This window comes from Cololabis saira, chromosome 1, assembly GCF_033807715.1.
Source record: "Cololabis saira isolate AMF1-May2022 chromosome 1, fColSai1.1, whole genome shotgun sequence".
NCBI classification, from domain to species: Eukaryota; Metazoa; Chordata; class Actinopteri; order Beloniformes; family Belonidae; genus Cololabis; species Cololabis saira.
Genome location: NC_084587.1, coordinates 19,839,018 through 19,899,965, shown reverse-complemented (window position 1 = coordinate 19,899,965; position 60,948 = coordinate 19,839,018). Strand labels below are relative to the sequence as shown.

At 40.8% G+C, this 60,948-nt stretch overlaps 1 protein-coding gene across 1 annotated transcript; it reads left to right on the top strand.

Annotated features, from left to right (window-relative positions):
- The first annotated feature begins 487 nt into the window (after positions 1 to 487).
- On the top strand, positions 488 to 39,156 carry cxxc4 (CXXC finger 4). Its single transcript, XM_061730516.1, has 3 exons — positions 488 to 832; positions 2,569 to 3,504; positions 37,836 to 39,156. Exons 2-3 carry the CDS (start codon positions 2,683 to 2,685, stop codon positions 37,878 to 37,880), a joined length of 867 nt encoding a protein of 288 aa, XP_061586500.1. The 5' UTR covers positions 488 to 832; positions 2,569 to 2,682; the 3' UTR covers positions 37,881 to 39,156.
- Positions 39,157 to 60,948: the final 21,792 nt, after the last annotated feature.

Sequence of the window (60,948 nt, the reverse complement as noted above, 5' to 3'; positions counted from 1 at the left end):
TTGGAGCTGAAGGCATGGGTGGCCAGCAGGAGGGATTTATAACGTGATGAATCCCGGAGGTCTTAGTAATTATGACTGTCGCTGGACGGAGATTGGTGGAGGAGAGAAGGAGGGGGTACAACCCCAACGGAGGCATTTTATCTTAATCACGGCTCAGCTCCGTTCAAATTAATTTGACAAATTTCCCCAAACCTTATTAAAAGCCGCGTCTGACAAAATGACAACCCCCTTCCTCTTCCTCTAAATGTCTCGTCACGAGGCAAACGTGTTAAAAAAAAATTATTGTGCCGAACAAGATGAGGAAAGGGGCCAGTGTTCGGGCGCAAGGACGCACATATATCCCTCTCCCAGCAGTGCGCCCTGAGCCAGCCAGCCATCCCTCCCACCTCCCCAGTGTTTCTATAGTAATTTCCAGCCAATGATCAGTAGGTGTCCACATCCCTGCTACCTCACCTCAGCGCCAATCAGCCACACACAGCGACAGGAGACTGAGCAGGGAGCGAGGCAGACACACGCCACAGATCAGGAGGAGAGGAATCACCAAACCACCTCTGCGGGTTCCGGCTCCCCTTTTTTTCTCTACCTTTTTGGCTCATTAATGCACTTTTCAACCTTTTTCTAGCGTGACCGGGAAGTCACTGAAAATGATCCTTTTGTTTTGAGCGCTCTGAAGACGCGCACACACACACACACACAACACACGCACAGACACAGGCTCGTCTGTGCGTCTTCTCGCATCTTTTGCATTTTGTCCCCCCTACGCGCCGCTTCGCAGTAATGTGCCGTAACACGGGCTGGTAGCATCTTTGGAGCTCTTCTCAACAGGAAGCTGGTAGGTGATGCTCTCTCTTTATTCCCTCACGCTCTGCATATGTGTATGTGTGTGTGTGCGTGTGTGTGTGTGTGTGTGCGTGCGTGCGTGCGTGTGTGTGTGTGTTTGTGTGTCTATCCTATTTTATTTCCTCTTGCGTTTTGCCCCCCTTTTCTGTCCGGATTTCTGCTGCTGCCAGATTCGTTTTATTTGCACTGTTGCACAGCGCTCTCCTCCTCGATTATCTGTGCATGACCTTTGATCTGAATGTCTGCCACAAAACCAGAGAAAGTATAATTAACGGCAGTCTGCGGGGAAATTGGTTTCTCATTTGCTTTAAAAATTAAAAAAGGAAAATAAATATTTTTTTTCCTCCTATCTCCTTATAACAAGCTCACCCTTTCCAGCATCTCTTCTTCCTCCTCTTTACACCTCCCTCTCTTTTCCTCTATCTCCCTCCACCTCCAAGTATTGAACATTTCTGTCTCTCAAAACTTTGTTTACAGGCTGGAAATCAATATCCGTGACTTGATTGCCTTTGGGCTGCGTATTTCGTTCCAGGGGTGAATTGATTAAGTAATAATGACCCTGAGGAGGGATGATCATTAAGCCAAGGAGGTTTTGTTTACGGGTGGCTGCTGGTTGTTTTGGATGCCACACTGACTTTGAATCTACACGTGTGGAAAGCATGGAAAAACAACAGTTTTGGCTTCACATTTGTTCAGTTATCTCCTGATATGAAGCCTGTTCTTATTTTGATATTTCCTGGTGTAAAAATAAGTTTGGGATCTAAGACAATAGGCCAAGGAGGGATATTTAGGGGGAGATGCTTTTCATTAGGTGGAAGACTTGAATAATGTCACCCAGGAGGATCCTTCCTGTTCCATGCGCGCACGTTTGTGATTCACTCTTTTAAAACGTGTGTGGGATTTGAAATGCTTTTTTGTTCCAGCCACGGATCAGAGTTGGCAATTAAGAGAGAAAGCCTAGAAAAAGGTAACGGAAGTAGGGTGAGATGTGTTTAATGGGCTTTTATCTGTGGAAACCAAATCCAGACAGACTGGTGGAGAGTCAGAGGGAGGAAATGGAGCACACCACCTCACCCTCACACACACACACAAGTCCTATCCTGAGGCAGCTGACACTGTGGTCGGTCTGGTCCCTGATCTGGTTGTAAATTCACCGGTGGCTATCACTGTGTGCTGTCACTGTAATAGCGGCCAGGAATGAATACCAGGTGCTCTTAGCAGACAGAATGGTCTTGTTTACATGGATGGACCACCTCTTTGGTCACTATTACAGTAGATATCGTTAGTACATTTATTAATATCTAACAATATTGCTCCTTGTGTCCAAAAGCAGATAATTTTTAAGTGCCCATACTGCAGAAAAAAGGTAAATCGTCATGTGTTTGTGGCTGTTGTGTATCCAAATGCCTTTATTTATTTTTTGTGATTGGATTTTTTCCCCCTAAAAATGAGGGACTCGTTTTCTTTTTAGATTCATGCTAATTCTTTTTAAATGCCACGTTGATCTGTTACAGCTTTCATGTTGTTGTCACCACATGAAGATCAGTTCCTTACTATTTCTGATCGTCCCTTCACGAGACGTCTGAATGTGAACAACGTACCAGAGAAATCTTACCATGTTGTTTCTTTCTATTAATCAGAGAAAAGTAAATGACTATAGATTTGAATGAAAAGGTGTATCTCCTTTGAGTGTAACTGTTGTTCATCTTCTTGTTTTTCTGCTTTTAGCACTGGGGATCACAAACCAGGATGGTAATCCATTGTTCGTAACCAGCTTGAGTTCGGCAAAGACCACCATAACTTCACTTTCTTCTCCTAAACATTGACGATCATTCCCCAGCCATGTCTAACATAAACAATGCGCTTTGCATTGAAAATGGACAAAACGCAGATGTGTCTCTTTTACAAAAGGATAACCTGGATGGTGGATTAAGCCAGCTTTTGGATTATAACGCTGAAATGGAAAGGTACAGATCTTTTGCAAACTTTTATAAAACCAACGGGGCATTTCCACAGACTGCTAAAATCGCCCGCATCACAACGCCCATTTTTCCCAGTGCCAGAATTGGTATGTCCCCTTGGAACTGTGATAACGCCATGCTCTGGGGAAGGAAATCAGCTGCAATAAACCCTAATAGGACCACCATGCATAGAAATGACTCCCAGAGACCGGGGAAGCCTGGCGTGCCGCCAGAGACACTGCAAATGGCAAATAATAATTTCCTCTCTACCTTATCCCCCGAACACTGCAGACCTTTAGCGGGAGAATGCATGAACAAGCTGAAATGCGGCGCTGCTGAAGCAGAGATAATGAATCTCCCAGAACGCGTTGGAACTTTTTCCGCCATTCCGGCTTTAGGGGGCATCTCATTACCTCCCGGGGTCATCGTCATGACAGCCCTTCACTCCCCCGCAGCCTCAGCAGCCGTTACAGACAGTGCGTTTCAAATTGCCAATCTGGCAGACTGCCCACAGAATAATTCCTCTGCATCCAGTGGAAACCCAGCTAAGAAGAAAAGGAAAAGGTGTGGGGTGTGTGCACCCTGCAGGCGGCTAATCAACTGTGGTGTCTGCAGCAGTTGTCGGAACCGCAAAACAGGCCACCAGATCTGCAAATTTAGGAAATGCGAGGAGTTGAAGAAGAAGCCAGGCTCGTCGCTGGAGGTGAGAAACGGGGCTCTGCTTCCCCTTCTTTTGTTATTATCCCCTTGCACTCCAAAGCATTAACCTCTTCATACAGTCACGTTCTAAGCCCTTGAAAATTGTTTCCATGCCCACCCATGCCTGAATATCCCCCGGTTTCTCAAATCTGCCTACCCGCCTAGTCTAATTGGCAGTAATTAGGGGTGTTTGTGCGGAGCGCAAGCTGAGCTTGGCTCAGACACCCCTAATTGCTGCCAGTCAGGCTGGGGCTGGAACGCATCCGAACAGCCCTGAGCTTGGCTCTGTTCCAAGCAGGGCTGGGAAATGGTTTTCAGCAGAGAGCCATCTCTCTCTGCACCCGGTCATTTTAACCAATTATGGAAACCGTCTCTGGATGGGGAGAATCAATATCCCACAAAGCCTCAGTCTCCGACCACCAAGAGATGGTGAGAGTGATGGCAGAGCTGCTGATGGCGTTTCGCAAAACAACCTCCAAGTTTTGTGTTGGGAGGGCAGTTTAGCACACACACTGGTCTGTTTTTCTACAGACTGTGGATGAACCAGTGCACATACATTCATATTTGTTTTATTATGGATGAGGCTGGGACATTATAGAGAGGTGCGGAGGGGTACAATGTCAAATATAATAGTCACAGGGTGGAATAGTTCTGAAAGGTTCATTGGAACAACTTTATTTACTAATTGATTCAACAGAAATATGTTTAACTTTACACTGGGATTTTTGAACTTGTTCATCGGCTAACATGATCTCGTATGGATGAGTTTCCAACAAATGAAGCCTGAGGCCCAGATAATTTGCTCATTAATTAAGTGATTACACAGAGAGGATAACCGGGTTAATTACCTAATCTACTAGTGGAAAAACACCCTGTATGGATTCCTTTGTTAACACTGAATTTAAGATGCCAGTTTGTCAGATTTTTGTTTGAATCTGTATTTTTTTCCTCTGAATTTCAATTTATGCAGATGTATACTCTATAAAGTTTTGTTTCCATGTTTGATTTTTATGTAATATTCAAAGTGACGATTCCTTTTCAGCAATCAAAATATAAAAGGAAGATTCAAAGCAGATGGCTATTGTGCCTACAAGTTCAATATCAAATTTAGTCATGTGATTTTACACATTAATGTCATGCGTGTTCACATGTCTCACCATGTTCTGTATGATTTATTCTCTAGTTTACCAGTATGCAGTCAATATGTAATATCCATGATTGAACTTCAATGGGCTTTTTTGACAAATTTTGGTCTGAGGAACTAAGCTCTTCTTTTTTGCAATGGAAGCTCAAAGCCAGTGGCCAAATTACAAAAGATCTGGACAAACCGCTTGTGACGTCATTCATAGGTTTTTCTGAAAAGTGCTTTCAAAGCCTCTTTTTCCTTGTACTGTGCTGCGCCATGTTTGCCACAAATGGCCTGAATGAAGAGGCTGGTACACGCCCACCTTAGTTCTGACACGGCATTAGCTTGGTTGAGTTAACTTGTGCTGATATATAACATGAATTGATATGTTTTTTCATTAATTTTGTAAATCTGTCCAAACATCCTCATTTTAAATTAAGATGACATTTGAAATGAGTGCTTTCAGAGCTGAAATTAGAAGCTTTCCTGCTGGAACCAGCCATTGCTCAGCCTGCCGCTCATGGGGTCAGGGTGGTTGTAGATGTCTGCAGGTCGAGTGAACCTACCGTCATAGTCACGATCCGAGTGACTGCGGGTCCCAGCGGCCCTCCACTTCCTCTCGCTTCAGGTCTGGCGGCACTTGGTTCACATATGGTTGGTTAGTGGTCCTGTTAGTCAAGTTAGGTTCCTGAAATGAACCGAGGAGAAGATTGTTCAACCAAAGGAACCAACTGTGGGAAGAGGTAGAAGCTGGTGAACTAGAGGTATTCCACTTGGTGTCCCCTGTTTGGCCTTGACCCGCAGTCTTCAAACTGGAGCAAAGAAAGTGGCCTAAGGTTGTTTAGCTTTGCCTTAGAACCCTTCCATAACAACCCAAAGCCACTGGTCACAGTGATCTCTGTACAGATAACAGCACAAAAAAAACAATTGTATCTTTAAAATATAAATGACCTTGCTCTTTTAGGTCTTTATTCACAGCCCAGAACTCAAGCCAAGCTATGTGCTAAGTCTTAAGTGGCTGAAGTAATGACAAAGATAAATAAAATTAAAAAATAGTGCAGTCATAAAAATCAAAAACCCATGGTTCAAATATACTGTAGCTGTTGCTCAAAATGAGTGTCAGAACTAACCATAAATGAGATTCGTGGCCAGTGTGGGAAAAAAATACACAGGTTTCGAGGTTTAATATAATGGATCATTGAGGGATTGTTAGTGGATACTGCAGATGTGTCAATATAATGTACAAACAGGTGTCCAAAGCAGGTGTCCAGGGCGCTAGACTGATATTTATAATCTATGGGAAGATTCCCTTCTTGAAAACACCCATTTGCAAAGAAGGTTGGAATTACCAAGGGTGTGAAGCCACCCACCCCCCACCCGCCCCAAAAAACCCTGCACTTGCTTTTGAAAGCTCCTTCACAGACGTCAGTAATTCATAGTATGGACTTTTGAAGAAGTAATTGCTATTTTTGACTTTACTTCTGTAATTACAGGCAAATCTTCTGCTCCGGAAATGCATTTGTGTTGAAATGCATCATAGAGGTGTGAAGTTTGTGCTTCGAGGGACTTTTCATGTGTATATTAAGAGGGACTTCATGTACACATGTCTTAATGAGAGAAGGGTGTCTTTTCTCACCGTGCCAATGGCGCCAACAGTGGCTTCAGCTTCATTTGGACTTGATTGAAAAATGTTAGGAATCAGATGCTGCAGTGACTTAAAAGAGACAATTTACAGCATATGTATAAATTCACATCTTCTCCCTCACTTACACACAAAGACATACACACACCGACAAACAACTACGCAGACTAAACATGAGCAGAGCGTACCTTTTGCCTTGGAGGAGGTGATAAGCTCCTGGCAGCCATTTAGATTTGGCTGTCAATGTTTTCCACATGGGAATCACCCTGAACTAATTATATCTTAAGCAGCGGTGGAAAATGCAAATCAGAATTTTACTCACACCCCTGAAATCGGAGAGCCAATTTAATCTAATACCCCCTTTAATTTAGCGCGCTAATGCAAGGCCCTAGAGAATTGCCCTGTGTCACTGCTGTGCTGTTCTGCAGCAGATTCCTCTCAGACTCTGTGCCGCTCTCAGGCTCCAGGATGGATTAGTCTGGCAGCAGAATCTCATCTAACCTAACATTTCCCGAGCAGTTACCTTTGCATAGCTTGAGCTTAGATGGCTCAAAGGTCCTCCATTAACATTTAAATGCAATAATCGTATGAGGGAAAGGTGTTAGTCTTCTCCTTTGTTTACTTCACCTGTTTACCAGAAATTAACTTTTATATCTGCAATAAGGTTTGTAGGAAGGGCACATAGGAAAAAAAGGAATTATAAGACTAGAGTCGGTCAAGATACAATATGCTTTATGGCTTTAAATATACAAGATACAAAAAAAATAGACATTTCAACTGACACATTATCATGGTTTTACTTGGCCAGCCATCCCAATTTTTCTCTTTTTGATACAAAGAATTGGTTTCTCTGGATTTGACTTTGATTTCCAAGGGGCAGTACCAACAGATGCAGACGAAACTGGCTCTGAACACCAATGCATACAACCTACCAGAGAAAGGAAGCATGCAACATAATAGAGAGACAACCAGACTAGTATGAACAAAGTACATCCGAAATGATGGGCAATGGAGAAGGAATTCCTTTGAATGACTGTTATTGGTTTTGCAGTGCAACCTTGTTGATGTAAGATGTTATTTGCAATTCTTGGTAATCTTGGTTGGTATGAAAAGCGACTTGTGGAAACTAATATATGAGTCATCACATAAAGCCGCCCCCACTCAATTGCGATTGGCACATTTTGCACAGGTGAAGAATGGCCTCAAAAACTGGACAATGGCTACATTTTTTCGTTGTTTAGTTCCCTGCAGACTTACAGCTAAAATCTTGTTACACAGTCAGGTTCGTGGGTCTCGTTGTGTCGTGACGCTTTAAATTTCTTTTTTTTTTTGCTATGACTTCCAAAATCTTGCCACATGATGATGTAGCTCAATACTAATAATTTGACCATAAACACTTACACAGAAAAGAAAGTGGAACAAGTTAGTTCACCATGTGAAACATCATGAGTTCAACACTAAGTTTAGATACATGGCACCATAATTGGGTCACCAGAGTTCCGGAGTTCTAAAAATCTGAACTGGCCATAGAAAAACCCGTACTGGTCAACCTCTAACTTAGGGCTGGGCGATATATCAAGATTTTAATATATATCGATATATTTTCAAACACGATATGGTACGAGACAATATCGTTTATATCGATTTAAAAAAAAAATATTTTTTTTTTTGTTTTTTTTACATTTTTTTTAATGATTTTGATATAGCTTATTTTGTGACAAATTGACTTGAATGTTTTATTTGAAATTTGCACAAATGTTTTGTTATTTGCACAACTGTCAACCTCAGTGGAAAAGTCTGCCTGTTACTGTCTACATTGTATTAATTGCACAGTGTATTTTAATTTAATTGTTATGTAGGAAAGGGATATTTGTTTTATTTTATTCAAGAAGCATTTTTATTCTATATATGCAGGCAGTTTATTTTTATTTCATTTGTTTTATACATTTTGATATTGTGCAGACCTCTGTTAATAAAGGTACCTGTGTGACATTTGGCACGAGGCTTTGTATTAAAACTGACTGTTTTTTTAAGGGTTTGCCTCAGAAAAAAATGAAGCTAACAGAGATGCTATGCTATAATGCTTTGGGGGAAACCCCAATTAAGGCACAGAAAAAATATCGAGATATATATCGAGTATCGCCATTTAGCTAGAAAATATCGAGATATGACTTTTGGTCCATATCGCCCAGCCCTACTCTAACTTATAACATGGGTCCTTATCATGACCTCCATACAACCAGCAGTAAAACTATTCTGACTTGCCAGTCTGATCATATCATTCAGGATTTTCCAACCTCTACAGACATTCAATTTGGAATTTGATATGACTATTTATGTTGCATACATAATTAATGTTCCCACAAACAGCTGCTCTTGAATGACTAAATTAGGAATCTAAAGCTTAAATATCAATGTCTGTTACACAGTTCAATAACATGACCTCATAATTTCAAGAGCCAATGGGTATATTGATGAGAAAAAATTGTCTTGATTAGCACTTCTGCATTTTATTCTCAGAATACTGCATAGACAGGGCAAATTTATCCAAAGCAGGCTCTGTCCGCATATCAGCATAAGACTGGTGAAAGCTGGAAAAGGGCAAGACACAGTCCAACTGAACAGATTCCTCTTTCAATTAACACAAGTCAAAGGCCAGCATCAAGTCATGTGTAGGGAAATCAGCATCCCAGCATGGGGAGGGATGTTCTTTCTCTCTTGCTGTCTCTGCTCTTTGTGTGGTGGTGATACGACTACGTGGAATGGTTGAGATGAAACGGTGGCATGGCCGCCTGGAAAACCTTTGCTATAGTGATGAAAGACAAGGACCAAAATGGGAGAGAAGCAGGACCTTGAGGAAAATAGCCTGGATTCAGCCCCTTAATGAGAGTGGGGGACCCAAATAAGCACTGGCAGCCAGGTCTAATTTGTTTTAGGTGTGCTCAGAATAGATAAGGACAAATCTGTGGTCTTCGCCCCCTCCCCCCAACCTTTGCCTCCCTGGAGATAACACTGAGTGCTCCCAGTCAATCTTCATGGGCTAGGGACTGGGGGTAAAAAATAAATAAGAAAAGGTACAGAAAGAAAACCCTTAGGGTAGTTGTGGCTTTTAGATCAAAAGATCACAAACTTACTGGGTTTATTCAAAATTGCACATTAATTTGGGGGCAAAGGTTTGGTGGGAGAAGTGTGAAAAAAACAAAACAAAGAAGAATGAGGGTGTATGCTAGTTTGCATCTCAACCGAAAGGGCAACGGTAAGCTCCTGTCAAGACAATGGGATTTTGCCATCTGAAACACAATGCAGACCGCTTAATTATACGCGTCTTTCCTACAAGCTGCCCTCAGCTACTTACGAGCCTGGGCTCTCTTAGTCACTGTCATGCCCTTTTTCCCCCCTAGACTGGTCGTGCTATGTGGATTTTCTGTCAGCTTCCATTTGCACTGAGTAGCTGTCCTCCTAAGGCCGCGGCTGTGCTCAGAAAGTCACAGCTGCATGCCACCGTTAAAGAATTCATCGCTTTTGCCTCCGCCACCAATCAAGGCCAAAGCGTAATTGGAGACGTCCGCACGATGCCCTTACATTATGTGGTCTGACGCCTCCTCTGCCCTCGTTTGATTTAACATCCGTGGTTCATCGGGAAAAGGGAACTCCGTCATTGTCTTTATTATGGCGAGAGGTGGGGCAATGAGACAGCGAGAGACAGGCAGGGATGGGGCAAGAGACAGGGATTGGGGCCGGACAGTGTGAAAGCAGGTGCGGCAGGACGGTAATGTGTGGCACTTTAAAATTTAAACAGATGAGAATAAATTATTGATGCAGACTCTGGCTGAGAAGTTAAAAGGTATCTCGTCATTACCAAGAGCCTGTATGAAGAAGTGTGAGAGAAAAGTCTTCAGTAATTGCATTGGGGGATCACCGAGAGAACAGACTATTGCACCAAGCTGTTGTTATAGAATGATGGTGAATTTTTGACTCATTCTGGTTCCTGCACTCCTTTTGGGTTTGGGTTATAATAAATTGATTGAATGCTGTTAGCATTATTTAGAAATAGAAACAAAAAACAAACCATGAAATGTTCTCTACGATAACAAGAAGATTTTCAAACATCCACAGGGAGAAACAAAACTTAAAAAATAACTCCTTTATAAGACACATGTCGGTTTGGATGCTATGTAGTTCTATAGATTGATTTTTTTTTCTGTCAGTGATGTCATCTTTATCAATATCTCCACAAAATATGCAGTTAATTACAGCGACAGCAGATGAAATAAAAAAAAAAAACAACCATGTTTCATATTTCACGTTAGGTATGAGCAGCACAAAGATGTACTGGAGATCCCTTCTTCATTCCACCCCCAGTCTCCAGCTGTGCATTCCCAGTGATTTCATGAAGGCCCAATACTCCCTCCCCAGAGTGTACTTTTACAAAGCATGACATCAAATGATGGTCCCTTTCCTCTATTTTGCGTCCATAGTCAGGAACAAGTCCCTCATGTCTCTGGTCGGCTTCTTTCACAGTCAGTGCTGAATAAAACACAGCAATGAAAAAAAGAAACCAGATAAATGAATATTTTTATCTGGTTGTTCCCGTGGGACACACACTTGTCTCAGTTTCCAGATAGTGGAGGCTTCTCTGCATAGCTAAAAACACCAACAAGGTTCACGAGTACTTAGAGCCCCAAGTCAAGTGACGAAGTTTGTAGTATGAACAGCCTGGTCTTTACCTCTCTGGCTGCTGTGGTTAAAACATTTTTGTGTGTGTGTATCTTTAACGTGATTGTCACTTGGCTGGATATTCTGACAGCAAACCTAAACAGTGCTGTCAGACAGCCTCTCACTGTCTTCACGATGGACCGATTTGATCCTCTACGGAGAATTTGCAGCCGTCCTCGTATCCCATTTATGCCGTTCTACATTCCAGATTCGTACAGTGCTCATTTTGCCCTGTTACGGTCCTGTTTCCACCTACAAAAGGCGATACAGGCACTGAGCAAAGTGTTCCACCTCTCATGCCATTCACACGGCACAGCAGCGCTGAATAAAGGTGCTACAAAGACAGAAAGATTTGGGAGAGGCTGTTACGAGGCCAGTGTAAACAGGCTTTCTGAGTAGAATAGGAGCACACTGGCACCATAAGATATGAGTGAGATAGACCTCTAAAAAATATTACTGAAGTATAGTGTATTTGCGCTCACACAATGCAAATAAAAAATGGAATCAGGGCCATAGTTGACAATTAAAAACATATTGACAGCATATGAGAAAGAGCAATTCCTCACTCTATTCTTCTCTCATGTGTGAAAAAGACCCCAAAATATCTGAATTCCTCCATGTGAGGCAAGACCTCATCCCAAACCTGGAGAGAGCATTCCAATTTTTTCTAATTGCTAACCATGTTCTTAGATTTGGATGCGCTGATTCTCATCTTGTTTTCTCCGGGTACTTCTCTGGTTTCCTCCCACAGTCCAACAACATGAATGTCAAGGTAACTGGTGATTCTTAATTGCCCATGTGGGTGGATGTTCGTTTATATGTGGCCCTTTCAATGGATTGACAGCCTGTCCAGGGTGTACTGCTGCCTTTTAGACATAGAATACTGGGATAGACTCCAGAAGATCCCAGTAGTTTTACAAGGGGATAGCATCTGCAGCAACGCTCTGGTCACTGGTGGTGAAGTGAAGGCTAAAAGAAGAGGAAAGGCTCCCGGTTTACTGGTCCGTCAATGTTCCTACCCTCTTATAGTTTACTCGTGATCTAAAGAAAGTGATCATGCATGCAAGTGGCTGAAACGAGTTTTCTCTACAGAGTGGCTTTTCCTTAGAGATAGGGCAAGAAGCTCCCACTCAGAGTAGAGTTGCTGCTCCTCTACATGGAGAAGGTCCTCTTGAGGTGGCTCAGGCATCTGGTTAGGATGTCTCCTGGACAACACCCCAGGGAGGTGTCCAGGAGAGCCTGGATCCGCCCTGGGAGGCTTCAGAGCAGACCCAGGACGCAGTGGAGAGATTACGTCTCTTATGTCTGGCTTGGGAAATGCCTTAGTATTCCCCCAGTAAAAACTGGAGAAGGTGGCAGAGAGAGGGAGGTCAGAGCCTCTTTACTCCACCACGACCTCCAAGATCTGAAGGCGGTTATCCTACATACAGATGTAGAATTACTCTGTTAGAGGTTCACAGTGTACCAAGAGCTTCTGATTATGAAATGTTCAGATGTAGAAAATGACTTAAAAAAGCCTTAAATATAATCAGAATATATTAAAGATTTTAATATTGAGTATCCAAGTATCCAATCAGGAAAATAATTACAGAATGTAGATAAAAAAGTAAAAAGAATTTGTGCACATTCATTTTAATCTCATTATTTTTGTTAAAGTTACAGTCAGATAGGCGTCGTAAAAGGTTTATATCTTTTAGTTACAAGTTCAAAAATTACAGATGGCTATGTGCCATCCATCCAAGAATAGTGACATGAAAGTGAGCTTGTGATTGACAGCTCGTGATGAGAGAAATCGGTCACTCTCGTTTAAGCATCTCAGCTTCTGCAAGTCAAATCCTCGCGTGCTGCCACCCCCTCTATTGTGGCTCTGCTCTCAGATTATGAATATTTCATGGTGAGCATCTGACACCACGGCCAGAAAGATTTTTCAAGGTTTTTTTTTTTTTTTTTTTTTTTTCTTCCTGTCAGAAACTCAGGGGTTAGAGAATGTCACAGAGGTGTGAAGTCAGCCTGTGGTCCCCAGGCAGACGACGGGATTTATAATGCGCCGGTTGATGACATCAGCCTGACTTTTTCACTCCCAAGCTCCTCTTGAATGATAAACCGTTGAGCCGTTCACGGTTTGTTGTCGTTCCTTGAAAGATCTATCTTTCGCATTCTGTTGAGGACGTAAATGATTTCAATCTGCTCAGAATGCAATCAGAGGGAAACGGGAGGCAGAGGGTGGAATATACTTGGACTAGCCTGGTTTAAAGTGGTGCTTTCACACACTAATATCTTTGTTTCATGATAGCAATGTGTTGTATTCCAGTTTAACTCAACCAGACTTCTGTTGTTTCTGTGAATAGTTTCATTTGGATTTTTGGTTTTAGGATTTTATCCAATTGACTTCATTCTCTCTTCTCTTAGGTAGTGAGGTTTCCCCTTCATGGGTAAAGAGCTCATCCTCACACTTTTATTGTTTGTGTCACTGCTAAATTTAATAAGAGCATATCAAGATTTCATACATATTCAGCCTTTGCTTTTCCAGCAGTTTAAATAAAGCCTTTAGACTACGTTTTTTGTTTATACTGTATTTAAACACATACTGAAGAGACATTCTCATGTTATTGATGTTTCTAATGTCAGTAACTAAAATACTGTCCATTTAGACTGATGGTGTTAGTGGACAGGTCTGGTCCAAATACATGTGTGCTGTATCCTTTTCAACACAGCACAAGTGCTAACTGCTGTAGACACAGGGATGTATCTACATGCACGATACATTTAAATTGGCATATCATATATTGGCAGATCTGTTGTGCAGAGGAATTGGGAAATTTGTGTTATTAAATTAACTATTTTTAAATTACTATTTTTTTTACCTGTGTTGATTAGGTTCAACATGTTATTTTTTCAATGTCTGAGCCCACCCTTGGAGAGGAAACTCAGCCTAAATGCCCTCAGCTTTCTGTGTGATTATATAGCAATATTTTGAAATGCCACTGGTGTTATGGTTGATATGAATTCCAACGGTAACATATGCACATGTTCTTATTACAAAGCTGTGGCTTACTCTAAGAACTTAGAAGTCTGGAATGTGCTTTTGATTCTCATCTCACACAACGGTGATGGTTTCTTCAGGCAATAAAGGATAGTAATAATTTTTTCAAGCTGAAAACAACAGTTTTTTTCTGCAAGTGCAATAAAAGTCATGAAGACGCAGGTAACAATGACAGTTGAATAAGCCTAAATTTTCTTTTTTTTTTTTTCCTCCTTTGGCTGCTGCCATTCATCCATTGTCAGTTGGGTTCACATAATCATACCTTTCTGTGTGCAAATTTGAGTTGTTTGACAAATCTTTAACTCTATAAAAACGTTAGTATTATGGATGTATGCTGCCCAAACTTATGCAAATGGCTGACATCACGTGGACTGTGGCTCTGTCTGCCACTCATACATTTGCACACACTAATGTGCATCTGGATCTGAAGTTATGCGATGAATGTGATGGACAGCTCCTCACGTATATCCGTAGACATCCTCCAAGATAGGACGTGGGCAGCAGCAGCGCATTTCACAAACACTTCAACGGGAATGGAATCACGAGAGAATCCATCTGACAGGCTCCTGGTTATCGTTCATGGAAGTCTGGACCAATTAGCATCCCACATTAGCAGCCTGCTTCCATAGGAAAGTGCTTTGAACTGAATGGGAAAATAATAATTATCATTAAGTAACTGACTTATTGAGTTAAATAATATTGAGACTAAATGTAAAGATTTTTTTTAAATTAAATAACAAACAGCTGAAAAATTGTAAGTGAGTAAAGATGGAGGCAGTGTCTGAAATGAACACTTTGACTCACCAGCCAAGTGGACTGGTAGATTTAAAAAATCCAGCCGCCAAGCATATTTTTTACCAGTCAAAACAATAATTAATTAATTTTCATACATTTTATTGAAATAAAGTATTATGTTGGATACAAACTTAAAGGAGCTTGAGGCTCCTTTTAAGAAATGAGACTCTCTAGCGCCACCCTTCACCACGACGGCCGTCGGGGGTACTGCAGCCAACAGTGAAGCCGGCACGGGAGAACGGGGAGAACGCACATGCAGCGTCATGTGACGTCACATCCGCAGCCTAGCGCGGGAAATTCGGGACCGAATTGCAGCACATTTTGCAGCACACAGCCTGTTCAAGGCAAAGGAGAGATACACTAGAGGGCTCATTCTTTTGGGTTTGGAACGCTTCATCTGACATTATTACTTACTCCTGCCACAATCCGGCCTCAAGCTCCTTTAAAGAAGAGTCAGAAAAAAGTTGTAGCAGAATTATCTTTATTATCTCAATGAATGGCTGTGTGTGTGTGTGTGTGTGTGTGTGTGTGAAAACTCAGGTAATTAACGAACTGAAGAGCCTCAGAAAGAAGTTATTTACGTTCAACGAACATAACAGCAAGACTTGCCAAGGAAGACTGCTGGTCAGATTTGTGCAACACGATTTGGGCAAAGTCACTGCGCAAATCTTGTTGTTATTCAGCATGGATCCACCACCTCCTCCATCGCCTGCATTATCCAACTCTTCTAATGTTGGTGAAGCCAGTGAGCACGACCAAGCAGACCGTGGGCCACCATGTTACGTAGTACGATTTACTCACCAAACAGATATCTTACATTGGCGCTGGTTAGTTTCAGACCCTGGAGGGAGGCGTTGTTAAAAACCTCTAGAAATCTCTGCAGGTACACTGGAGCAGTTTGCTGCCTTGCAACAACAATTAAACGCTTTTGAATATGTTCTTTCCAACTAGATGAATATCTAGATAGAAAGCTACCAAGAATAAGACTCAAGAGATGATCCAGATTTCAGTAGATTTAATTACCTATTGCATGCAAAAGGATAATTCTGCATCGAGACGCCTGCTATATGTTATGACCCTTTATTCTTGGTAACTGGTAACATTAAGGGCCAATCCCAATTCTCCTTCACTCGCCCTTCTTTTCTTCACTCGCACTTCTTTTCTTCCCTAAGCCCTAAAAAAGAAGGGGGAGATTTTAGGGCACTTGAGATCTAGGGCACTTGGCCCAGGTGCCTGTCCCATTTCTCCCCCTACCCCTCTTTTTCATCCCTACCCTGATCAGGAAGCTGAGAGCCAAAAGCTGTTTTAATTTCAGCTGTAGCGCTGTTAATATGGCACTTTATTAAGTTTTAATATTTTTTCAGGTATAATGGTAACCTTAAGATCCCCAACCGGGGCTCAGTTTATCCAAATAACGCCTGTTAAGAAATTTGACCCGATGTTTTCGGAGATGAGAAGAGCCGCCGGCCCCGGGGAGCAGCCTCAGCTCACAGCCCGAGAACAGACGTGATCGCCGGGTCAGGCTGCTCCGTCAGCCCCGGGAGAGACACTCTCTCCCGGGACGCAGCTCTGTTGAGAATCACGCCGGCTGAAATAAATCATTTAGGAATATGTTGGTTTAATAGATGAAATCTAACAGTTGTAGCTACGCCTGTTAAGAAATTTGCTCCGAAATTTAGAGATTTCTGTCTGCCGGGTCCGGAGCTTGGGACCGCGTTAAATCGACGCAGAGCCTACGGCGTAGGTTGCGTAACCTCCGCCGTAGGATCTGCGTTGGTGTAACGCGGAACCATAAATCCCTTTATTCTGGCGTGATCTTCCGCAACTTTATCTGAAAGTGTGTAAATTACCCAGATAACAGCTGGATTACTTTGTGGTTTCTGAAGACTATTATATCAGAAACATCCAAAACAAATCTGACGAGTCACAGGATTATTTCTCTCTATTTCTCTGAGACCAGTCTGCCTGTTTGCCTTCGGTCGGCGAGTCAAATCGACGCAGAGCCTCTTTTTTTCATACCCCCTCGCTCGCCAAGTCAGCATCTGAAATCCCTCGATTTGAAGGGGCTATTCTCAGCCCCTAGCCCTCGTTATGCCCCCTCCCCCTAGGTGAAAAGAGGAATTGGGACACCACTACCTTCACGGGAACGCGCAAAAGTTAGGGTTAGGGAAGAAAAGGAGGGCGAGGGGGAGTATTGGGACGCACCCTAAATGCCCAGGACTGACTTAGGTAGGAGCACTAGGTGATAAAAATGGGAAAAAATTGGGGATGAAAAAAAAAACATATTAAAGAGTGTTTAATAGGTTTTTCCACAACAACAATGTCCACACCTCTTTTTGTGTGAAAATCATAGACTGTACAAAAAATGGAAGCATTAGGTCACATGATCCACTGGTTTCTGAAGACCAGTTTTTAAGCCTGTTGTGGCCAAGTTGCTTCGGAAGCCAACAGAAACATGCCCACCCTATGTCAATCAAAGTTATCTTTCTTCCCAGCTCCTTCAGCCGATCCCTGCCGAAATGTCTGCAGAGCGACCATCAGATGTTCACAGTGGGATATACAGTTTAACATGTTGATTTGACTGCAAGAGCAAAAATGACAGTTGCGGTTAGCCAACGCTGGCTTCGTAGAAATAAGTTTACTGATGATATAAACTCTAAACTCGTGGTACAAAAAATAAGAAGTAAGATGGTTGGCCCTTGGTGAATACATACCATTGAGTTTGAATCCCCGTCAATACAAAGCTTGAGGTATTTGCTAATATAAATGTATTAAATATTATTTGGTGCACAAATTATATGACCAGCTTAACTCATTACCAAGCAACGGTCATCAGCTTTATATAAAAAAGCGTTCATGTATTCATTGTGACAGAGGAATGTCCATTCAATCTGCCTGTATCAAAGAGGACAAATGATGCCGCTAAGTGGTCAGAGGTTTCATATCCTCATATCGATTATTGCCCTCTGGTATCTCCAGGTGATGCATTTCAATGAAGCGTTACATTTGACTTTTATGAGCTAAAACATCGGAACATGTGACTTACCTGTGATAAAGTGATGATCACAAACATACGTAACAGCTGGCCAGGCCCCACAGTTTCCCATTTTCATCCTCTCTGTGGATTGCCTGAAGCCAAAAGTCTCTCTTTTTATTATCATTCCATCTTCAAGAAAGTAATCAAGAACACAGACCAGCAAATCCATTTATGTTTAGGTGGGTTAAAATGCAATACAACAACTTTTAAGAATGATACTTATGCGTTTCCAATTTGCCAACAGTGGTTTTATATTGTTTATTTTCACCCATAAGGGGATGTTACCATTCTGCAGAGAAGGACAGGATGGAGAACTGTTACTCATTAATCAGCGCGCAACACATGTGAATTCTCTTTGTAGATAACATGGACAGTAGCCAGCTCCTTGAAAGGGGCTGGACCCTCCACTACTCTGGAGTGGCCCAGGGTGATTTACCGGTCAATCTACGCTCCCACCCTCACCTATGGTCCTGAAATTTGGGTAATGACCGAAAGGACAAGATCGCGGATATAAGCGGCCGAGATGAGTTTCTTCCGCAGGGTGTCTGGACGCTCCCTTAGAGATAGGGTGAGAAGCTCAGTCACTCGGGAGGAGCTCGGAGTCGAGCAGCTGCTCCTTCACATTGGCCACGGTTACATGATGTTTTTTAATTCGGAATTAATTTTTCTGAATTAAATAATTCCGAATTAAACTATTTTCCTTCGAGTTTACATGGAAATAGTAATTCCGAATTGAGGTTTACATGGAAAACACATTTGATCGGCTTTATTCAGTTCCGCTTAAGGTCTGGGGGTTGGGAATGGTTCTGATTGGATAGGGGGGCGGACTGGAAGTTACGTCTACCGGAAGAAAAACAAACTTAGCCACTTAGCCGCTACAACTTTGAAAAGCTCACAATTTTTATGTTTCTCGCCATCTGTTCTTTTAATTATTTCCAGGTCCTTTAAGCTATTTATTAAATAAATCGTCTCTGCTCTTGACCACCGTTTACTGCGTGCTGCCATCTTGAAACTTTGTTTCGAAAACAAGCCCAGCGTGGCATATAAGCGCCATCGCGACAGACGGGCAAGGGAACGAGCAGCGCAGAAAGACCGGAATTAATTTAAAGCGGAATGAGTGTATACATGATCACGGAATTATTTTATTCGGATTTAAAATCGGAATAAACCCGCCACTTACTTCGGAATTAAGTTTATTTCGGAATGGCCATTTTCATTCGGAACTAGGTGTTTACATGGTAATTTTTACTCATTTTAAATTGGATTTAATTTTTATTCTGAATTAAAGAGGAATTAAACTTCCCATGTAAACGCACTGATTGAGAGGAGTCAGCTGAGGTGGCTTGGTACCGGATGCCTCCTGGACGTCTCCCTAGGGAGGTGTTCCAGGCATGTCCCACCGGGAGGAGACCCCGGGGAAGACCCAGGACACGCTGGAGAGACTATGTCTCTCGGCTGACCTGGGAACGTCTTGAACTCCCCTCGGAAGAGCTGGAGGAAGTGTCTGGGGTGAGGGAAGTCTGGGCATCTCTGTTAAGACTGCTGGCACCGCGACCCGGTAACGGATAAGTGGTAGAAAATGGATGGATGGATGGACAGTAGCCAACAGCCAACAGTTTATTATCTGGGCTCCTTCACAGTAACATGTCCAGGAGTGTCTGTTGTCCACAAACAATGCGGTCCCTCCTCCTTTTAGTCTTGCTGCTCTGTTTCCAGTTTGGTCCCCCTATATAGTCTAAAACAGGGTTTTTCAACCCTGGTCCTCAGGGCCACTGTCCTGCATGTTTTAGATTTTGGTCTGGTCTACCACATTGAAATTAGTGAAATTAGTGAACCATTGACAGCCTTGTGTAGAGCTTGATAGCAAGCTTATTATTTGGCAGTAATCTCACATTCTTATTGGACTAATTGAGAGACGAAAGTGTAATTTAGTGTAATTCTTTATTAGATAGATGCTAAATCCAGTCACTTATGTACATTTTTAAAATTCACTCCAATTTTTCTAAACATTTTCTAAGTAGAATCTCTCTTATAGTTTTTTGCTGTTTTTTCTAACCTTCTGGCATTTCAGGTCAACTAAAACAACCATCAACAGGTATGAAAATTATACGATAGGAGTGGCAGAATGAGTCATTTTAAGCTGATACCTTTAAGAAACACATGGACAAATGAAACTTACATAAACGTTCGAAGGGGTTGATTTTTCGGACATTTGATTTGCAGAGATACTTCCGACACAGTCTTTCATCTTTTGCCCCGTTACGTCCATCTACGTCCACCAAGTTTCATGTCATTCCAATAGTGCCATAAAATGAAGCATTCCTACCATGATTTACTGTTTAACAATATTTCATAAGTAGAATTTGGCTTGTTTATATTCAAAATCTCATTTGATGAAGGGAAGCTTGTGCTACTCGCTGCATTTCAAGAACAGATTGGTTTGACTCTCAGTTACCCGCGTGAAATTAAAGACTCAACTTTGGCTGTGTGTATTTTAATCCTAACCTAAATATTATGTTGATTTACTATAAATATGCAGCGCATTTTTGTATGGACGTTCTAAGTTTAAAGGCTCCCACACACACGCGGTGAAACCTGCTCAAAACAAGAAGCCCGCTCCTGCTTTGCATTTCAATTTAACATTTCAGAGAGCTGGCAGCATGCTGCCTTGCTTAGCCCTCGCTTCGTTACACCCACATGGCTTCTCGTTGTGCTAGCTGACGTCTTTAGCTGTTCAAAGCTCTGCAACATGGCTTAGAAATTGGGGATTTCCATACCAGATCCCTCAGGTATACTCTCTGAAACGAGTGTCCTGTTCGTCTGCCCCCATTCCTCCTCCCCTGCTCCTTCCGCTCCTGCCCCTCACCCTCCTCTCACTACCCTGATTTCCTGTCTTGCAGCTATATTGACCTCGCCTCTGCTTCCCTGTTTCCCTTAAATTTCTGCAGCAACCTTAAAGCTTCAGCACCATATCCCGCGGAGGGCAGTTAGCTTTGTAGCAGTCTTGTTAAAAACTCTTTAAATTGTTAAAGCGGTATGTAGGTGAGGCTAATTAAAGTAGAGGCCAGCACCGTTGTGCTTCGTAGCAGGTCGGTGATCCTGGGTACTGATGGCAGCTCCTCACCCAGAGGTGATGCCTCAGCTTCTTCCCATAAATGTTAGCTCATTTTAAGCCTCCATCTGTGTGGACAGGGATTCGTCGTGAGTGAGAAATGCAGGAACCTTGATATCTCACTACAAGTTGACTTGTAAAGTGAGAGAGACCCTTAAACCGTAGACTTTTTGAAATTTCCAACTGTAAAAAGTCTGAGACCAAACAGAACATCCTTGGGCTCGATGATTCTTTTGAAAACATTTTGAAATTAATGAATTCCTCATATGCTTTCTAGGAGGCCAGAGACAGATTAAAACATCTAATAAGGAAAAAAAGATTCACGTAATTCACGTAAATTGTATCAATGATGCTGTTGCAGGTTCCAAATTTGCAACTGCTGGTATATTACATTTCTTTAAAAGTATAATACAGTGGTGAGAAAAAAAAAATGGTCTTTTGATTTAAAGTATAAGAAGAAAATAAAAATAATCTGCTGCTTAGAGTCTTAAAATTATAAAAGAAAAATGCATCCTCAGGTGAACAACACATGGCATATATTGCGTGCAGCTATTTATTCAGCAAAAATTAAGCCAAAATGCAGTATAGCAGAAGAACTTGAATACATTCAGTGATTCAGTAAAGATATCCCGGTTTGTGCACTAATGTTAAGTACTGGTAAATGCTTTCTGTATGTCATTGTTGGTCTTTCACGTTGATGTTGAGGAACTTTGTCCTACTGTTCTTTACAACGTTGCTTCGGTTGATGAGATTTGTGTACATTCATGTCAAGTTAAGGTCTCGTCTTTATCTCAGACGCAGCAACACCTTGTTCCTTTTCTTTTTCTGCTAATTCTGTTGTATTTTACAGGAGTGCTTGGGCTTATTGTACTCTGACTATCCAGTTCACAAAGCTGTATCCATCAGACAGATGGCCTCCATTTGAAATAATTATTTTGTTATGTTAAACAAGCTCCCATGGCTGCAAAAAAACAAATCAAACCAAAACCAAAACATCATCCTTCCACCCCCATGCTTGACAATTGGTGTGCTGATACAGTATGCTGTATTAAACAACTCCCCTTTTGTCTTGTCTGTCAAAAGGACATTGTTCCAAAAGTCTTATTGTTTGTTCGGATCAAGCGCCGACCATCTTACTTCCGGGTTGAGTCTCATGCAGAACTACGATTTGTTGCAATTTCTCAACTGGCCTTTAGAGGTTGGCTGCAAAAGTGAGTCAATCACCATTGACTACCATGTTAAAATGTCCAACTTTAGGGTAGAAATAATCACATTTAAAGCCTTGTTCAAATACCGTTTTGATCTCAGTTGTTTGATTTCACATCCATGACAACTTGGAAGGCGGGAGGTGTACCACATCAGTAGAGTTTATATAAAGCATGTATTTCTAATATGCATGATTGACAGTCGGCTTAGCCAATGGCTAGCCGCTATCCGTAATTGTCATGCTTTTGCCCTTAAGGACACAAGCACTTGTTTGTATGAACCCAGCGTCGGCTAAATGTAACTGTCATTTTTGATTTCACCGTTGAGTCAACATGTTAAATGATATATCGCGCTATAAATGTCTGACGGCAGTGCAGCAGATCTTTCGACAGGGTTCGGCCTGGGAGCAAAACATACAGTGGGTGTGTTTCCGTTGGCTTCCAGAACAAAAAACAGGCTTGTCCATTGTTTTATACAGTCTATGGTTCAGATGCAGCTTTGCAAACCTGAGCTGTCGTGTTCTTTTTGAAGAGAACACGTTTTTCTTCTGAGAATCCTTACAAATAAGCCATGATTATTCATTATTTTTTCAAAGTCATAAAGTCATAATCGTAGGCAGAAACCTGCTGTGATCTTCACTCCTGGGAAGATTGGCAGATGTTGTGAACGGTCCTAAACCTCGGGATCACCTGGCTGCTGTTGACCCTTTCAAATGCTGTGGATGAACTTTGGCCATAGTTTTAGATAACAATAGCATTTTTGTAATAAATAATAAGTGCAATATGTAAGTTGTTTTTGTTTATTAGTCTTGAGACTTTGGACTAGATTATTTTCTTCTTATTAAGTCAGGATATGTGAAACCTTAGAATTCTGTGTGGTCTGATCAGCCTGATTCTTGTACATTTAGGCTGCAGAAGAAACTCTCAGAAAATGCCTCTGGATGAGATTGTAGAACAGATACAGACTGTACAGGAGACATGACGTCACAATAGTATATTAATCGTTTTAATTTTAAGTCCTTGTTTATGCCTTTTTTTGTTCAGTTTGATTTAAATCTCTAAAAACATACTGGACAAAAATTCACGAATATAATCAATAATTAAAGATGATTTTAAACAAAGATCTATGTTTATATGCAATCATTCTTTGGAAATTACCATCAGATTTACAAATAAATTCATAATTTTTTATCCAGTTTTGCAGAAGTTGTTGGGAGAGGAGTTGTTATATGTGACTGGGCACGTATAGATGTCTTATTGTTGTGGGGGTTTTTAGTCTGTTTTAAGCTAGACTTTGGAGTCTGTTTGCCGCCTGTCATATGCTTTTATATTTACACTACGTCTACACAGAAGGTGCAGCATAAGAAGAACGCTATCTGAGCAGCACAAGCGCTTCCCCCTACTTTGTTAAGGCCAGAACGAGATTGAGGTTCTGGTCAAATATTGAAAGGCAAACACATCCCATCTGCTGTTTTTATGCTGACTGACAGGAGCAGATTTTGAAAGGAAAACAAATGAACTAGTATGCTGAAAGTAAACTTTCCACTAATCTGATTTGAATGAACAAATCTGGTTTGTATTAACAAATGTTGTATTTTCAACATTCTTCACTGGCATTGAGCAATTCATTTTAAAAATGAATTTTTCTAGAGGGTCTTAAGTATTTTTGTTTGTGTGTGTGTGTATGTGTGTGTCATATATACAAAGAGCCAAAGTCTCAAAAATGTAACATGGGAACCAGTTGTAGTGTTTTCAAAAAGAAAAACAAAACACAAGTACACATTTTATTGCATATCATTTCATTATTGATTATGGATCATTAGAATTGATCCTTAGAAGCACATTTTACACCCTCACTACCTTTTCGGACCTTTCTTCCCTCATTACCCGTATCCAGCAGGCTATATAAAGAAAATGTGAGTAGAAAAATAAAGAAAATGTAAAATAGCTAAAGATATCATTCAAAATGTGTTGGTTTTTTTTTTTATTACATTTTTTTAGACTTGTTAAAAATGCTTCGGATTCCTTCTGGAGAGTTTTATTTCTTCAGTCAAAGCTGGATAATATTCCAACATTTAAAGACTATAAAGTATCGTGCAACGTGAAGCAGAGAAGTGGTTCTGCGCCGTTATCTCTGGCTTGCATCTTTAGTGACGTCGCCGACTCGGCAGGTGTTTTGCCGGTGGCAAGAGATAAAAAATATCCGCTGTGACATCAGTGACTGGTGGAGCGAGCTGAGGTTCAGCAGCTTTCTCCAACACGAGATTCAGTGTGGATTTTTATGTTTGTCGCTGCGGGTTTCCATTTCCTTCATCACTTCCTCATGAGGAGACATTGTTGCATGTTCTCGGGAATGTTGGCCCCATTCCATTTCGCTGTCCATTTAACAGCTCCCTGATCGTTTGATTGCAAGGAGTGTTTTTTGTGTAGACTGTGACGCTTGCTTGTCACACTGCAAACCCCCCCCCCCCCATCCTACAGAGAGTCAGTGAAATATATACTTCTTAGAGGAATGCTGCACTGTAATTACATTCCCTATTAGCATATGGAGGCTTGCAGTCGCAGTGCACTCAGCCTCCAGCAGCACTTTGCCATATGGTCCGTCTGTGCCTCTCAGGCGATATTTGGCACGACTCTTACAAAAGGTCAAATATCAAGTCAGAGGACTATGCCAGAATTGCATCTATGCTAATTGCTCTCTCTTCCTCTGCCTCCCCATCCATCTCCCGCTCATGTGCTCCTCTCCCTCCCTCTCTCTTTGTGCCCTCCCTTTCTTCGTCTGCCGCTGGACTAATCTGCTTTAGGATGTTTCTGAGATGGAGATGGATTTGGTTTTCCTCCGCTGCCCCTCAGCCTAATCTCCCCCCTGTGACTGCCCAGCCCTCTCCCTCTCAGGCACAGCTCTTAAGCACAACCATCACACCCCACCCCCACCACTATCCATACATGCCTAGTCAGCATAAGAAAAAAAAAAACCCTCCCAAATTCATCATTACTCACAAACATCCGCAATACACTTTGCTTGATTTGCTTGGACGGATATTTTGTTTAAGCAACGCTGGGCCTTGAATTAAAAGACTGAAGCTATGCGTTAATGTTTAAATGTTTTCAGGACACAGTTGAGGCACAAAACATGTTGAAATGGTATGGATTTTATTAATTTATATGCTATTTAGAGAAAAAACAAGTTAGAAGATTTAAGTAATGGTGAAATGGTGACAGATTCAGGAGAAAAATCTAAAGGCAAGTTTTTGTGACAGATATTGTGAGTGCAGTTTGAGATTATCAAGCTCAACGTCAATATTCCTTCTGGATCAGATTTCCAACATGTGTTGGAATATTCCCACTCTGACCCAGGTGGTCAACAGGAAGGCGGGGAGTTTGCATGCAGCGATACTTCATTTAAGTCACCAACAATGAAGTTCATGGCGTGACGCAGGTTTGGCTCAGTCGTCCTACTTGGCCACAAATCAGGTGTTGTGTCATAAAACTCCACAATTTTCAGCTCCATCTCAGCTTTTTTCATACATTCTGGATATAACTCTGAGAGAGTCACTCAACTAAAATACGTGAAAGAGGGAATGTTGTATCTTTAAGTTTTCTGAACCCACATTTAGTGTTGATGAGCAGCATGTCTTTGTGCATCCATGAGGCTTTTTTATGTGGTTATATGTCACAAATGACCCAAGAACTGTGTACTGATTCATTCACATGGTGCATACATCGTCACTTATTTCACACGGCTTTCTACATTTGTTGGACAGTGTTCTTTGGTGCTTCTTTAAAATGTTGGTAGTTGTTTGTGTTGTTGCCTCTCGTAGCAAGTGGATTGCAGCAGGTTTGCACGGTGTCCTTTTGTGCTGTAAATCTTTCTTATTAAATTCACTTTTATAAGACGGCAGTCCTGCCTTTCTTTTAGACCGTTTCTCCTGCTTCATTTATAATGGTGGCTGTTTCTCTGAAGATTACAAATAATTGGTATGCTTCTGCTCCTATCTTGTGTCCAGACGTATACTTTTTTTGATTGGTTGATCACTAGTAAGCGCGAGAAATGGTACTTCTCATTGGCTGTAATACACGGAAGACATTGTGACATTGTAAAACCACTGAGCATCTACGTTTTCACACCGTACTACTCAAATATATGAAAAGGCAATTCTGTTTTGGCATCAAACACACACAACACTTCAGCTGCATTTAGGCTGGCAGCAGTTTGAGGTGAATACACAACAGTTGTCTATAAGGGGTTAAGTCCTCCAGATCCAAATGAGGGTTTCAAGTGCCTGTTGGAAATTGAAGAAGGTTTTATTTGTCCCCAAGGGGTAAGAGGTGAAAGTTTAGGTGGCCCATATGGGGATCGAACCCATGGCCTTGGCGATGTTAGCACCCCTCTCTAACCAACTGAGCACAGACATGTGCTCCGACCACATTACAAACGCATATCACCTGGCCATCTGTTCACAAAAGGGCACACACCCACAACTGAACCACCCCCCGTAAATCAGTTTATTTCCTTCTATTAACTTGCAGTATTATTAAATATACACTTAGGCTGTATAACAGATGATACCAGGGATAACAAAGTCAGCAGCACTTCCTCTTCTGTCTCCACATTGCTGTTAAAGTGCATTTGTGTGGTATTGCATAGTGATGGTTATATTGGTGAAGTGATGGACATATTTGTGATGATCATACTGGTTATAGTGGTCAGGGAAGGACAGTTGGTGACCAAGAGCAAGAAATCATGAAACAAACCTGTGCAGATATGTTTTTAAAGACTTTCTGTTTGTTAGACAGGGTTTGCTGCAGACCAATAATTTTCTGTTAATGTACTAATAAACAGTACATAACCAAAATAACAGCAACGGGACTGTGGTGCAAATTAGGCATGGGGCGATATACGATATTATCGTATATCGCGATAAAAAACGGCCGCGGTAACGTTATCGTGGGGTACTGTAATTATTGCCTTTTTTTTTTTTTTGTCACACAAGGCTACCAGCCAGGTAGAAGCCAGTGTTATTTTTTTCATGTATTTTATTAATATTATTTATTATTATTATTTATTTAATATTTTTTCAGAGAGTAGTACAATCCGTGTGCATTTGACTACTGTGGCACTTTATTTTCACTCAATCTTTGTGTTGGCCATGCAGCTTTTGTTTTGTATACTACAGAGCAGTGCCTTTATTTTATTATTTTTCCAGAGAGCCGTACTAAGTAGCAGGCAGCCAGCCACTGTTAAAGTTTCAGAGAGTAATACAATCAGTGTGCATTTGGCTCTACTTTGTCACTTTATTTCTATTTGTCACTTATTTCTTTCGACTCTCAGGGAAGTATTTTCTTACAAAAAAAGAAAGTTCAAATAAGTACCGGTACCGGTACTATAGTTTACACTTTGTAATGCATAACATTTACAGTAAACTATTTGTTCTCTACCTCAAGTGTCACTGTGTTGAGAATGATTTGAGAATAAATGTTCTGAAGGAACCAGTGGATCCACGGTTAGTGTTTTTCCTTGCATTTTAAGAATTTTATAAGTGACGCGCTAATATCGTGATAATATCGTAATCGTGATATTTTTGTCCACTAATATCGTGATATGAAATTTTCATATCGTCCCATGCCTAGTGCAAATTGACAAACAGTCCTTTTTTATACCATTTTTGTTCAAATTTTCTGTAATGATCCTGAAAACGCAAATGACTATCTCTTAATTGGAACGACAGTTAAATAACAATTCATTGTTGGCTGGTTGGCCTCTGCTAACACCTGAATACCCGAATATACACAAGGTCGCGTGCCCAGCTGGCCCTGCAAAAACTTGCCATGGGTCAGGCCTAATGTAAACCGAGCGACGTGGGCTGGCGAGTCCAGGCTGGGATTTGTTGTTGAATGAACTTGAGTGCAACTCACCAAGGCAATATGTTCTGTGACATGCAACTGGACCTGCAGTCCCATAACCTTGTATATGCACATGGTCCTCCTCCACACCTGTGGCATGTGACTATTCCTCCCCGCCACCATTCCCCAGCTTCCACTCAGAGGAAAATGACCCCTGTCTGACGGTGGGCTTTATCCTGCAGATGTAGGGATAACACGTCAGCGTTACACAGATAACACCTCCTTACTCGTTTAGTCTCCCTTCAACCTGGCTTGAGGCACCGGGGAGCCAATAACACGCATCCTTTGTCATAACAGGATCTAATCTAAAAACACTAATTATTGGCCATTTCGCTGCAAACACGAATTTCATTCTAATTCAAAACTGCTTTGATTTATGTTGTTTTGGTCCCTAACGAAAACGTACTTTCTTTTCCATCTAATAATAGACCTAAGATGGTTTATGCACCGGAATATTCCTTTAAATCTCTGTTTAAAAAGCACAGAGGACAAATCTATCAAGGTATAACGTTTATTTAATCAACTGATACAAAACAAAAGAAATATATTTCAGATTTATGTTGCTAGGAGGAGCTTTTGGTGTGTCTAAATCTTGGCGTGCTTGAACATCTTGGGCGGTAGTGTCGGGAAGTCTGAATGGATTTGTCCACGATAGTGGCCTTGGAGAAGTAGCGTTCAGAAACAACATTTGGCGACTGGAATACCGGATACAAGATGAGATTTCAGCCTCCACCTGGGCAGCTCTGCAGGTGATGGATGGCCATACCGTCCACGTTCGTGCCTGGCAGCGCCTAAATATTTCTGCAGAATAAAGTGACAGGTAATATATAGCGTATCAGTTTAGGTTGAGTGCAGCCTCCCTCCTCCCCCACCTCTGATGAAACAACTACTTGCTGTCTCCTCCTGGTCTGCTTGCCTCAAGTCCAACTTGTAAACAATCAAAGCACCTTGTCATTTTATATTAAAATGATCAGACTTTAACTTTGGGTGCAGCGTCAAACTTTTATGTGCTTGTCTGTGGGCAATTATTTATATTTACCTTGTTTCCAACCTGTCAGACTTTCACGGTCATAAAATGCAACCTGGCTCCTGATGTGGTTCCCATAGGCTGCTGTTTAAACAAGCATCTTTTTTTTTTTCCAGAATACTTTATCATCTGTTTGGGGGGGGGGGTGGGGGGGAGCAGGTTCTTTAGCATTCCTGAAGAGTAAAAAAGCAGAGGGAAAAGGGGAGTTTGCAGCTGACTGAAAAAGCTAAATTTCTCCTGTAATTATGGTGAATTAAAAGTTTTATGATTCCGTGCATGCCTGTCTGCAAGACTTGTGAGTATTGTAGGTGGGAGAGGGAGGGAGGGAGGGGAAGGGAAGGGAAGGGGCCTCTGTGACAAGGCTGGCTGGGAGCACAGAGCTGAGGGTTAGTGCCAGACATGTCTCAAGAGAAACCGGGGCACATTTGCAATCACCCTGAGTTCAAAAGGGTAATTTATTCACAGTCTGTGGTTAAAGCAGGGCTGCTCAGAATGCCAGTGGGATTGTGCTGGGAAGCAGAGCGGTAGAGTCACATTATTTTCTCTCTTTTTTTCCTCCCCCTCTCTCCCTCTCTCTATTCTCCTGTCTTTTTCCCTCATCGTCCTCTTTATCTCCCGTTGTTGTTTCTGCGAGCCCTGTGTGGCGTCTTTTAACACGCGCCGGCGAGCATATTTCACTTTTACACTCATCCGCATTGACGTCCGGGCGCTGATTGAATTTTGAGGCGCTGCGGCGTCTGCCATTATCATCCTCATCGTCTTGAGTGGTTTATCTCTGGCCCCAGCGCAGTGTGACGCCAAGGCTGCGGGGGGATAGGAGGGGCAGGGGTGGGCATGGGGGTTGACGACTTTTCGTGCATTTTTATCACATGTGAGGAAATGACTGGAAGGATTGGACTGAACCGTGACGTTTAAGACGTTCGGTCCTTTAGCTTTTGCTCATGCTTCACCCTCCCCTTCCCGGCGACGTTGTCTTTTGAGCATCAAGTCTCTATCGGCTGACAACGTGGCTTCAACATTGACTGCACCTGACAGCTTCAGTTAGGATCACGGGATATCTCTGCATCCCAACGACCTCCCACTATCCCGTCGTTCCACCGCATGTCACTTTTGCTCTATAAGCACTGAAAGACCAGCCAACTCTCAGAGCATCCTACCTACCGTAGCAGTGTGATGGGTTTGATTTGAACTATTCCTCCTCCTTCAGTCAGTTAGGTACTTTGTTCTGTGCGTTCATAGCAGGTGCAGGAAATTGTCTTTTCTTCCGTGTGCTGTTGCAGAGAGGTTGTTATGTATGCTCTGCTGCAGAGGCACCGCTGTTAACGCGAGGTTGAACCGCCGCTACAGAGACTCGACTCGTGGTAAAACCTTGGCATTGATCTCTTGTCCCCGGTGCAACACCATCAGCACTTGCCTTGTCTTTACCCTTTCTGTTTCTCCTTCTTTTCCCGTTGTTTCTGTCATCCTGTGTCTTGCCCCCCCCCCCCCCCCCCCCCCCTCTCTTGCTTCTTCCATTTGATGGAGTGATTTTTGAAGGCACATTCAGGTGGGGGAGCAGACAACACTGAGTTTGTGCTAATTGAGCCTTCTTTGTGCCTGGTCACTGCTGTGTACTGAGGCAACGGGGCCCGGGAGTGAATCCAAGCAGCACTCAAGAGCCCCACTGGATCGATAACGTGGGAACTTAACAAAACAGAGACATGCCGAGTGCCCGTATCAGGGTCATTATTGTCTCTGGTGAGCCGCACTTCCACCAGGGACTGATCAATGTGAGAATATGGATTAAGATAAACATGCTCGGCGCTGCTTTCTCTCCTCTTTGCTCCTGCCAGCTGAGTACCATATTGCAGACAGAGAGAGAGAGCTGGGCTTGAGCCTAAAAGTACCTGATTAGATGCACCGCACTGAGGGCAGACTTGCATCCCCAACAGTGGTACTCAGGTACTTAAACTCCATACTCAACTAGAAGCACAAATAAACAAGAAAAAATTATCCTCTCTAGTAAAAGAGGAAAAGTACCTTGCACACCTTTAATATTAAAAGCAGCGCAAAGGAGTTTTTTTTTTCATGTCCAAACATCCTTTTAAATATAATTTGAACGATTGGTTAAAACCATCCATAATAACTGGATACTCGCATATTTGGAAATTCCTTTGTTAGGTGGACATTCGGTTTTAAATTTGTGTACCAGGATTTATCATGGATTTTTTTACTTTTTATTTCATTGAATTAATTTCATTTATTTATTGCGTTTGCAGCCAGTGCCTCTCACTCACTAGCTGCTGTGAAGGTCGCCCGCAGTAATGCTTCAGTTCATTCTAGTTGTTAAGACGACGTCAGCATGTGATAGACTGCAGCTATGGCGCACACCTTCAATTGCATGAAAATATAGCAAATAAACTCCTTTTCCATCACGTTTGTTCCTGGGGAGGATGTTTTTTTCATTGGTGTACAAGTTATTTTCCATCTGGCGCACCTTTGCTGCGCACTCCTTGGCTGATCGCACACACATTGAAAACTCGTTGGCGCTCATGCTCCTCTCGAGACCGGAACACGGGACCGATCGCGTCTCACTTTCAGTCGCATTCGCGTGGATGTGTGAACTGCACTCAAGCGCGTGTCTTGCCACATCAATTCGATCAAGAAAATAGTAACAGAAATAAAAACGATGGCGTTAGAAATCAAGAGACCAATCAAGAAACCAATCAAGTATCCTTTTACACGGTGTCTTAAAAGCAACTTCACCTCTACGCCTACACGGGGACCCTCTAAGCTCAAATAGCTAAAGTATACTAAAAGTATAAAACCAGAGGTTTCACAGCCGGCATGCGTTTATTGTACATTTATCAGTTTGGAAGGTTAGTCTTTTTATTGCGTTTACCTTCAGTGACACCGTGCACACTTTGACTTGCAGTTCTGGTAGTAGTTCAAGCACGCTGACCTGTTGCTCCTGGAGCATTGAATAATAGGTTCCAAACTGATATCATCTAACAGCTGAAACTGGAAGCGCTGCGGTCTGGCTGCGCCGTGGCCACTCTAGTCCACGACAGCGGTCCCACCAGAAGCACCACAGCGCGGTTCAGAAGCATCCTGAACGTGACCGTCCGCTTTACTCTGACAAAGATATGCACCGAGGCCATTTTGTCGCTCAGCAGATCGAGCAGGCAGGAACCTGGATACAAGAATAGAATAGAGAATCTGGCTGTTTTTCAAAATAAAACACAGGCGGGGCTCCTACTTGTACATCAGCATGTTAACCTGTGGAGGCCTCACATGAACAATTCAGGAGGTTCAAGAAGAGATTTCAACCACATAAGAGGGTGGACTAATTTTAGAGGGTGAAAAGCACATTTTATTTGACATTTAACATTATTGCAAGAAATATGGCTATAAACCTTCAGATTACTCCATGATTGAAATGAAAACTATAGACAAAAAACAGTAATAACTGTAAAGTGGGATGTTTGCAACGTTCGTTTTCTACCATCTTGGTGGCAACTAGCGGTTGGACTATGTTTTATAGTAAACTTAATGTATCGAATCCCTTAAACAAAATGAACACAGGTTAAAATGACAAAAGCTTTTGATGCTACATCACATTGCTCCAAACCCTAAATTGTATCTGTCAAACTTATTTCTGCTTTGAAGTCCAAGACATTTGTTTTCTGTCACTTGGTCATCTTTACTGTTTTTTTTAACTCTGTCATATACAAGCAATAAAATCTCTTAAAAATTGTTAAAAAATACCAAGAAAAATTGTCAGATTTTATTCAGGTATACTGTACCTTGGCATAACAATCAGCTCATTGATGTTAGGAGAAAAAAAAAGAAAATCAGATACATGAAGACATCTTGACCCTTCAAAGTATGATAGTGTTTCATTTATCCGTGGTTTTAAATAGGTGACAATGGTATCCTGCTGCTCTGGAGTCCTCCATTAGTCACTTGGGAGGATAATGGTAATTGCTTAATGTGGTGTGAAAATGTGGCAAATGGTTGCTGCAGACAAAGAAAGAACGTATAGATGTGAGGATGAGGTATGTGTTTGTCCGGTTGACAGTTTCAGACTGTGTTGAAGAAGAAAATCCTAAAGGTTCATAAAGGCCAGAAATGTAATGAGCCAGCACTGATGAGTGTTAACCTTACACGTAATTCAGCTTGGGTCCTGGAGGAGTTCTTGTGTTATGTTGGAGGGCATTCATTTGATAATCAGCATGGTTACATCAGATGTAAGCTAAACTAGCATGTGATATTTATTTTTTGGCTGTCTTCAAAACCAGAAGTTGGAAGCTTTTTGTTCTGGCTTTTCACCCCTGTCCATTGCTCATACCAGTTAGTCCATGTCATTCATGGATCTATTTGGGGAGCAAGAGGTTCTCTTCCCTCATGTGCCTTCTGATGTCTCATCTGCCAAGCTTCCTGCCGCTCCTAAAACCCCACCCAGCTTCCACCTGTAGGCTCTGATTCTGAGTATTGGGGATGACGTTCATCACTCCTGAGTATGTCTCCTAAGTGGCGTTTGATTAGATTGGAACCTAAATTATAAAACCGAAGTCTTTAATCATTGATAAATGCTACTAGTTCAACTAGAAAATGGGTTAAATGCAGAGAAAGAATTTCCCCATTGTGGGAGTACTAAGGGAAGCTTTCTTTCTTCTTCTTAAAGCATTTTAAGCCTTAATTATTTGAAAGACTGAAATACTGTAACAGTTACATGTCATTACGTATGACGTATGTGCAGTTTACTTAAATACTTATTTTTTTCACTTTTTAAAAGTAAAATGTCTAAGTGTCAAACAATCAAAAGGGTTTGCTTTAAAATTATAGAACAATTTTCCAGTTTCTTTTGTATTGAAATAGCTGCTGGAATGATCTTTTAAAGAAAAACACTTTTTACTTCTATGTTTGAAGTAAATTTAAAGTACTTCTCAGAGAGTGTACTTTTAATTTGTACTTTTTTCAACTTTTAATCAGGAATTCAATACTTTTTTCTTTGAAATGAAGCAAACCCTACCAGGTATGATAAGTGGTGATACCAGACGAAACAATTGATTGTGTTCGGAAAAGACGTAACAGTGGCAACCATTGGCCAAAGACCTTACCGAGTTTACATTTACACTTTGTAACTATAATCTCAGGTTAATCTCAGGTTAGTGAAGATGTACCCTCCTGATTCCTGTACTGGCCCCCACTTACATTTCTCCAGTCTAAGTAGTACTTGAGCATGATTCCCGCCTGTACGTGATATCATTAAACACCATGGAAAAGCATGCAAGGGCTCAGAGAATGATGGCAACACTAATGATTTTTTTTTTCTGGTCAGATACATCTCTCTCAGATTCTTTTAATTTTTGGATTTCAGCACTTTGTTGTAATTCACCTCCATGTGCTGTGCTTCCTCCAGGTATACTGGAGCGCGGCCAGTACTCGAGTTGTAAAAAAAAACCAGGGGGGATGGTGGATTTTATCATATGGGGACAGATAATTTGTGCCGATTACAAATAATATATTACAAATAATAGCACTGACCAAAACACCTGCAGAAATACTGCAGGAATGACATAGCAGCAGTTAAATGCAGCCTTCTGTAAGCTTTAAATATCCACTGGGCTTACATCAAATACATCAAAACACAAAAATAAAAAACAGTTTTCTGAACTTATCAATATGACTCTGTCCTTCACAGGATAAGTAAAATGGATCACTGCAAAAACTCAAAATCTTAACAAGAATATTTGTCTTATTTCTAGTTAAAATGTCTAATTTTAGTAAAAAAAATCTCATTACACTTAAAACAAGACTCATCACTGGAAAAAACAATTTTCACCTGTTTCAAGTAGTTTTTCATTTAAAATAAGTAGAAAAATCTGCCAGTGGAACAAGATTTTTTTGCTTTTAATGAGAAGATAAATCTTGTCCCACTGGCAGATTTTCCTACTTATTTCAAGTGAAAATTTACTTGAAACAGGTGAAAATTGTCAAATAAGTTATTTTTCTGGTGTTATTTTTCTGGTGATGACTCTAAATGTTGAAATAGCAGTAAAACCACATTCATTGATGAAATGACATAAGGGATGGAAAGACAGGATGGCAGTTTTACAGGGGAGATGATTTTCACCGTTTTTATTTCAGGGGGGATGCCATCCCCCCTCATCCCCCCTCAACTCGAGTACTGAGCGCGGCTGAGCAGCGTTCGTAGCACTTTAGAGGTCAATGAAGCTCGGACAGTGCGGTTCGCCTTATGTGGGGTTACACCCTAATAGATATGTTAATCTGAGAAAGCTGACATTTGGTGCCTGTGGATAGAATCTGACGTGACAGAACTAACTAAACTCTGCAGAAAATCCCTGCAGTGTCAATGTACTGTATGTATAATATAAAATACTCGAATATCCGGATATCCATGTGTTTGATAGACTTTCAGTTTTCAACCTGGGTTTCCAGATTTATTTATTTGTTTTTCATTGATTTCTCTTAAGCAGACATGTGCAGTGTTCCTGTTCACAGTCCACAGTGAACGTTTCCTGCGGTAACACCTCAATTTATTCCACCTGTTAAAGGCAGGGCATCGTGCTTGACACCTCGGCTATGTCGCGCCCTTTAAAGTGAGCGATTGGTTGGCAAATAATCTCCTTCCCATCGCATTTGTTTCAAGAATAAGAGATTTTCTGTTTCTGTTGTGCTCTCTCTGTTGGTTCTTGCACACATTAATAACTTGTTTCTCTTCTTGAGCCTTCTTGTGCCTGTGTGTGCGCGCTTCACCATCCGTCAGTGTGGACATCTATCTTTGGGAGTCTCGTGTGTGGACCACGGTTAAATGTGCATGATGGTCATATTCACTCAGTCACATGCAGGCGGACCTCCTTCACTCTTTCACAACATCATATACGTCATGGAAACCTCCACATAGAAAGCAAAGCTTTGAATATTTACTGTAATCTTACGCTGAAGCACCAGATCTCATAATAATGTATTTGTACAGCTGTGAGAAAAACACAGTTTTCTAAATGTTGTTATATGAAAGAGGCAGTTTCATACACGAACACACATAGATTCTGCTGGACAAACAATGTCCAGCATGCACGGCCCATATAATATAACATTGATAAGTGGTATCCTTCTTTTTTTTAAATGTTTGATTTCCACCAACCATTTAGGAGTAAAGGTAATGAGAAGCTAACGTTACATATGTGAGAGCATAGACCGTAAATCTGTGTGTGACACGCTGGTCTGTGATTGTCCGTAGTCGTACTTGGGGTGCCACGTAAAGACTGATACGCGCGTGTGAACCTCTATTTTTCTGTTTTCCTGTTGGCTGTTCCCTTTGATTTTTCTAGATTTCTTAAACAATCTGGGAGTTATGGTTATGAGAAAGTACTCTGAGAAGTTGGTGGGATGACAGGATGGTCATAAATGGGTTTCAATTTAACCTCCATGTATATATGCAAGCACTTTTCCTGTTCTTTCTTTATTTTTCATAGTCTTATGAGCATTAAAGTTGTTTCATCACACTAGTAACATACTTATCAATGTTATCTTGTTAGTTGGAACATGCCTTAAACAATATTAGGCTGAATTTAAAGCTTAATAGATAAATAAAAAGGTCTATTTTATCGTGCAATTTATAATCTGAGTAGTCGTTTCAATAATCAATAGATTAATCAACCATTAAAATAGCTGTTATTCGCCGCCCTAAGTGCAACCCTCCCTCTTCAGACCGGCTTTCGGAGCCACACCTTCAAAGCACATGAACCGGTAATAAAAAAAAGACATTTTAACAGACAAGCCAGCGATCCAATGACTTCACTAAGATCACACAGCGTGATTGGATGTTGGTTTTATGCAAAAAAAAAAAATGCTTCAGAAAAAGATCTCCTAATTAACCGTTAACATGAAAACACAAACATATATCTGATGAAACAAAATCAGGTGATAACATAACCTGTTATGTACTGTACTGTAAATAGAGTTTATGTGTCGTAAATTACTTGTGTAAGGTTGAGGAGCCCGTCTGGTGCTAAACGTTCATCATGCCTTTAAGGAGCCGTCAATGACACTTGGTATTAAAATGTCAAATCACCCTCCACTCATAGCGATTTTAGCTGTGATTATGCACCATTTCCCCTCCGTCTACAGCCTAGAAAAGAAAAAAAAAAAAGGGAAAATAGGAAAAATCAAAAGTGTTGCTAATTGGTCATGGGGATTGGTGGGAGACTCCAGTATTTCATGTCTGTGACTTCAAAATGAGTTTGGGAACGAAGAGGCTGTCATTGGCACGGAGGTTTTGGGGAGAAAGGGGGGGAAGCTGGCGCAGGCTCAAATTGAAATGATGCACTGTTCCCCCTCACTGCGGCTCAAGCTCAGTAATTAAATGCCTCATTGTTGCGTCTTGGGAATTTGTACTGAATATTTCATCCACCATAATGATTATTTGTGGGTGTGGGTGGGACGTGGAGGTAATCACCTTGCCTGCTTCTTTGAATGAAATTCTCTGTTGCTTCACAACCATTTTAAGTGTCCTTCACTGGGTTTTTTGTTTTTGACTTTATATCCATACTATTTCTAACAACTGTTATCGATCAGTCCATCTGTTACTAAAAATTTGCAACTTGCAACTTTGTATTAATACATATTATTTATTTTAAGCTTTTATTTGAAAAAGCACACAACATGACAATGACACGACCTCAGAAAACTTGCAAATTAAAATCCATCTTGTCTCCCACAGAGGACGCCGGTCAACAACGGCGAGGCGTTTCGGTGGTTCTTTTAGGAACCCGGGGCAGCTTCCTCCAGCAGCAGGACCAGGCGGGACTCTTGACTTTCAGCCAGGAGCACTTCATGGGCTCACAGAGCCCAACGCGCCCCCACACATTTGGAGAGGACGCAACCAGAAAAAGTGGACTGACAAAAAGATAAAACAAAAACATAACGGTGTTGTTTTAACTCTGTAATTTCTTTTTCTCTGTAATTATTGTACCTTTTTGGCAGTATCATTATGTATATTTTGGGTGTCTATGAATGTGTTTTCAATGTTGCGGCTGTAGTTCTGCAGCCATCCCTATGTAAAGGACCCAAACAGACAATCATACAATCACACTGAATCCGTCAAACAGAAGAGGCCACAAGGATTGATGATCTATCGACACGTCACTCTGGAGCAATAATCTATTCTGTTGATTATCCTTCAACTTTTCACTTTCTCTCGACTTCAGTTATTTCCATCAAAACAAGCCATATCCTGTTTTGTTTCGTGTTTTCAACCACATGCTCATGTTAATATCATTGGTGGTAGTTTCATTGACGGAGGGCACCAGTGCATCTGTGATGGACTTGATTCCTCATTTGAGTGGACTCACTGCAGAACAGGGCACATTGTCTTGTGCGGTGAGCTGCACTCTTTTAAAACTCTGTGGCTTGTGCACGCTGCCAAACCAAGTCCCAATTTTAGCAAATCTGATCAGGCTCAGATCTCTCTGACTGACCGTTTAGATCACAGGTGTCAAATTCCAGTCCTTGAGTGTTATAGATGTTTCCTTGCATCAGAACGCCGGATTTAAATCAATGAGATCCTCATCAGCTTGTCATCAAGGTCTGCACCAGTCTGTTAATGACACCGTCGCTTGTATCAGGGTGTGTTGAGGCAGGGGAAGATCGAAAACATGCAGGACATCGTCCCTCGAGCACTGGAATGCAGCACCCCTGGTTTAGATTAAAGCAAGTTACCAGATCTGGCTTCCCTAATCCAAATAGTTGCCATGGTAACCTATAGGCACAGAACAGATGCAAACAAACCAAAATGGAGGGTGGCGTAAATTTATTGCTATACCGTCGCAAATAGTTCTGAGGAGCCGTAGTGTCATTTTTCTACAATTTTAGAGAAAACATCAGACTGAGGAGGCCGATGTGCTACTTTAGTTTCCATCAGCTGCCTCCACCAGTATGTCAGTACAGCGGGGTGTATGATTCAGGCAGGTTAGCTGTTAGCTAATGGAGGAATCCCTGTCACTTCCATCACTCTTGTAGACACAACACAAACAACAACTATGTCTACATTTTATATATATATATATATATATATATATATATATATATATATATATATATATATATATATATTCGCCCCCATTTGTAAGAAATTGTGAAATAATGAAATTTACAATTAATATATTTGGCATCTGAAGCTAAAGGATAGTCCAGACTTTTTTTCTTTACCAGAGTAAGCAACAATCCTCTCCCCTGCAAACTAAAATCAATACATTCCAAAAAAACAAAATTATTCAGTAAATTACTCATTGTCTTAAACCCTATTGTTGCATGTGTAAATGTGTTTTGGTTTTAAAGATTACTGAGAATTTGTATATTGTTGTTGTGATGCTTTTATGTGTTCAAATAAAAAAAAATTAAAGATAATGGGATGGAAAATGTTTGATCCAGTTAAACAAGAAAAGATAGAAATTGAATAAAATGTACCTTTATCATAAAAAAGAAATCACTGATGGGGATGATCACCTGATAATACCCTCTCACCCCCCACCCCAGCTCCCCCCTTCTTTTTATTTCGTTCTGCCGGAAAGGATCAACAGAAATAACAACCAGAAGGAGACAGCAGAAATATAGCAGCCTTGGTTGCCTCCCCAGTCACGTATTCCCTCGAATACTAAAATGTTGCATGAAGAAGAGTGGTTCCCAGAGGCAGCAGACTTTAAAGGACTCATGAAATCCCGTGTGGTTTGTCATGCTGGAATGCACTTGGGGTGTGGGGGGGGGGTGTCGGGTGGGGGGGTTGTGGGGAAGCAAAAGAGAGGAGGACGGCGGTTGGGGTGGGGAGGGCTGAAGCAAGACAGGCTCCTGAGATAACGTGAGCAACTGAGTGATTGCTGCCTCTTTGAGTTTCAGGGGAAGAGGGTGGGCGTAATAATGGGAAAGGGCGCGGGGGGTGTGGGGGGGGTGTGGGGGGTGGTACACCAGCGGGGGAAAGGGGAGGACAGAGGCACGTTTGGACGACGGCTGAGGTGGGGGGGGCAGTGCCGTGGAGAGAGGGAGCAGAGAAGGAGAAAATCATCCGGGGCTGACTTTTCCCCTGACTGAGCACGCTTGCCATCAGCCAAATTGAGCTGCTGACTGGTTAAGACCGGCCAGGAAGATGGCTTGAAGTGCTCTGGAGCAGCAGTGTTGGCAGCAGTGTGGCATCTGAGGCGTCCAATCCCCCTTGCTAGTAATCAGAGGTTGATAATGTGCATCAGGAGGCCACTGGCTCGCTCACTCCCTGGCCGCTGAGATTAAATAACATCAGAGACAGCTTCCCTCTAATCCCCCCCACCGCCTCCCACTCCTTTACTCTGCTATTGGGATTTTAGAGTCCTCAGGCCCCAGTGGTAATGTTCAGTTTCCTGCTTTTTAACAGAGAGAGGTAGATATTCAGATGGTACTAGGAGCATGTTTGCAGCTTTGCAGGGTTCCAGGGAGACATGCCAAACTGTCAGTCTGCCGAATTGTCTTACAAATCTGGCTAACTAGGCTTGAATGAGGTCATCATTTTACCAACCCAGCCTTAACCTAACCAACTCTTTTAAGATAAAAATTTGACCTTTACATTATCCTGACCTCTCTCTGACACATATTTTATTATTTAAAACACGTTTTAGAAATGTTATGTTAAAGAGGAGGCAAATGCCTAACCTGAACCTGAACATGGCAGTCGTCATAACGTTACATGGCAACCACAGGTTGCAGGCTGCCAGCAGTTGATACATTTTTTTAGATAAATTGCTGTCAAATAAAGATAAAAAAAATGTAAAATTAAAAAAAAATCATGATCATGTCTCTGTGCTAATTCCACCCTAATATGAATGAATGAAACATCTGCAATATTTACAGGAAAATATTTCTCATTACCAAGTATCTCAGGTTTAGTTACATACTTGGTAGTCCACAACTTCAGAAGACGGAAGGATACATCAGGACAGCATTCAAGTCTCTATAAAAATAAAAGTAGCTTTTTTTTAAAATTTGTTGGGTACATGAGGCCGAAAAGTTATTTGATTTCCCCAGAATATCAAACAATATTGTTGGGGTTGTAAAAAGCATTAGTGTCAAGATTCTGAAGTGAAATATATATATATATAAAAACATTTTATGCAGCTGTGCCTTAAATTCATAATGACGGGCTACAGAAGTTGAATGTTAAACAGCCTAAAGCTGCCTAATCTAGTTTGTTTAATCCAATGCTGCAAATGTACAACTGAGTTTCCTTTTGTTGGCTGCAATAAGGTATAAATCAAAAAGAATAAAATTGCTTCATATTTTTAGAATCAGTGAGTTTGGTTTTCCCCAGGGACCCAAAAGTTGGCAAATCAGCAACCAGAAGTACCACTGCCGTCTAGTGATGTTTGAGCTCGCGTATTCTCATAATGTGAGAGATACTTGGCACGGCAGATTATAACAATAACACTTCAAGCTCTTGTAAATTAGTAGTGGGTCTAGTTACCTTGTCATGTTAAGTCATGCACTACCTCCACAAAGCAGGTAGTATGCTTCTGTTGTAGTTCATAGGAGATAACTTCTTACCAGCTCTATAGGGAGCAGAGATGTAAAGATGTAACAGTTATTCTCAAACGTGAACCCATCTGAGCACATGATAATGGCTAATTATGACATCAGTTTTGTTCAAAACGTAGCACACCTTTCTAATCTTTTTGCTTTCTTGCATTAATATACACTAACATTACATTTAGTAGATTATATTATCTAAAGTGACTTATGACAGATAACAAACAAACAAGCCACAGTAAACACAGTAAATTGTGGAGTAAGTGCATTCTAGACAGCATTCAGGTAAGTACAGTTAAGATGGCATTCAGGTGCAGGTTAGGAAGTCAAAGTGACAGCATAATACGACAAGAGGTCCTCTGGGGAGAGAAGAGTTCTTAAGAGCTTCTTGACCGTAAAGAGGGATGATCTTGCTCTTGTAGCCACTGGTAGCTTGTTCCACTATTGAAAAACCATGCAGCTCCCACAAAGAAACGAAAATGATTGAATTCAACCAAGGCATAGCAAGTTTATTTGTAGACCACATTTCATACACAAGGCAATTCAAAGTGCCTTACAGCTACATAAAATCACAAGAGGCAAATAAAATCATCCTATAAAACAAAAATAATAATCAGTTAATGACTTAATTTAACGATAGATAAAACCCTTTCAGTTGTCATATGCACGGCTAAATAGATCTGTTTTCAGCCTGGATTTGAACATTGTCAGAGTTGAGGCCTGTCTCACATCTGGAAGACTGTCTCAGATTTTAGGTGTATAAAACTGAAACGCAGCTTCATCTTGTTTAGTCCTGACTCTGGGCACCAGGTTCTCAAGGATTCTTATGGATATTTGATAGAGTTATTTAGATACATTTTCTGTTGCATGACTCAGTTTTAACCAAGCTTTAATTGTCAGACAGACGGCCATATTGGCCTCTACATACTGTACTCCGGTACACAGAGGAGTTCCTGGTCAATTCAAAGTCTCCAAGGTGCACAAGTCTTGCGGGTACAAACAAACCCTTCCTTGCTTCATAGTAGTATGAGCAGGGGCGCAGCTTGTGAACAGGCAAGGCAGGCAACTGCTTGGGGCCCCGAGTTGTTGGGGGGCCCATGAGGCCCAAAAAAAAAAAAAAAAAAATTTTTTTTTTAATAATTACTTTTATTTATTATTTTAAGTGTTTCCTATCAGGGGTTTTGAGGACTAAAAAAGTATTGAAGGCTGTTACTGTACTGTACAGATCTCAAAATGTGGTAACCGCAATGACCACATCCTCCTCCTTAAACAAACATAAGGCAATTATCAATGACATCTCAGTAGCCAGTAAGAAACCTCCCTTAAGGGGCCCCATGTTGTCATTCCCATGATCACGGCCATCCACCTGTACGCAGTATCAAAAAAAAAAAAAAAAAACTACACACAGTGTCGTGTGTGTAAATTAGCAGTGTGTAAAAAAATATAAATTTCATAAAGTTTTCGTTGGTGTCAGTTTATTATAACATAACGGTGATGAACGCTGGTTTGAGGGGCCCCCTAGAAATTTTTGCCTAGGGCCCCAACAGACCCTAGAATCGCCTCTGAGTATGAGGTGTTTCTGAAGTGCTGTGTTTGGTTTTGACCAAAGATGATGCTTAGCATTAAGACCAAACAACACCATTTATTGTTCCAGAAGTCTTGTGATTTGTTCAAATGCAGTTTTGCAAACCACAATCATGTTTCCATTTTCTTTTAATACAGAAGAGGCTTTCTCTTGGAAATCCCTCCAAACAAGCCACACTTGTTCAGTCTTCTTCTGATTGTGCTGTGATGGGCATTAGCATTTAACATGCCCAGTAAGAGCTGTAGGTCTTGAATGTTTTATTTTTGTATTGCTGTAAGTATTTTTTATTTTGTTCTGACTCTGGGTTAAATCCAAAATTCTAATTTAAAAGACCATGCCTTTATCTCTTGACATCGTGTTAACACACACCTGCATGGTCCAGGCCGGCAACACTGCCAAAACATCTACTTTTATACAGGTCTCCACACTTGCTGATCAATTTATTTACCCCTTGATGCCTGAAATGGCTTGTCTTATACATAACCTTCTCTGACCTCTGCACCACCTCCAGAATCAAAATGATAGAAAAAAATATTTATTTGTAAAATTGAAAAATAAATAAATAAAATTACTCAATGTACAATGTAAAGACAAAAAAAAATATTTAAAAAAATACATACATGTCTTTAACAGAACACTGTTAAAGACAGAATAATAATTAATTTTAATATACCATGAACACTTAACATAAAATCTATTTGTCTGTTTATTATTTGATATATGAGCCATCAAGGGGTTAAAGGCTGCTGATTAGAAGTGTCAGGCTGCAACATCGACTCATAAATCGTATGGAAACAGTAAGGGGGTACACAATATTGCCCACATGATTTTTTCCTTTTTGGTTTTATGTTTCTGAATGAATAATGATCTGGTAATACAGGTTACTTAATGCTTTTTTCTGAGGTTGTAATTGCCTAATTTTAGAATGATTAGATCATTTTTACTAGAGCTTACATTTTTACTAGATCTTAACATAAAACAAGAGGCGGTCCAGACTTAAGAAGCAACTAAAGAACAACTAAATAAGCCATCTCACACACACACAGCTCCAATAATCACAAGCTTCACAGATATTAAAACTAGTAAAAAAAAGTTTAGATTTAAAGAGTCACTCAGGCAGGAATGAGGCTTCATAGTTTCAGTCAGGTTTCAAGCTCACTTCTGTAAGGTTCATTACACGTCAGTTAATGGCTGGGAGGTTTGAGTGCTGCGATTTTTCTACAACATTGGTTCAATGGGTAAGGAACATAATCAGTCTGACAATCACAGCAGCAGAAAAAGGCTAATTGTTTAGAGAGATTACACCATTATTTGGAGGAAGAACCAAAACCTCAGACTTAATCCCTTCATACCAAACACAAATGGTGTGCATCACAAACTTTGGTAAACAGAGTAGGTCAAACCTAAAACAGAAGTGTAGTTTCTTAAAATGTGTAAGGAGTTAACCCGTGAAATCAAAATTTAATTGGGATATGTTTCAAATGTTTCTTTTTCTTTACATTATAAGATCTATGGAAAACCCTTCCATCCAGTTTACATGCCTATTATACCTTACACAGGGTTACGTATTCACAGGATGCAGCATGAACCTCCTGTCAGTCCACAAACTGAGATTACAACACTCATTCCCGTTCTCGATTTAGAATCCCAGTTTCTAAATCAACTAACATCTCTGCAAGTCTGCGGACTGTGAGGGCCAAATTACTGTACTAAAAGATAAAAACAGTGTACAGATTTAAGAAATCATCCGACAACAGATTGGTACAAATTATTTTTTTCTTTTATCTTACATCAAATCCAGACACACACAAATACACAACCAATATAAATACCCCAAAGTATAAAATGCAACATAACCTGACTTTGAAGTCAGTGTAACTGTCACACAGACACATCCTAAGACAATAAAAGTTCCACTTGTCACTGCGTTACAGCGGTTAGCGGACAACCCCAGCTCTGGAGGTAAAAGTTGGCCTGGCGAGCCAGGATGTTCAGGAAAGAAGCAGCGGCGTCTCCAAAAACCACACTCAAAAGTAGTTACACTTTCAACAGCAATATGACTTCTGCAAATGTTATGCCCTCTTAAATAGAAATACGTCTTTTAAAAAGCCTACTAGTTGTTCATATTGTGCAAACTAGCATTTGGTGCTAGCACAGCGTATGCCTGCGATCTGCACCGAAAATCAAATGCACCGAGGCAAATGACACTAATACAAACACCACAAGCAGGATTTTGCAAATACAGCAGAGATTTCAAAGGTTTCAGAGGGAATTAATGGATTTGCCTCTTGGATGGCTGATTTAAATACTCCATTGACCCTCTTTTTTAAAATATCTATGACTAGCTGACTAGCTGTCTTCACTTTAGCTATTTAGTTCTTAGCACTGTCTTGGCTTCTGAGCTGTGAATAAAGTCCTGACAGGTAAATAACGTAACAATACATATTTTAAAAAGAATATCTTTTGCTGTGCTGTTAGTTTTACCAGCAGACCACCGAAACTGTTTGTTGTTCTGAAAGGGTCTGAGGAAGAATCTTAGCTAAGCAGCAAGCAGCCTGTGCTAATCGTGTGTTGGCTAAAGGATTGGCGTCTACCTGGCTCCTCCAGGTAGGCTATCCTGTCAGATTGACTGAGATTCTCTGGCCTGTCACTAAAACACAGCTGTGACAAAGCCACACGGATTGCAAGACTGCATCATTTTTAATATTGCGTCTGAAGCAACATTTAAAATAGGAGGCTTGCAACATAACCTCCACCTCCTGGTCCCCAGTCGGACCTTCATCAAGCTGATAGAGCAATCGTTTCTGATGTCGCCACCAAAACAACACTTGAAACAGAAGGTCCAGCTGTGACTAAGCCCCAGGGATTCCCAGGCTGCTGTCATCCGGCATAAGCTCGTCTAGGGTCCCACTCAGTCAGAGTTCTGCCTAACTCCAACATCACTCATTACAATCTCATTTCAGTGGCAGCATCAGAAATGAGGACGGATTGACAGATTTGATCAGAATTAATGTAAGGCAACATTAGTTAGCATCATAAATTATCATGAGCTATCCCAAATCATAACTTGCCCGATGTGAAGGAAGGTGGGGGTGATCCAGCTAGTACGAGCCTAACTTATAGGCTTATATACCATAAATCTAGTCAAAATGTTCTTATTTCAAGCACAAATGCCTTTGCCAATGGGGTAAGAAAACATTTTATTGACTAGAGGTCTAAAATATTCTTCTAAATGTATTTTAAATGCATCTTTTTTTCCCCTTTCTTTTGTAGAAATTAGTTTTTGCAGTCCATTTGTGATGTCAGAGGAGGTTTGTCCAGTCCTAATATGATCTATGTTTGCATACAGTTCCCACGTGTAACCAAAACTCTTAGCAAATGAAAAACATTAGCGGTGTGACAATAACACAACATCAATAACAGGAAGAGATTACAGAGTATGAAGAGTTAACAAATGCTATCTAGAGAATTAAACCCTTGGCTCGAGTCTCCGCGATAACCTCTTTTGAGACTGAAAATTGTCCATAACTGCACTATTGCTACTAAGTAGAGAGGAGATTTGCATATCCTATTCTGAAGATGAGCTAATAAACTGTAATAAATAAATAAAAAATAAATACCTGTCATTTGTTCATTTCATTTGAAATTTGTTTGAAAAAAATGAAAGAAAAGAAGGAGCTCAATGATTTGGAGTAAATGTCCTCTATTTAAAGCGTCAAAAACCAAATGAATTCAATTTATGTGTCAGTTTCAAGCTAACTGTCACCCTAAAATGATTTATGTCATTCTGCCAACCCTTTTTAAGGAATTAAATCGTTTTTGCTCATATAATCCAAATTTTGATTCCTATTTTTAAGCGTGTACAGGTTGTGAGACTGCACGCAATTACAAACGGTTTCACATTCCACTTTCCCACACTGAGTCTCTCACAGATACGGAGGACAGAGAAAGAAACGGCGAGAGATTGCCACACAGAGCCCCAGCCCATCGTCCTCCTCCCTAGCTCCTATTTCATTATTTATTTACTGTCTGCAGTTTTTCCATCGCACGCATATTGATGCGGAGAAAGCTGGGTGTGAGTGCGTGTCAGAATCATTTCCTGACGAGGGAGACAAGGTGGAAGTAATCAGCAGAGCGCTGATGCAATATGACAGCCCCTAGAACCGCTGGTACACAGTTAAGAGCAGGAGGGAGAAGAGAAGAAAAATCCCCTTTACTGAAGGAAGCTGCAAGATTTGCACGAGCAACATTTTGGAGAAAAGTGGATTTATAAAGTTGTAAAAGTTTGGGCGAAGATAATTGGATTCTGGGGCTGTTTAGTTGGAGCTCTCTGAAAACCTTGTTGCATAAAAACTGTGCATTGTTTCTTTTTACTAAATATATTTTTTTCATTTAACGATGAGGTCACGCGACAAGCTTTGTCACATTTATTTTACTCAACTTGGAAAATATACTGTTTGCGTTCTAGAATCCTGACTGAGGTCCAGATCTTTTGTGATATTGTAAGTCATGGGTACAGCTGCAATAAAAGCCGACTTCGATTGTTTTTTTTTACCCCCTCAGGTCAGTCAGTTCTTATTCAACCAGAGCATGTGGGCGATATGTAAAGGACACAGACTTAACAGGAGCTGCAGAGAAGCCACGATGCACCGAGCGGAGATGATCTCCCTCTCCACTAATCTTGTCTGACTGTTTTTCTCTCCCTTCCTGCAAGGCAGGTATAGATTGATTAGTTATCCTGCAGCCATCACCGAGACACGGCAAAGACAGCGGGACGCGCACCAGCCCTTTCTAAATCTTCTCCTTGCGTAGCACACCTGTACGTATCTCCCTCACACATCTGTACGTCTCTATCTCATACAGTTCTGTCTGTGGCTGTGTCGTCACCTTTCTCTGTTTCTGACAAACACCTTCACGCTCTCCTACTCACACACACAGACAGACGCACTCACGCCATCTGCTCCTCCTGACAGACACAACCTTCCCCGTAGTGCGCTAATTGATGAATGTGGAGGAGGTTGCTTTTAGGGTCCTCCTGAATGTCCTTTTCACACGCAGTCCTGGAAAAGAATCTGAAACAGAAAAAGAGAGGTGCAAGACTATTGATTGACAGCTAAATTAATGGATTGATTAGGGTTGTCGGTTTCTTGGCGGCAGGTGACATTTCTCCACATCATTTCAACACCTGTCGCAGTCTGGCAGTCTCTGAGTAATCGCTGAGGAATTAGGCAAGCGATAACTATGACTTTATCGGTTTCTCGCATCACATTGGAGTATTTCTTTACAACACTACTTCAGTTCATTGAATGTGTGCATTTGTTTATGCACAGATCTCATAAGATCCCAGCACAGCATTTCAGTCGCGCTGAGGTCTTCCAAAACCTTATTTCTCCAGTTTCTCAGCCTTTCTGATGTAGATTTACTGGTATACTTCGGATCAGTCTTTTGTTTTGATCAGGGAGCATTCACCTTTATCACTTATCTGGCTGAGTGAACTCATGCAGCACTTAAACTGCATTTATTTGTTTCAAGAGGTACTGGGAATGTCAATCACCCTTTAATATATTTAAACAACATTCTATAGCCTGATATTTCAAGTATATCACAGCATAACACCACCACAAAGTCCTACACAAACAGTCCCAAATCATCACTCCTCCAATGCCGTGCTTGACACTGGGTATGAGGTGATTGTGATGAAACGGACTGTTTTGGTAATTCAGCAATTCAGAGTATTCCCACGCATCCATCCAGGGCACAAATCTGTCACTCAGAAACTCACCACCCAATGGGATCGACAAAGGAAGGGTAAGAAAATGCTAAAACTGCAGACTGGAAGTCAGGCAGCTCAAATAGAAAAATAGAAAAATAAAAATAAGTCAGTCAGAGCAAAGGTTTGGTTAGGGAGAATGTCACAATGTCAGTAAAATAAATACCCAATACAGTGGCACAATGGGTTTCATAAATCATTGTTTGTATAAGATCAGTTCTGTTTGATCATGTTTACACAAATCTGATTCCATTAAAGTTGTGACACTGAGCAACAAGTTTGAGAAGTGGCAGACAATGGCCAAGAAGATACCAAGGAAAGGTGGTTACGTTACCTCAGAAATGTTGAAATGGTTTGGTTTTGCAGTATGTAATGCTGAGTAGACTACTCTTACCATTTGTAAGAAAAGCAAGGAGTGAAACAATGTTTATCTCTTTAGCTGCCTCATTTTTCTGACATCATCCCTTTTTGACAAGACAAGACACTGCTGGAAAGAAATCACAGACGGCTTGGCAATTCATATTGGGAAAGAAAAGTTAATGCAGAGTTTGCGTGGATGTTGGAACCAATCAATCTCAAGCATGAACCACCAAACTGCAAATAATTTGCACAGGAAGCATCTTTAAACCAAGCACGCGTCAGAGGAGACTGTGGCTCTGCTGGAGACAGCTGTGTTTTACTCTACAGGAAGTTCATTGTGAATGTTTTTCCAGTCACTACTTTCCAGTAGAGCTTCATTTTACAGTGCGAAGGCCCTATTGTATCTGTAGGAATTTTTATTCTTTCTTTCTTTCTTTCTTTCTTTCTTTCTTTCTTTCTTTCTTTCTTTCTTTCTTTCTTTCTTTCTTTCTTTCTTTCTTTCTTTCTTTCTTTCTTTCTTTCTTTCTTTCTTCTGACGAAAGGAGGGCCTTTTTGCCCCCCTAAACGTGCCCCAAAGGTCACCAAATTTTGCACGTAAGCCAGGCATGGCGAAGAATTTGATATTTAATGGTTTGCATTAATGGGCGTGGCAAAATGGCTCAACAGCGCCCCATAGAAAACTTTGTGCCTCAAGCCCCACAATACGGTTTGACGTACATGCACGAAAATCGGTACACACCTGTATCATGTCGCAACTTAAAGAAAAGTCTCTTGGCGCCATGGCCGAAACCCAACAGGAAGTCGGCCATTTTGAACATTTTGAATTAATCGCGTAATTTTGGCACAATTTATGCCATTCCTTTGGCAGTTAATACGGCCCGAACCGTAACGTTCACCAAGGTGTGTTATACATCAAAATGTGCGTCTCCATCCTGCGACGACGTGCATTACTTTTCTCTTTCAAAAGCGACGCTAGACGCCAAAAAGCGCGCCCCCCCTTCATCTGATTGGTTCATATTTGATAGTTCCCCAAAAGTCACCAAATTTTGCACGCAAGCCAGGCCTGGCGATAAATTTGATATTTCATGGTTTGCATTAATGGACGTGGCAAAATGGCTCAACAGCGCCCCCTAGAAAACGTTTCTCTGCCATAACTTTTGAATAGTTTGACATAAAGACTCGTGGGTGGTGTCATCGGACTCGGTTTTGAGTACTTGACCTTCTATGGCATGAATTAGCCCCGCCCCTTCTTCTGATTGGTTGATATGTAATACTTCCGATTTTCTCTAATAACTTTTGAATGGTTTGACATAGAGTCGTGGGTGGTGTCATCTGACTCGGTTTTGAGTACTCTACCATAATTGGTGCAAATTAGCCCCGCCCCTTCTTCTGATTGGTCGAGATTTCATAGTTCCTATTTTCTGCCATAACTTTTGAATGGTTTGACATAGAGAGTCGTGGGTGGTGTCATTTCTGATATGCTTATGGGGGGGCCATGGGTGCGAGGGCCCGTTCATTGCTGCTTGCAGCTTTAATTTAACTTTATAATTCGATATTGCAATAATAATGTACAGTGCTAAAAAGGTGGAGAAGAAAAATAAGAAGAAAAATTGTGAGTTGACGACTGATTGAGCAGCATCATTTCTTCCTGGTTAGCATTGTGGTCTCACATCAAGAAGGTTCCCAGTTTGACTCTCAGCAGGGGTCACTCTGAAGTTTGCATGTTTTCCTCGCACGTGCATGAGTTTTCTCCGAGTACATCGACTTCCTCCCACACTCCAGATGTGTTTTTACTTATTTGATGATTTTTAATTACCCACTGGAGTAAATGCAAGTGTGTGTGGTTGTTTGTCTTTATGTGGCCCCATGATGGACTTTTTTTTACATTTTCTGGGATCTCATCCTGCTCTTCCATTATTTTTGTGCCTCTCCATCATTATGTCCAAAAACAGTCTGCTGCCTGTCTTTATGGTTCTTCAAATTAAAACAGCTACTATTTGTCATTTCCCTCTCACCATATCCACGGCCAAAAAGGTACAAAAACCAAAATTATTTTGTGTTTTAATGAGACATTTTTGAAATATAGGTATTTAACAATACATCTATTCTTGCCTTTCTTTTTGATTGGTTTTGTAGTTACCACCCCGAGCGGGGGTGGTAGTCTAGTGGCTTCAGAGGTGGGCTTGGGTCTGGATCCAGGTTCAAGCCCCGGAATGGCAACCAAGATGAACCACCTTGGGCCCCTGAGCAAAGCCTTAACCCTAATTAATGGTGTCTGTGTCTCAGGTGTAAGTCGCTTTCGATAAAAGTGTCTGCTATATGACAGTAGTAGTTTTATGCACTTATGCAACGCCCAAAGCTAACCGAGAGTAGGACATTCTGGCTACTGGCTTATGTTGATATGTTCAGCTCCATTTCAACCACTAAAACTTCTGGGAATGCATTTATATAACTGCGTCATTTGTAAGTATTTTAAGACATACACGATACAGAAAGACATGTTAGAGGACATGAAACGATAGCTGATGTTTCTTGTCAGTTTGATAAAAATGCAGTAAAACTGTGTTGAATTATCACGCTCTAATCTCGTACAACCCACGTGCAGTATGAGCATGTAGTTCTTGACTTTCTGGCTGCAACGGTCTGTTCTTTTTCACCTCAAATAGGGTGCTTTGCTGAACTGACTTGTGGTTCCATCACTTCACTTCATTAGCATTGATTGCCACAGATTGCTGAAAAAAAACTACAGAAAAAAACCCCAACAACTTTTAAAGAGGCAGTGCAGGTGCCAGCCAATCAAGGCTGCATATGCAACTATAAATCCAAACGTCGGCCCAGACCTCTTGCAAACATTACTTTAACACATACATTTTGATCCTGCCTCATATTTTCGTATAAACACAGTGCAACCGTCTAGCGCATACAGTAAAAAGAAATTGAAGTGATTATAATCTAAGGCAAGACAAAATTCCTTAAATCCATGACCACATCCCCGTAGTTTCACATTTTCTCTGCAGCTTTTTCAAGAGATAAAGAAACAACTCTGGCTGAATATTCTGTTTTTTCATCTTTTAATTCTGTATTAAAGACGTTTTATGGCTATGAATTATGCACTACTTCCATGTTTCTGCAACAAACCCTATTCATTTATCCTTCACTGTAACCAAATGACCCAAATGCCTTCATTGATAATTAACAACAAAAATTAAACCGTCATAGTTCAAACGTGTTGCATGGATGATCTTTAAAAGCTCATCAAAACCAAGGAACAAAAATGTCATCAGGATAAAAAGAAATTAAGAACCCGCTTCATCTTTGAAGAGGCCTTCATTCACTTATCTACCGTGAATCAGTCATCTTTGAATCTATCTACTAACCTGTCATCCCTGCATCAGCCCCCATTCATCATCTGTTCATCCATCAATCAGCTGCAGCACCGCTTCACTCATACATCCACCCAGTAAGTCTGATCAAGTGATCCAGTGGACCCTTTTGTGAAAACAAAAAAACATCAACAACTCATGGCTGCCACCTCTGATCACGCAAACACCACGAGCATTGTTGGTGAACGGGCCGAGAGCTGAGACTACAAGATGAGGCGGTGAGGGAAAAAGACACGGAGGATCCAAATGTCATATCCCATTGGGGTCAGAGGATGGCGGCTACATTTACCAAAGCTAACAGCCAAGAGTAACAGAGTACTTCACCTGTCGCTGTAGATTACACCGTCATCACATCCACCAGTCTCACAGTTTCCGTTTCAAACCACTCACTATTCAAAATTCATACCACATGCAGAATGCTGGCTGCAATAAAATGTTCAGCTGCAGGAATGTTGACATTTTTACAGAAGTATTGATATATTGAGAATAGTTAGTTGTCTTAGCGAGGTAATCAAGCGCACTGAAAGTAATCCTGCTTTGTCATGATATCAAGTGTAAAACAACGACAGCATCTCCAAAAAGAAGATTGGACAATACTTTTATCCAAATTTGGAATATAGAAAATATAGAAAAAATATTAACAGTATGCAGTAAATACTAAAGTAGTACCCTGGCACATATATTTGTACTTAACAATTTAAAAACAGGACTGTTGGCACATCGAGATGACATACATTGATGCAATAAAACACTTTAAAAAAGGAAACATAAAATGATACCTTGATATGTTCATCTGAAATCATTTGAGTTGCTGCAGTGTTGCTTTAGTTAGATGCTATGACATTTTTTTATTTCCTTTTTTAATATGTATTTATTTTATAGACATTTTCAAATAAGTGTGTGGATTTACAACTTCTACACTAGCTCAGGAAAATTGTATGTGTATTACTATACAACTGGTTAAATACTTCTATATAGCTTTTTAAGATATAATTTGTACGCACAATTGTTTCAACCTGTTCAGATTAATCCATCCATCCATCCATCCATCCATCCATCCATCCATCCATCCATCCATCCATCCATCCATCCATCCATCCATCCATCCATCCATCCATCCATCCATCCATCATCTTCCTTTTTATACGCGTACACAACCAACTGCGTTGTAAATGTTTTTATTGCATGAGTACCAGTGGGCAGTGCAGGTAATTCCCAAGGTCTCCCCTTTAGGAAAGAAAGCAAACCTAGAATTGAAAAATATAACCGTATACAACAAAGGTAGTTTGTTGCAAGATTCCTTTTTTTTTCCTTTATTGAAATTTATTGAACAACTACAGTGGTCTAAAGGGGCCCAGATCTCCTTCCCTCCAACCACCTCCTCCGGCGCCTTTGGAAAAACACTAGGGGTGTAACGATACACTAATCTCATGATACGGTACGATACACGATATTGAGGTCATGATAACGATACGATACGATACTATAGCAGTATTTTTTTAACAACCTTGAATGAGGAACATATGACTGGAAAAATTTTTATTTGAAAGACACAAAATACAAAACAATACTGTACGTTTGCCCTATTGTTCCAGTTTGTAATGCTTTATAACTGTTTGAGTTTTAAAGAGAAAGCCAGGCCAACCATTTTCCACAAACTGAACTAAAAGTAAATGTCAGGTTTGCATTATGCATCTTCAGTTTCATACAAGTAAAAATATTTTGCCACAAACTGAATAGTTTCTCTCATGTATGATTTGACTTTTTTCTTTCTAATTTAACAACTAAAATTAAATAAATAAATAAAAGTAAATAAATACATACAATTTTACATCATAAAAAACATTGATTCATGCTTATAAGTGTAAGAGGAGATTTATTTTTGTTAAGAAGGTTATTTTGGTAATTCAAGGTTCATTATTTTATAAATATATTCTTTATATTCTGATGTAAATCAGGGACTATAATGACACTAGTCAGTTTATCTGTAGTTGTTAATATGTTTTAGATTGGGCGGAGTGATACAACACTAAGTGCTGTGTTGATGTTCTAAAATCCTACACTGTTGAGGGACATTAAAGTACACTGGAGCTCAGCAGAAGTTGCCCGCGTGTTTATCCTACTCACGACCCGAAAAAGGTTTAATTTAATAAGGTATGGCTTAACTCTACACCAGCCTTACATTAGTAAAAGTTCAGAGCTCAAAACGGGACCACAACATGGGAGTAGTTTCTTCTGAGCGGAGTAAGATTTTGGTCCGCGGGTCGAGATGCGGTCGCGGCCGCGGTCGCGGTCGGATGCGCGTTTCTAGTCAACATAATAGATTAATATTAATAACCCAATATCGCGATACACTTTGTCACCTCCACGACACGTATTGTGACGTTTTTGTATCGCAAAATTTCGTGGCACGATATATTGTTACACCCCTAAAAAACACCCAAATGTTCCCAGAGCCAGACACGCAATATCATCTCAACAGTGTGTTCTGGGTTTGCATTTGGGCCCTCCCCAGGGAGAATGTGACCAGGAGGCGTCCTAAGCAGCACTACTTCGAGTCCCTCCTAGATGACTGAACTTCTCACCGTCATATCGCAAGAGTTAGTTTCAGCTGCTAAGGGCCGACCTGCCAAGGCCCCTGACTTCAGCTCCTGCCCAAAACACATTGCACCTATCTTGTAGGAACCATCCTGCAGGTGCTGAGGCCACAGAAGGATGAACTTAAGCAGCTTGTTTGGGATGGGCAAAGGTCCAGCCACTAGCTGACGACGTCTACAGTGGGCTCCAGGTAACCCTCGTCCAGATGAGGAACATCCAGCTCTGATTTTTTTTTTTCATTGATATTTATATAGATTTTATTTTCCATACAAATCAACCTCAACCCTACCAGGGGGCATTATGTGCAACATCTTTCCTGGGATCATTCAAGAACACATAACCCTCCAAGATAAGGTGGCAATTCAAGGAGCAAGGGTGTTCACATAAAAGCCACAGGTTCTTCAGTTTATAATGAGTTCAATGTTTTTCTTTTTTTCGACACATAACTGAAAGCACTTAAAACTGTTTTAATTGTATGACAATTCGCTGATGTAACGTCAGTTAATCGATGAATCTCCTTGTCTCTTCTTGGTAAACTGCAGTACCATAAAATATTTTAATGTATGCTGTATATAAATGATATAATTGACCATTTTGGCAAAATCTCTTCTCATTTTGCATCTTAGGAGGATCTGAACTCAAGACTTGAACATGATTCAGGATCCACTCTGCAGTGGTTCTTTCAAAAAGCACATTCACGTGTCATCATGTTGCAGCACCAATCTGAGCTGTTGACTACTCTTTCGTTGTGTTGGTGTCCTGTTGTAACGACTATGTGTTAAACTAATAAGGATTGTTAAAGTAACACCAGGAACTCTTTTCATTGTTGAAATATCAGTTTCAATGTAATTTAAAGCTAATCTTGATTATTTTTTGGTAATCTAGCTCTCATCGTCCCCCATATTGAGTATCAGCAAAAACACCCACAGCAAATTTACACTTCTGTTCTGGTCGTATCTTGTGGCAACCTTATATAGCTTTACGGCTATTGTGACATATCAGTAAAAATGGCACTACCTCACTGAGCTAAAGTGGACATCAAGGTAGAGGTGACGAGGAGACCCGAGACAGTAATAGCATACGAGATGCTTGAATTTCTGTAAGAAGAGTCAACCTTGGACAATGTTAACCACAGCGTCTGTGGGGGGGACCCTCTGAGTTGCACGTCTTTGTCACTTAGCTTTTTTGCTTTCTTTGTCCGATTTAAGATTAAACTATTTATTTTTGCCCTCCTCTCGGATAAACATAACATTCAGCCTATTAACAATCCAATGGCAACCTGTATTATTTCAGAAAACTAAGTCAGAGTTAAGGAGAACGGAACAGAACAGAATCCCATTCCCAGCTGGACAACCAAAATCCTTCCCTCTGCTTGTGGTAAGATAAACACTGAAGGATACGTACACGCAACCTTAAAAAAGCACTCATCTCCATTTTCCATTTACCCTGCAGCAACACATTGTGCCAAGAAATTCATTGTTGTTTTGCTAGGCGCCAAAGAGAACATGGGAGATGGGACAAAAGAGATATCCAGGGTAAAGAGCCGTCCCTGGAGAGAAGAGTGACACCAAGCAGTCCCTCATCTCCTTCTCAGCTGTGTGATTAATAACCCCTGTGCCCCATAATCTCTCCATCATCTATCTATGTAAATGCCCCAGACCTGCAGCGCCAAAACACTTTGACTGATGGCTGTTCCACGGCGTTGGGTTTGGTGTGTGTGTGTGTGTGTGTGTGTGTGTGTGTGTGTGTGTGTGTGTGTGTGTGTGTGTCTGTATGTGTGTATTTGCGCATTTTTCCGACACATGCAGTGTGTATGTGTGGAAGTTTTTCCAGGTGAGCAGGAGAAATATGAAAAATTACAGTTTAGTCTCATAAATACTGCTTTCAGACACAAAACCTGTTTATCTGTCAGTTTGCAACACAGTGGGGGAACGGTTGTGAAGATGTTTTAAAAAAACACGAGCCACCAATCTGACTTTTTAGTACCAAACAGGATTTTTCAGCCTCTTCTTCATCCTCAGGTCCTGTCACCGCTCTCTTCCGTTCCCAATTCCACATTCAAACTGCTAACAAGAGCCGTGGGACTCGCCGACCAGCTGTTGTCCCATCTGGAGTTGTGCATAGCAATATGTCTAGCTATTTAGACCACTGATACTTTTGAGACGATGATCAATGATCATCGTCACTTGGAAAATTTTCCGAAGTAATTCAATGTATTAATCAATTTTTGTAGATTGTCTTTTATGGAGCTTTTCAGCTGTTTTATCATATATTAATTAGGGGTGTCAAAGTAGCGCGTTAATTGTGATTAATTAATTACAGGAATATTTAGCGTTTAATTTATTTTTTAATCTCTAACTTTACTTTTTCTATTTGCGAGTTGCCTTTATTTTGAAATCTATGTTTGTGCTTGAGTTGTTAGGAGTGGAAAACAAATACTCAGTCACACCTTGAAGTGGACATTGATTGGCTGTCCCTATGTTTGGGCTTGTTTAGCAACACTGGTAGGCTCACATTGTAGCTGGACAGGCACAGGGAGGAACGGTGAGTAGCGGAGAAGCGAAAATGGAGCAGCTTGTGAAAGTTGTCGGTTCAGTGAAAGGGGAATTTACATTTCAAAAACGCCCCGACGGCACCATTGATAAAGGTAGAGTGATGTGTTCTTTGTGGAAAACACTTTGCTTACCACCAAAGCAGCTCAAGTTTAGCCACTTAAACGCAAAGCACCCGGTCACGATCACCGCCACAGCTAACGTTAGCAGCAACGATGTTAGCGACTTATCGACCCACAGCAACGATCTTCTCCAAACTAAACTCGAGGAGAGAACTCCACACATGGGCACGTCTGCGACAGAGAGGCTGGTGAATGTTCTTGCCAAGTGGATGTAAATGGCTAGCACTGCATCTGTTCAAGTCTGTTAAATAAATAAATGACTTTATAAAGCCACTTTTTTTGTTGGTATAACAATCTTTTGATCTGCCACAATAATGTAATGAATTCAAAAGGAAACACCTTAAGTTGAGGGCTTTTCACAGCAATTTTTAGATGAGATTAAAAAAGCAATTAATTAGATTCATTAATTACAGATCTTAATTAATCGCAGAATTTTTTTAATCGCTTGTCAGCACTAATATTAATGCATCAGTCAAGTTTTTGTTAATGGTACAATCAACCACCAGCTCCATGTGATTTTAGCGTCATTCCTGCTAGCTCTTTCCAAAATTTACGGCATTTGTAAAACATTACACTGCAACTAACTCATTATATATATTCTGACTCTATCCAGTCAGAATTCACTTAAACATACAGTTTGTTTTGTTTTTAATTTCCAGATTAAATATTCTTACCATTACCAAGGGTTACCATTTACGATAATAGAGATGCTACTGGGTTGTGAGCAATGTCTGCTCAAGCGTTCAGATAGATGGCCACAGAGCTGTATTTGTGGATGCTTCTGAAAAGTAGAAAAAACGTTTCCTGTTGTTACGAACATCCATGTAGAAAAAATGGCACATTGTTTAAGATTAAAACTTTCCTTATACATGTTGGATGTCCTATTGGTGATGAATAACCACTGGCAGGAAGCAAAACATTGATCTAATTTTGGTTCAAATGTTGAGGGGAAATGTAATCAGATTTGTTTATTATCAAACCGTCTCATTATTGTTATTAATAATTAAAGTAATTAACATTTGCAGCTGATTATTCAGGAATTACAGCGTTGGGAAAAAAGAAATCTCAAATATTGGTTAAATATTCACAGTAATGTTCTAGGGATTGAGGACCTAAATGTACAAGACCAGGAATAAAGACTTTTATTTAACAAAAAGTGCTGCTCAAAGCACGATAACCAAAAACTGAACTGGCAGGCTACAAAAAAGAGAACAATGGGCTGAATCACAGGCAGAAAGACAGCAAAACAGCGTAGATGTAAGCAATCAGGCCAAAGAACCAACAGACGAAGTCAAACAAGAAGCCGAAATGAAGGGAAGAAAAAAATAACTACATGTATGTCCAAAACAGCACAAGTAATCAAACGGTAAGGTTGAGTTCCAAATCCAATACTTGTGCCTCTATAGCCACTTACTAACTTGACTCTACAAGTGTGTTCACATTCACAAGTACATCTTTGCTGCCAGTACATTGCAAGTACCTGGATTGTGCACTTGAAACTGTAAGACAATTGAGTGTAGAGCATTGTAGACTTCATGCACGCAGTCAATGTCGTCTTCCAGTCAAAGCACAACGCCACTTTAGGACCTTGGGACAGCACTCATTATAACACTGTGCATGAAAGTACACTGTGCACTAGGGGTGGGTATTGGGAAGGACCTCACGATACGATACGCATCACAATACTTGAGCCACGATACGATACACATTGCGATATCCCGATTATGCGATATCCCGATTATTATATTCTACATAGTTCACCGAAAAATTAAAAAATGCATTACACATCTTAAAATCCAAGTTGTATATATGTACATCAGATGATAGTGATGGATCTTAAAATCCGAGTTGCACGTTCATCAGATTATAGTGACAATTCATGGGACAAACTGATTCAAAACAATGTTTTATTATAACTATACAAGCTAAAGTTACAACATATTTGTATATGTTTTTCATATTATTTACATGATATGAAATTAACATTAAATTTAGTATGAGGTTGCTTTAAAACCTGAGCTCAGTGCAGGGCCCTCCCAGGGTTGGTAGAGAGTGGCAATGCCCAGGACTGTCACTTAGGTAGGAGCACTGGGTGATATAATGGGAAAAAGATTGGGGATAAAAAAAATAAATAAAAAAAAAAAAATTAAAAAAAATCGATATTCAAATTTTGAATATCGATATTGAATCGGCTGGAAAAGTGTCGCGATATATTGCCATATCGATATTTTTGCCCACCCCTACTGTGCACACAGTATACTGCATTTAAGTGCACTCATGAAAGTATCCCATCTGGAACATACTCTTAAACTTAAAACAGGAGAACACAGAAACAGGCAAATACAACCCAAAATCAAACTACCAAGACCATTACATCCAGCATGAATCTATTGCAAACATCCCTCATGTGAGGACATTGTGTATATATTCTTTAAATGGATGAAAATACTCTAGTCCACAACCTTGACTTACAGACCATCGTGTTTGCAGTGATCATTTTGACCAGAGTGCTTACTTCCACTCAAATTGTTGCGATAAACTTCAGCACTCCTGCAACCCTGAACAGAAAACAGGTGGAGGAGATGGATTGACGTCATTTTCAAAGGCATTTTTCCACAAGAACAATGCTTTTTTTAAGAGCAAATGGACCTTCAGCAGACCACGTGGCAGTAGTTTATAGTCTTGAGTACTTGAGTACCTTGAGTTGACTGGCATCAATACACACAAATCCCTCCAGGTATTATAGTCCATTGTTGTGTGTCCACAAGAACACCCTCTAGCTCTTTTGAAGTATTTCCGGACATTAGATCTCTTGGTCTTGTCTGAGGCCTCCTCCTGGTGCGACCCTCAGCTGGAAACCATCTGGAAGGCATCATAACCAGATGTCCGAACCATGTCAGCTTGTTCCTTTTGATCCAA

What these genes read in the sequence shown, in the direction of transcription:
- cxxc4 (XM_061730516.1), top strand. Translation starts at nt 2,683, where the DNA reads ATGTCTAACATAAACAATGCGCTTTGCATTGAAAATGGACAAAACGCA. An exon ending in AGCCAGGCTCGTCGCTGGAG is followed by an intron (nt 3,505 to 37,835) that starts GTGAGAAACGGG and finishes TGTCTCCCACAG; the next exon opens with AGGACGCCGGTCAACAACGG.